At 48.2% G+C, this 57445-nt stretch overlaps 2 protein-coding genes and 1 long non-coding RNA gene across 15 annotated transcripts in view; 1 reads left to right on the top strand and 2 right to left on the bottom strand.

The window, feature by feature from the left end:
- Nucleotides 1-20580: 20580 nt before the first annotated feature.
- Nucleotides 20581-41447, bottom strand: LOC148123606 (vomeronasal type-2 receptor 26-like). 7 transcript variants are annotated; one of them, XM_087919223.1, is made up of 9 exons: nucleotides 40885-41447; nucleotides 39486-39669; nucleotides 32909-33128; nucleotides 32522-32772; nucleotides 31797-32085; nucleotides 30042-30836; nucleotides 26911-27123; nucleotides 22952-23078; nucleotides 20581-22097 (listed from the first exon to the last, which is right to left on the bottom strand). In XM_087919223.1, the coding sequence occupies exons 4-9, from the start codon at nucleotides 32749-32751 to the stop codon at nucleotides 21187-21189; spliced, it is 2565 nt and encodes an 854-aa protein (XP_087775349.1). In that variant the 5' UTR covers nucleotides 32752-32772; nucleotides 32909-33128; nucleotides 39486-39669; nucleotides 40885-41447; the 3' UTR covers nucleotides 20581-21186. The 7 variants fall into 7 exon arrangements, with proteins under 7 accessions (XP_087775349.1, XP_087775348.1, XP_087775350.1 ...); XM_087919222.1 differs by having other exon boundaries at nucleotides 40857-40978; XM_087919224.1 differs by having other exon boundaries at nucleotides 40905-40971.
- Nucleotides 41448-47142: 5695 nt separating this feature from the next.
- Nucleotides 47143-57445, top strand: part of LOC148123607 (vomeronasal type-2 receptor 26-like) — a 32156-nt gene continuing 21853 nt past the window's right edge. For 5 of the 7 annotated variants that reach the window (XR_015740636.1, XR_015740635.1, XR_015740637.1 and 2 more), the window contains exons 1-5: nucleotides 47145-47705; nucleotides 48141-48429; nucleotides 49062-49856; nucleotides 52494-52706; nucleotides 56871-56997. Coding sequence is in view for 4 of the 7 variants with exons in the window: in XM_087919230.1 (XP_087775356.1) it covers nucleotides 47485-47705; nucleotides 48141-48429; nucleotides 49062-49856; nucleotides 52494-52706; nucleotides 56871-56997 (1645 nt within the window). In the remaining 3 variants the exon portion in view is untranslated. Of the gene's footprint in view, nucleotides 47706-48140; nucleotides 48430-49061; nucleotides 49857-52493; nucleotides 52707-56870; nucleotides 56998-57279; nucleotides 57398-57445 lie in introns of those variants that run through there. The other 2 variants (XM_087919232.1, XM_087919233.1) reach the window with 2 other exon arrangements.
- LOC148123608 (uncharacterized) lies at nucleotides 51582-52278 on the bottom strand. Its single transcript, XR_015740639.1, has 2 exons — nucleotides 52118-52278; nucleotides 51582-52049 (listed from the first exon to the last, which is right to left on the bottom strand). It is a non-coding gene; the product is annotated as an uncharacterized LOC148123608 (long non-coding RNA).

The following is a 57445-nucleotide window of genomic DNA, read 5'->3' on the forward strand; positions in this document are numbered from 1 at the left end:
CCAGCATTCAACCAGGGACTCATAAACCAGGTTAGTCTCTTCCCAGAAATGGGGGCCTCCCTCAAATCCCTTCCTCTTTCCTAGCCCTCTCTATGGATCTGGGCTTTGCTTTCCCCTGAGTGCCCCATGTATGAAAAAAAGTGGCAGTGGAACATGGGACTTGGGCTTCCCTCTTCCCAGGACTTGCCTGGCCTCTACATCGGAAAAAGAGGCAGGGGAACTATTTGGATTTTGGCACTAAATAGGCATAATTAAATGCTGAAGTTGAACGTGTTAAAAAGAAAGAATAGCTAATAACTGGAATTAATGAAATTAATGAAAGTTTAAAAAGGGAAAAAGGGAAAAGAAAGGGTGGAACGTGGAAACAGAACTGAGCCCGCCACTTAATGGCAAAGGGAAAATTTCAGTGACTCTTTGAAAAGTGCTTGGTCTTTTTAAAATTGGAATTTGAAAGGAAACAAAAGGAATTCCATTATAATACAATAAAAACCCTGAAAAGTGAAATACTAGAATATTACAAGGGAAAAAAGATACATGAAGAAATTGCCCTGGGATTATTTGGTGACTTTGGGAAAAAGTTGGAAAAGAAATCAACAGAAGGAAGCTGGAAACAAAGATTTATGGACACTGACTGTTGAAATTTAATATAAAGGACGCTGGTTGCAATAAACTACTAGACAATTGGATTGGACATAAATATTAAAGAAAGGAAAATAAAAGAAGAAGTAGTGTACAAAAGGGGAGAAATGTGTGTGGAAATAAAATTGGAACAACAAAATAGGAAGGAAATGATGAAAGAAAGCTTGGAAATGTACAGCATTATACTACAAAAATTAGAAATGGTAATGCAGATTAAAGAAGAAGAAAGAGAACCAGAGGGGGAGGAGTGAAATAAAGAGGAAACCAGCCCTAAAGAACAAGTGGAACAACATTAAAACAAGAAAAAAAGAATTAAAGTTAAAAATGTGAGGTTTGATGTGATAATTAAAGGGGGAATTGTTTGGAAAATTAAACAAAGGAAAAGGAAACAGCAGAAGAGGGAATTACAGAGGAGAAATCAAGAGAGGGAGGGGATAAAATAAATAATTGGAATAAGAAATGGAGAGAAATTATAAAGGAAAAAAGGGGAATTAAGAGAAAGGACCAGAAAATGATGGGAAGTAGAAAGCAAACAACAATGAAAAAAAATTATATAGTCAGGAGAATGAGAGACAATGGATAGGAAGAAGAGGAAGGGGGATTCTGCAAGGTAACGTGTCGTGATATATAAGAACATAGATTTAAAAATGGAAAAGAATGGAACTGATATTTTTCTTTTAAGGATTATTGTTAAACCAGACATAGATTTAATTGAAATAGATATGGAAATGGAATTTACTGTAAGAATATTAATTTATATTTAATAAAGCAGTGAATAAAGTTAAAATGAGATAAGAATTGTAATGGAAAGACTATTATCAGTTTCTAAAATTGAATAAATAGTTTTGAAATAGATGATTTAGAATGTAATTGAGAAAAAAAATACCATGCGGAATCTGACACACACACACACACATAAATACTTGTGTGATATGTAGTAGTTAGATTGTTATTAATGTAGAATGTGATAATTAAAAAATGACTATACTATGGTAAAACTTTATAATGATTTAAAGGGAATAAATTGGGGGAGTGGATAAGGCAAACGGTGGCAAGCTCGAATTGACAATTAAAGGGGACATCTGGATTATTAGAATTAGGATGGAACCTATTGAACACTGAATGGAATAATAGTATGTGATGAAATTGCAAATGTGACAGATAAAAGTAAATATATGTACTGAATATAGAAATGAAATAAGAACCTTAGATAATACTGTAAAACAAGATATGAGAATATTTAAAGAAAAATGAAATAAATTATGATATGAATTGGAATTGGATAAGTGTAATGAATATAAGAATATTTGAGAATATTTAAAGGAAAATGGAATAAGTAATCATATGAGATGAAATTGAACACCAAAGATGAATATGTAACTATGGTCATTTTGTATTGAAATGTAAAAACCTGGAACCACACTGTTCACCAAAAGAGATGTTTTTTTTTAAAATATAAAAATAAAAGAATTATTACAACAAAAGAAAGGGAGGCAGGGGAACATGGGATATGGGTTTCTGCATCCCCAGGCCTCAAAGAAGGAGGTTGAAAGAGGATTTTGCATGTCTGTTTTCCATCTGCAACACGAAGCTCCTGAGCTCCCCTTCCCTCCCTCCCTTCCCCACATGGGGTGAGAGGCTGCCTTGATTCCTCCATCTCTTTTCACTTGGTTGTCTCTGACTTCTCCCTCTCTGTGCATGTGTTTGGTTTTGGGTGTGATTTTTTTCAACTATGCAAAGTTCTGATAACTAGTTTTTCATTAAAGTTCATTTTATTCTTGGAATCTGGCCACACTATTACATCAACCCCTTTGTGAAGGTGTCACTGAGCATCTGTTTTCCAAATAAAGAAAATGTTGCTTCCATTTCACACCTGTGACATGCTCAGACATTAACTGTCTCCCGGGATTGTCTCTTTAACCACGATGCCAACCAATGTCACACTTCTTTTTGTCTTCATCCACAGGTGCCGTGTATTCCCTCTGGGGCCAATTTCAAGAATGAAGCTCCCAAACCTCTCCATTCCAGATGACGGATTTAATTCAACCTCTGCCCCTGTCATTATGAACCACATAGGGATTATTTCCCTTTCATTTCCCTGCAGAGAAAGGCCCAACAAACTCTGAGTGCAAGAACCAGCTGACTTATCCAGGGATCCCTCCTGAGAGGGAGAATTATGATCAAAGTTTCAGCTCTGCTCTGTGGCCGAATCCTCCCGGGAGACTCTGGGCAGAGACAGGGAGTCTGTGGCAGCTTCTCTCTTCTCCCCCTGACCCCAGAGGCCCCAATGGAAACTTTCCCTGCTGGAGAACTTGGCTTCAGGCAAAAAGTTTCACTGAACAATTTGAGAACTTTGAACTTCTCTCCTCCTTAAAGATCAGGGCTGCCTGGATCCCTTCCCAGCAAAGTTTGCTCCCCTGGGGAAAAGAAGGGCAAATGGAGCCCCCAGAAGCCCCTTCTCCATCTCTGCTTCCTTACAATTCAAGGGCTGAAAGTTTCTCCTCCCCCCACAAGGCCCCTCTTTACGCCCAGGAGGGTTGGGGGTCCTGGCTGTGGTTGGGCAACTCCTTTCCCCCTCTTCCCATTGGGGCCATGGCTGGGCAAACCACCTTTGGGGTCCCTGCAGAGGCAGAAGAGGGAGGCCGCTGGGCAGCCCAGCTAGGTTGGTTAGCATTCAAGTTGGCCTGCTCAATTTGTGGTGAGTGTGTGTGTGTGTGTGTGTGTGTGTGTATGAATGCTTCATTGGCCAAGTGTGATTGGACACACAAGGAATCTGTCTTGGTGCAAATGCTCTCAGTGTCCATAAAAGAAAAGAGACATTCATCAAGCATCATCAGGTACAACACTTAATGAGAGTCATAGGAAACAATAAGCAATCAAATCATACTAGGAAACAGTCAAAAAATCATTAGGATACAAGCAACAAAGTTAAAATCATACAGTCACAAGTGTGTGTGTGTGTGTGTGTGAGAGAGAGAGAGAGAGAGAGAGGGAGAGAAGTCCAACCTCCAACGGACATTCTCCCCATCCTAGAGAGTCTATAGAGACAGTATAGATTCTATACATCCCAGGATTTCTCCCCTCCCCCCAGGGTGGAATCTTGCCAGGCGTGGGAAAATCCGCCGCTCCTTTCCCACGGGGAGGGGCACCCAGGCCCTTTTCCCACCGCCTTCCACACTCCTCCCCCCCCCCGCGCCCAAGGGGGGAACCCCGAAAGGCCCTTTGCTTCCCCCCAGCAGCCTCTAGGACCCCCCCCAAAAAAGACCCAGCCCTCCCTGCGCACAAAGTCCCACCATCGCTCCAGGGGCCCCACCCGAGCAGTTCAAGGCGGGGAAAGGGGAGGAGCTCAATCCTGGCCCCGCCTCCCCTCAGGGGGGCAGAGCAGAGCCGATTCCCATCGCGCGACCCCCCCCCCTGGAGAGCCCCCCCCTCCTTCCCGCCCCGGGGAAGCCTCGCAGCGTCGGGCGCAGAAAGCCGGCAGCGGCAGTTTCAGAGGAAGAAGGGCGCATGCGCGAGCGAACGTTGCCCGGAGCAGCTGGAGGGAGAGACGATTCCACCTGTGAGGCTCTTTTCCAAGGAAGGCCGGAAGTAGGCATTCCTTTCCGCTCTAGGACCTCGTAGCTCTCTGGCCTTAACCCTTGCGCTGCGCCTCGATCAGTCAGGCATAGATGACGCGGACTACAGAAGACACTGCGCCTCCCCGCAGCCCCCCCATAAGGTCCCCGGCGGTGCCTGCACGCCAAGTCCCCCCAGCGCCCCCTCAGCAGTCCAAGGCGGAGCAAAGGGAGGGGCCAAGTCCCGGGGAGAGGCAGCAAAGCAAAGCCGGATTGCCTCCTGCGACCCCCTCCCGCCCATCCTGAAGCCTCCAACCCTGGGCGGCTTCAGAGGGCGAACAGAGCATGCGCGAGAGAATGTTGCCCGCAGTGGTTTATGTACGGGGGGGGGGAGGAGAGAATTCCACGCGGAAGGAAGCGGGTCCTCCTTTCCGCTCTAGGATGTCACAACTCTCTGGGCTTAACCCTTGCGCTGCACTCTGGCAGGCGGAGATGAGAGAGACGAACTCTCTATCACCCACGAAGTACGACTACAGGGCCTCCCTGGGCCTTTCTCGAGGGCTGAGCTCCTCCGTGTCCCATCATCCCCTCCCCGCACCCGTCTGGTCTCAAGGCCGCCGGGATTGGGGCGCAAAGGCGCGTCCCTCTCCCGCCTCCCTCTCGCAAGGGGCGCTGCCGTGGCTGGCCGGGACCACCAGGGGGCGCCCTCCGCAGGCGGCCTGCGAGCCTCAAGAAAGCGACTGAGCATGCGCGTCTGCCTCTCTCGCTCCCCAGCCTGATGGGAAATCCCGGGGGGGGGGAGGGGGAAGGGGGGGGCTTCTTCCCGGGTACATTGTGTCCCCCCCCCCGCCCTTTGCACCTAGAGATGCGCCCCCCCCGCCTCCCCCGGGTCCAAGAGGCTGCAAGAGGGTCTGGCAGGGAGGAGCCTCCCCAGGAAGGGGGTCCCGCCAGAGGGCAGGCTGGAGCGGGGCGGGGGGCTCGCAAGGAGGGGGGGTTCCTGTCCCCTCCGAGCCCCAATCGCAGCCAGTGCAGGAGTTTCTCTCCTTTGAGGCTTCTTTCCCACTTGATGCCAGGAACGTTTGGATGCTCTTTGGGAGGCCCGGGAAGGACTCTCGCCTTTAGGGGTCTCCCCACAAATGCCAAGAAAAGTGGGGGGTGGCCACTGTCCTCCCCTCCCCCAGACAATCCAGGACTTCCCTGCAGGGGAGCAGCTGGTGGCAGCATTGCTGGGGGTCCCATGCGCAGACTGGGAGGGGGGCGTTTGGGGAGTGGGGGATACCAGCCCCCCCCATTCTCTCTGGCCAAGAGGAAGGAGGGAAACCCCCCTTTGCAAAGCCCCAGGAGGGAAAGGGGGGGTTGCAGAGCAGCCGAGGGAGGGGAAGCCCCCCCCCAGTCCTTCTGGGAAAGGGGCCTGGGGGGGACTCTGGCTCAGCCTCAGGACAAGCAGCCCCCAGGAAGGAGGACGTGCCAGTCTGGGGCTCCCCAGACCCCCCACTTCAGGGAGGGGGGCTGCCAGGAGGGACCCTGGGAAATGGTGGCTGCCTCCCCCACCCTCTGTGGCCGGAGCAGGAGGGGCCCCCGAGGTTCAGGTGGGGGAGGCTGGGGGTCCCACTTGGATCCCTTCCCGGCCCCCCTGTCCCTGGAGACAGGAGCTGGGTTTGGGGTGGTGGAGGGGAGGCCTTTGCCCGGCTGAAGAAGGAGGCTCCTTCCTGGGGAGCAGAGCCTCCCTGCCCGCCTCTCCTGGGGCCAAGACCGGACGGAGCAAAGGCCTCCCTTCCCCTTTGCTTGGCCCAGATCCCTTCCCTCCTCCCGGTTCAGGGCTGGCAAAAGGACCGCAGAGGGAGAGGATCCAGCCCTTCCACCCCCACTTCCTTCCTTGTCTCCCTGGCCAGGAGGGGAGGCTGGAATGGAGGGGATCCCCGGGCAAGAGGGACCCTGCACAGCCCCCAACAGCCACACTCCGTGAGTGTGTGTGTGTGTGTGTCTCTCTCTCTGGGGGATCCAAGTGGGGACCCAGCCCAGGTAAGGAAGGCTGCAAAGTCCCAGGAGGCCCCACCTGCCTCGCTTTGTCACAGTCGCACTCTGGGCCTTTGGTCGCCATTGTGGGTCTTTGTGTTCAATGTGGCTGCCCCATTTGGGAAGGAGGCCTCCAAATGAGCCTCTAGAGGGTCCTCAACTTACGACCATAATGGAGCCCCCCACCCAAAGTGCTGCGACTCCCCCCCCAGCGCCTGGACAAGGACCCTGGTCTCTCCTCCTGGGCCTCTATTGTCCCCCAAGAGAGAGGAGCCAAGTGGGGGGGGCTCCCAGGAGTGAAGTCCCCCCTCGTGGAGGGGCAGGAACCAGGACGGGGGGCCCGGTTCAGGGTGGGGGGAGCTTCCCAGTGTGGTGGTCTGACAATTGAAAAATGGGAGACGCAGGGAAACGTCTGAGCAATTGCCAGCCCCGAGAGCACTCGGGTAGCAGTATTTATTAAGAAAATGCAAGTACAAAATCAAAACAATTACCTCAGCAGCATTATCTCAGCCAGGCCTCAGCGAAGGTGATAAAGTTCCCGTGAGAATATCCAGGCACCAAAGGTCTCATGGGAATGGCTCGGCTAGGTACTGTGAACCCCCACGCACATTCCTGGTCTCTGAGCTTTGCAGACCATAACAGGATCAAACTCTCATCATAAAGACACTACTGCCCCCATGAGGAGCGTTTGTGATACCCCCAGATCTATACAAAGCTGTACAAGAACTTGCAGAATATGATGGATATATTACCACATTCCCTCCTTTTTTATTTATTCAAAGATAGGGGGTGTTTTAGTGGCATAATACACAGTTCCCTCGCAACTTGGTTTCGTACACTTAAAGCTGAGGCACACATTTGAAATAGATTAGGAATACATTGAATACAGCAACATAACATAATAAGTATAATAACAATTATTACAACTAATTGAAGCAATAAACGTAACCATGAGCTGTCAGGAAGCCAATCCCATAGCAAAGCCCAAAATGACTTATTGAAGCCATGTTTTCCTGCTTCGTGTTCAGTTATGCGGTCTTCCATATCATGAACAGTTCTTGTAATGTTAGGCTCATAATTATGTATAAAAATACAACAATGTGAATGAATTAAAGCACAAACTCCTCCTTTAGCAGCTAACATTATATCTAAAGCATAACGATTTTGTAAAGTAACTTGGTGAATTTCAGACACTTCTTCATTTAACATCTTAATATTCTTAACAGTATCATTAAACATAGCAACAGTAAAATTATTTAAAATATGAATATCTCTATAGTTCATAGCTATTCCAAAAGTTGGGTACATGCATACAAAGCCAACAATTAGTTACATTTAAACTCTTTGCTGCAATCCGAACGTCCTTGATGTAGGAATTTTCCTTCCTTAAATTATCACCAAGGTCTCTAGTTTCTGAGATAATAGCAGCTCTCCGCCTCCGTATTAGAGTCCGTGGAGGCATAAGATGAATGGAAAGAGAAGTTGTGTAAAGTAACTTAGGCAACTCCAATTGACACCAATATTGTCCATAGTCTGAAACAGAAACATTAAACAGGATCAGAGTTGTAGCACAGGCTGAAGATATAATATCCTTATCAGGTCCCGAGTAAAGAATGTCTTGACCCTTATGCCAGGACCAATATGCTGGAAAAATCAAAAGATGCCGCTGTTTGCAGATTAATTTAGTCCGATTCCCCAAAGGAACCTGCTGCATACAAGTTGATAATCTCAGATAAGCAGTCATCTTTTCCCAGCTTTCACAGCGCCACGCCTGGATTGCCGGCATCAAGAGAATCAGGAACCACGGAAACGCCATCCTGAGAATCAGGAACATCAGGAACGGAATCAGGAACCACAGGAACGCCATCCTGAGAATCAGGAACCTCCCTCACTGGCACCTGCGAAGACGCCTGTGAATGATCAGGCCGGATACATCGACTAGGAACCCAACGAATTTGACCAAGATATTCTACTGCTGCATAACCACGTCCCCACGTAATCAGCTCAGCGGGAACCCATGCCGGATCCGGAAGGAATCGCACCAACACTCGAGGCCTCACTGCATCTGTAGAAGGGAAGAAAAATGCCTGCTGGCCGCGCCGCAGGGGGTTACCAGACAAATTTAAAAATTTAAAGTATACAAAGCAAGATTTAAATGATCTTGAATTGCCGGAAGCCCCAGGAGCTTCCCTCCTTTTTTATTTAATTTAGCTAACATGTTCTTGAGCGTGCCATTATAACGCTCCACAATAGCCTGTCCTGTGGAATTGTATGGAATTCCAAATTTATGTTCCACGGACCACTGTTTGCAAAACTGATCAAAGACTGTGCTCCGATAAGCCGCACCATTGTCTGTTTTTAAAGTTTGAGGCGTACCAGCAACTGAAAATGTCTTAATGCAATGATTGATGACATGTTTAACCGCTTCACCTCTTTGAGGAGTAGCCATTAGAAATCCTGAATAAGTATCCACAGTCACATGTATATACTTCCAAGGTGCAAATGATGGATATTGAGTAACATCCATTTGCCAAATCATTGACGGTTTCAACCCCTGGGGTTGACTCCCATAGGAATAGCCGTGCCTTGCTTTGAACAAGTTGGACATTGTTGAATTATGGCAGCAGCTTCTGCAGCAGTAAGCTTAAATTGATGTGCCAACGCTTTAGCATTTTGATGAAAATAACTATGGCTGTCCCATGGCTGGACAGTGAAAACTGAAGTTACAGCACTGTCAGCTTTGGCATTGCCTTGTGATAAAATTCCAGGCAAACTACTATGGCTACGGATATGGGCAACAAAACACACATTCACACGCTGCTCCAAACATCCTTGCAACAACAAAAGCAAACGTAGAATATTAGGTGATATTCCAGGAGACAAATAAGAACCTGCTACAAAGGGTAACAAATTATATACATACAAAGAATCCACTATTAGATTAAAATCCTGATTTTGAAAATTTTGAAAAGCCAAAACTACAGCAGCAAGTTCTGCCTGTTGGGCAGACTTCTGCTCTGATGTCACTTTTGTATGCCAAATTCCAGATTTATCTTTCCAAACACAAGCACCAAACAAAAAAAAAAATTTTCTCCATCAGTAAAAACTTTAGGAGCATCTGATATACTGATTACTGATTTAGGTCACACCCTGTCCCATTGATCTCTCATTTTGCTGACTTTGACCCCCCAGGAGCCCGACATTGCGCTTTAAAATGTCCAGGCTTCCCACAATTAAAAAGTTTTTTAGCATTTCCTGCCTGGAGAGCCAGAACTAAAGTCTCCATGTTAAAAGTCTGACTCCCCACCTTTTGGCAATCTGCGTTAGCGTGTTCTACCGCTAACTTCAAAAGCAATTCATTCCGGGCGAATTGATTGTCAATTTGCCTTTCAATAGCCACTTTCAATCTGCTAATGAAATTTTCATAGGGTTCATTGTTTCCTTGTTTGATGTTAGTAAAGGTCTTCTCACCACCTTCGCCGTCAGGGAGGGCCCATACGGCTTGGAAAATTAACTGTGGGAGAAGAATGAATCCCTCCTCTGGCATTCCATCTCGCTATAATTCCACTGTTGTAAAATTACCAGATCCATAAAGCTGATCTGCGGTAACATTTGCTGTTCCCTTGAACTGCCAGCTGTCTCCATTTCTGATCTAACACCAAATATTGAGCTGGAGTTAGAATCATATTAAATAGAGCTCTCCAGTCAGCCGGAATCATTTTATTTCCATAGCCAACTGCTTCTAACAATGCCTGAGTGTATGGCGATCTAACACCATACTCTTTTGCTGCTTGCTTAACTTCCTTTAAAATCTTGAGAGGTAAAGGCTTCCACACTCTCTGCGGATTTAAAGCAACATCCACACCAATTTCTACTGGATTAAGTTGAATCTCCACTCCAAAATCTACCAAATCATCTCCTGATAATTCCCCTCTATTTGTTGCTTCTTGAATAGCTGCAGTAACTGCATCTACTTGAACTCTTAAAGGCAAACTCTTCTCTTCTGACAAAGTATTTTCAGTGCCTGACAGTCCTCTGGATTTATCTGGAGGTGCTGTCGGTGGCAAATATACGTACCGCATTGTAAGGCGGCAAACCTTCTTCGGGGTGCTAGGAGCGGTTGTTCATGCGTAGCTAATGCATCCATAACCACCCTCCAGGTTAACAAAATTGAAGAAGGGGCACGAGGCTCCTCGTGCAAAAATTTCCCTATCTTTCTCCAGCACTCTACTTTAATACTACCTCCCTCTGGATAACACGGAATATGTTTCCAAACATACTGTAATAAGTCCTCAATTTCTTTCTTTCCTACTTCATGTCCTCTACTATGAACTCCAAACTTAAAACTATTCCCAGTGATCTCTCTCATTTCCCTGAAATGCTTTGTCTGAGCTTTGAGAGACCTCCCCCATACTCACGAAAAGAATCTGTCTCCGTCCAGCGAAGAAGATGAGGGCCCAGTCGACGTCCGCGACGATGAGTATAGGATGCGGGAAACGTATAGCTTTCAAGCTATCACGCCAAACGTATAGCCTTCCAAACTATCACGTCGGGGTCACCACTTGTGGTGGTCTGACAATTGAAAATGGGAGACGCAGGGAAACGCCTGAGCACTGCCAGCCCCGAGAGCACTCGGGTAGCAGTATTTATTAAGAAAATGCAAGTACAAAATCAAAACAATTACCTCAGCAGCATTATCTCAGCCAGGCCTCAGCGAAGGTGATAAAGTTCCCGTGAGAATATCCAGGCACCAAAGGTCTCATGGGAATGGCTCAGCTAGGTACTGTGAACCCCCACGCACATTCCTGGTCTCTGAGCTTTGCAGACCATAACAGGATCAAACTCTCATCATAAAGACACTACTGCCCTCATGAGGAGCGTTTGTGATACCCCCAGATCTATACAAAGCTGTACAAGAACTTGCAGAATATGATGGATATATTACCACACCCAGGAGCAGGAGTGTCTTCTGGGGGGCAGGAAAGGCCCCTTCAGGCCGCCCTTCTCTCCCCTCTGCAGGGGAGGGAAAAAGGGACAGTGGTTGAGTTTAATGTCATTGTACCTTGTTCAACGAAATCTTCAGTGCACATCATAACCATGAAAACAAACACAAACATCCTTCACCTTCCACACATTGAACCGAAACCCCACCCATGACACCACACCAAGACCGCACTATACAGCAGAATTCAACAGAGCTCCTGCCCTGGGATAGAAGCTGTTTTTCAGCCTATTTGTCCTCGTTTTTATTATTCTGCACCATCTGCCAGATGATCATAGTTCAAAAAAAGGGTTCCAGGGGACTTCTGGTTTGAGCTTCTTCCACGACAGACCGAAACCTCCTCTCTGCGAGGCTTCGATCCATACTTGCCGCTGGAGCACCCCGAGCCGGCTGGTTTCGGGGCTAAGCCACCCTGTAGAGGTGGTGAAGAGGGGGAGACTGCCTCACCGCATCTCTCCCCAGCTGGCCATTACTCCCTTTCCCGGCGATTGCAGCGGTGGTCAGAAATGGCCACCACAAAGAAGAACTCGAGCAGAAAAGAATGTGCAGGAGGAAGATAAGAGATAGTTTTGGTTGACCGGGTCAAACAGCAAAAGCAACAAATAAGATACCCTGGAAGTGAAAGTGTTAAAAAACAATAACCTTGTTCCCTAAGAAATATTTTTAAGCTGCGAAGGAGAGAGAAAAGGGAAAAGATTTGGTTTTCTCCTTTTTCCTATACTGACAGCTAAGAGACTTAAGCAAGAAATTGGAAAAAAAAAACCACTTTGACATCAATAGGCATTTAATGCTGAAAATAAAAAGTCAAAGGGAAAATAAAGATTTCTGGATAATTAAAAGCTTTTGAAAACGAGAGAAAAAGAATAAAAGGGCAGGACCTGGAAGGGAGGAGACTGCCTGGAATTAAAAAAAGAACTTTCAGCAAAATCTCAACAAGACTTCCAAAAGATACATTCTAACTGAAATATCACAACAAAAACCCCAGGAAGAGAAAGTCGAAAAAGAAATAAGATATAACTCGGGACTATCTGGATTACTTGATGATTTCTGGATTCTTGGTTATTGTTTTGAATGACTAAAATCAATCGGGTAGCTGTTTAAAACTGTTTAAAATGCCTCCACTTTTAGAAGATCTGAAAATGGAACTTCAAAAGTACAAAGAAGATGCACAAGAAGGAAGAGGTTCTCTTGGCTTCGTATTTCAGTTTTTAGAAATGGAAATTTGGAATTATGAGAAACAAACAAGAAATGCCTGCAGAACAAGAAGATTGTAACAAAGAAGAAGCCATCTTTAATGAACAAGTAATCTTAGATGGGGGGAAAAAAGGAAAAGGGGGAAAGAGAATGGAAAGTTTAAGATTGGGAAAAACAACTCCAAAAAAAATAGAGTGAAAAATAAGTATAAAATCAGACAGCAACAGAAGAGGAAAATGCAGAAGAGAGAATTAGAACTAGAGAGACAAGGGGGTAAAAAGGGGAGGGAGAAGATAAGAGGAAGAAAGAAAGGAAAAGAAGTCATAAACGACAGAAGCAAAATATAGAGAAACGGCCTATTTAGAGATAATGGGAGAAAACTTAATGGAAAAAGGGATTCTGCAAAGGTACATAAGATAGTATGGTTATATTAGAACCAGAAATAATTTTAGGGCAGAAAATATGAAACAATGTATGATTAAAATGTCTGATAAAATAGCGTTTGGGGAGGGGGGGATACCAGCCCCCATTCTCTCTGGCCAAGAGGAAGGAGGAAACCCCCTTTGCAAAGCCCCAGGAGGAAAGGGGGTTAGCAGCAGCCGAGGGAGGGAAGCCCCCCCCCGTCCTTCTGGGAAAGGGCCTGGGGGGACTCTGGCTCAGCCTCAGGACAAGCAGCCCCAGGAAGGAGGAAGTGCCAGTCTGGGGCTCCCAGCCCCCACTTCAGGGAGGGGGCTGCCAGGAGGGACCCTGGGAAATGGGGCTGCCTCCCCACCCTCTGTGGCCGGAGCAGGAGGGGCCCCTGAGGTTCGGGTGGGGGGGCTGGGGGTCCCACTTGGATCCCTTCCCGGCCCCCCTGTCCCTGGAGACAGGAGCTGGGTTTGGGGGGGTGGAGGGGAGGCCTTTGCCCGGCTGAAGAAGGAGGCTCCTTCCTGGGGAGCAGAGCCTCCCTGCCCGCCTCTTCTGGGGCCAAGACTGGACGGAGCAAAGGCCTCCCTTCCCTTTTGCTTGGCCCAGATCCCTTCCCTCCTCCCGGTTCAGGGCTGGCAAAAGGTCCTCAGAGGGAGAGGATCCAGCCCTTCACCCCCCCCACTTCCTTCCTTGTCTCCCTGGCCAGGAGGGGAGGCTGGAATGGAGGATCCCCCAGGCAAGAGGGACCCTGCACAGCCCCCAACAGCCACACTCTGTGTCTGTGTGTGTGTCTCTATCTCTCTCTGGGGGATCCAAGTGGGGACCCAGCCCAGGTAAGGAAGGCAGCAAAGTCCCAGGAGGCCCCACCTGCCTCGCTTCGTCACAGTCGCACTCTGGGCCTTTGGTTGCCATTGTGAGTCTTTGTGTTCAATGTGGCTGCCCCATTTGGGAAGGAGGCCTCCAAATGAGCCTCTAGAGGGTCCTCAACTTACGACCATAATGGAGCCCCCCACCCAAAGTGCTGCGACTCCCTCCCAGCACCTGGACAAGGACCCTGGTCTCTCCTCCTGGGCCTCTATTGTCCCCCAAGAGAGAGGAACCAAGTGGGGGGGGGCTCCCAGGAGAGAAGTCCCCCCTCCTGAAAGGGGCAGGAACCAGGATGGGGGGCCCGGCTCAGGGAGGGGGGAGCTTCCCAGGAGCAGGAGGGGCTTCTGGGGGGCAGGAAAGGCCCCTCCAGGCCGCCCTTCTCTCCCCTCTGCAGGGGAGGGAAAAAGGGACAGTGGTTGAGTTTAATGTCATTGTACCTTGTTCAACGAAATCTTCAGTGCACATCATAACCATGAAAATAAACGCAAACATCCTTCACCCTCCACACACTGAACCGAAACCCCACCTGTGACACCACACCAAGACCGCACTATACAGCAGAATTCAACAGAACTCCTGCCCTGGGATAGAAGCTGTTTTTCAGCCTATTTGTCCTCGTTTTTATTATTCTGCACCATCTGCCAGATGGTCATAGTTCAAAAAAAGGGTTCCAGGGGACTTCTGGTTTGAGCTTCTTCAGCGACAGACCGAAACCTCGTCTCTGCGAGGCTTCGATCCGTACTTGCCGTTGGAGCACCCCGAGCCGGCTGGTTTCGGGGCTAAGCCACCCTGTAGAGGTGGTGAAGAGGGGGGAGACTGCCTACCGCATCTCTCCACAGCTGGCCATTATTCCCTTTCCCGAAGGCGATTGCAGCGGTGGTCAGAAATGGCCACCACAAAGAAGAACTTGACCAGAAAAGAATGTGCAGGAGGAAGATAAGAGATAGTTTTGGTTGACCGGGTCAAACAGCAAAAGCAGCAAATAAGATATCCTGGAATTGAAACTGTTAAAAAACAATAACCTTGTTCCCTAAGAAGATTTTTAAGCTGCAAAGGAGAGAGAAAAGGGAAGCCAGGAAATCGGAGGCTCCGAATGAACGAAGCCAAACGCTGAAAAGGAGGAAAAAGAGATTTCTTTCCAAAGGAACGGGGGGCTGGGGGGGCGGCAGGGACGGGGGGTGCCCTGGATCTCCCGGGAGAAGCGCTTCGGAGGGTGGCAGAGCAGCAGGGGAGCCTCCCTGGAGAGGGGAGGGGGAGCCCACCCTCTCTTGGGTGGAGGGGGTCAAGTGTCACCCCTCCCCCCCGCTTCCCTGCCAAGAGCTCCCAACTCCCCCAAATGCTCTGAAAGGACCCCCGGCCTTCTCTGCCCCCCCAGTCTCTCCTCCAGGGGTGGCAGGGCTGAGCAGCCAGGAGGGGCCGCTGAGGGACCCTCTCTCTGCCTTTCGCCCTGGCTGTGGGGCTGAGGGTCCGTGGCTCCCCTCCTCCTCCCCCAAAGTCGGGTCCTTCTTCATCCCGCCAACCACAGGCGGCAACCCTGGAGGAGGCGAGGGAGCCTCGGGGGCAGAGAGAGAGGAGAGAAGCCACTCTGGGGGGAGAAACCTGCCTCGCATTGGGGTTCAGGTGGGGCGGATTCCTCCCTGTCCGACCTCCGCGGGCTTCAGTCACCCAGGCAGCCCCAGAACCGCCCCGCCTGAGCGACAGGAGGACCCTCCACCCCCTCCCCCACCCCACGAGGCCTCCGTGCCCAGGCCTGCGAGGCCATCCAGACGATCCCCGGGGCCCAGAAGCTGCTGCCCACCGCTTGGAAGGCCGGGGCCGGGATACCTGCAGGAGCCTCCCCCTCCTCTCCGAGGGTCCCTCCCTGCCCGCCCCACCGAGCCAGAGGGGTGGCTGCCTCCAGGTCCCCTCCCTCCAGGACTGCCATCCGGGGAGATCGCCTGGCGCCCCTTTTGCAGAGCAGCCCCGCTGCTGAGGAAGAGGCTCCCCCGGGGGATTCAGCCACCACCCCGCTCCCCCTATTATTTAGGGAATTGTGTTTGTGGCTTTTTGTGCTTTTTCCACACAGCAAAACATTTACTATGGAATCCGTTATAAGACATGCTGGAGGCTATGAACTTGCATGGATTTTAAAAATTATTTTATTCCTTTGTCGTACATCAAGTTCCATTTCTACAGCAAGAATGCAATGTCTGTGTCGGGTCTTTTTTCAAAATATCCATCATATTTTATGCCCCAATTATGACCGTTATTCTCCTCATTGTACAACGGAGCCTCTTTGGAAGAGACTAACATCGGGCACCGTCATTATAACCGTTGTTCTCCTAGTTCTACCACAGACCCAAAGGAGCAAGGAGCGCTGTGACTGGATGAGACGCTCAAAAGAAAAGGTGCCTTTTGACTTCCGGTTTGCAAGGCTGCAGCAGGAGGCAGGAATCCGCGATCGTGCGTGGTTCCTGCTGCATTCGCCTCTGGAGTACCCACGATCCAGCTGGATTTGGGGGTTAATAGTAACCCCGTAGAGGTGACTGAAGATAGGGGAGACCCAGAAGGGATCCAGGGGAATCGCAATCCCCCTCCTTAGCTGGCTTTACTCCCTTTTCCAAAAGCGGTGAATGGCCGCCACAAAGAAGCTTTCATCCGGACAAGAAAGTGCAGGAGGAAGCCAAGAAATTGAAAGTTTTTGGCTGAACTGGGATAACAAATAACATCTAAACACCCTGCAAACTTACCTTCATTAAAGATACATTGTTCCCAGGAAAATCGTAAAAAGCAGCGGAAGAAAGTTTAAAAGGGAAAGTTTGTTTTCTCTCACTCTCTTTCCCTACGGAAATAGCAGATGGAAATCGGAAAAACCCATTTTGGCATCAAGGTAATTAAATTTGAAAATCAAAGCCAAGGGGACATTTAAGACTTCTGAACATTGGAATTATTATTTTTTCTTTCTATAAGTGGGAAGGGAGAGGTACAGAATTAATATTAAGACTTTGCTGGAGGAGGCTGCTCGGAGCTTATAAGATCAGAGTTGAATTGTAATAAGACTTCTAAAAGATATACATTGGAACTTTACAATTAAACTGTATCCCAGGAAGAGAAAGTTTAAAAAGAAGAAAGTGCTAAATGAAACAGCTTGTGTTTATCTGGATTGCTTGGTGACATTGGGACTTTTTGAAATGATTATTTGAAAGATTAAAAACTTTTGGGTTATCTAAAAAAGTTTTCACAATGGCATTATCTGTTGAAGAAGTGAAAATGGAATTTAAAAATCTAAAAGAGGAACAAGAAAGGAAGGGCTCTTCTGGAACTGATTTTCATTTCTGAGAAATGGCGATTTCTACTTATCAGAAATTACAAGAACAAGAAGGTTGGGATAAAGAAGAAGAAGCCATCTTTAATGAACAAACAACTTTAGTTAGGGAAGAAAAGGGAAAGAGGGGAAAGAGAATAGAGAATTTAAGACTTAAAAAAACAACCAAAAAAGGGAAAAAGAAGGTGAAAAATCGATACAATGTCAGGAAGCAACAGAAAAGAGAAATACAGAAGAGAGTGGAAACTAAGAGGGTGGAGATCAAGAGATGGGGTGGTGGTAAAAGACTAGATCGGAGAAGAGAGGAAAAGGAAAAGGAAAGAGAAGTTATAAAGGTTTGAAACAAGGTGTAAAGAAACAGGATTTTTTCAGAGATAATGGGTAAAAATATAATTACAAAAGAGATTCTGCAAAAGTACATAAGACTGTATTGTTGTATTTTTATTTGAAACAATGTTAGAAAACTGGATCATTATATGATTTAATAAAATATTAAAGGGAATGTGTAAAATGCTTAAGATTTAATGATAGAGTTTAATTTGCTATGGATTATTGTTTTAATTATATTATAAACTTATTATTTTTCTATTTTAAAATGTAGTATGTAGCCTTAGAATATGCTAAACAGAATCAGAATGAAAATTATATATTATTTTAAGTGTTAAATTTAGGGGAAAGATATAAAGGCATCATACTTCAGTAATTACAGGAGAAATATTGTGTTAATGAGAAAAGAAAAATAGATAATTGAAACAGAACGGACAAAAGATATAACATAATGACTTAAATTGAGCCTCTGCTGCCCCCTACTGGAGTCCTGCTGGAGTGCTGCTTCGCCCTTCCCACAGGGGGTGCTCTTCCTCCCCGTCTTCCGAGGGGGATCCGGGGTTGCCGGGAAGGGAGAGTGGGAGAGGGAGGGAGGGAGGAGAGACCGAGAAAAAAAGAAAATAGATTGAGCAACCTGTGAGTTAGCCAAGTCTTTGTGCGGGGCTTTAACGCCTCACAAAAGGGAACAAGGGAGACCAGCATTTTCCAAAGTGTGAAGTTGAAGATGAAGGGACTTTCGTTCCCAGAGTTCCCTGCCCAGCATCAGGAAGTCCATGCCTTGTTGGGAGGGGAACTCTGGGGGTTGAAGTCCATTCCTCCTCAAGTTTGAAAAACTCGGATGCAGACCAGCCCCTCTCCACGTCCTGCCTCCATTTTGGGGAACAACAAAGACCCCTGAAGAGACCCTCAGTCATTGGCTATCTTGCAGAATGCAGGAACCATGGTTTCTTATGGCCATCAGAAGTGAAACAACCTCTCCCCCAGGCCCCCCTCCCTCCCTGCCCTCACTAGGGAGGGGGCTGACCCCCTGCAGACCCCCATGACACTGCAGGACCCCTGTGTGCCCCCTCCTCACAGCACAGCCCCCTGCCAAACCCTCTCCGAATCCAGCCCGTTGGAGGCCGCTTGACCAGCGAGGAAGAAGCCAGGCCCAGAGAGGCCCCTCAGCCTCACCCAGCTAGGCAGGAAGGTTGCCCGGAAGCCCCCAGGGGAAACTGCTCAGAAGTGGTTGCCATTGCCTCTTTCCCAGGGCTCCGAGAGAGCGGCTGGTCCAGAGCCTCCTAGCTGGCTTGGCACCCCAGGTAGGACTGGAACTCAGGGCCCCCTGGGATTGAACTACCACCCCACCTGACTGACTCTAGTGAGATCCACACGACCCACTGAACCCGGTCTCTTCCCCAGTGGCTGCATTCACACCTGCACCTTTTAATCGTGACGACCCAAAGGGGCGTGGTCCAAAGGCAACCCAGTCAGATAATTAGTAGGAGTCCCTTTATTAGCTCCAACTTTGCCCCCAATGTCGTGGTTACCTTCTGGGCTGGAGGAAAACTCTCCCAGGAACAGCCTTTGGCTGCAGAGAATCTAGACCAAAACGTGGTCAACAAACACTGTAACTAGAAGTCCAATCAAGGCAAGAGGAGGTCATCAGTTCGGCAGGGCAGGAGAAGGAATTCCAGACTTGAAGGCATGGCAATAACTCAACACGGTTGGGAAGACGCCAGGAACACAGATAAGCAAAGTCAACACAAGATATACTCACCTTTGCTCCCAGCAGACACCGCACTCAGCTTGCATCTCTTTTAAACGTTCTTCCCAATGGGGTGAGCCTGTGGTGCCGGTGCCTCGAATGCCCCCTGCCACCTCTTAGTATCCCCAAGGGGGCCGTCAAGGGGCACTAAGAGGCAGGAGGGGGGCGTTCAAGGTACCGGCCCTGCAGGCTCACCCCATTGACGGTTGCACCATTGCAGAGCCACTGCCTCGAATGTGGTCATGGTGGCTTTGCTCTAATGTGCTGCCGTATTCGAGGCATGAGTTTCAGAGTAGTGCAAGAGTCAATGGGGTAAACCTGTGGGGCCGGCACCTCAAACACCCCCCTGCCATCTCTTAGTGGCAGGAGGATGCCACAACGGCCGTAACGGTCATAAGTCACTTGATTCAGTGCCACTGTAGCTTCTCATGGTTGTAAGTCGAGGGCTGCCTCTTTCATGAAATGATCAGTCCGTCTGGATTGAAACAAAGTCTCCCTTCCTCCACCTGAATGAATTTGCCTCAAGAAAGGTGGGGAACCTCTCGCACCATCTCCAAGATTTTAGGGCCTCCCCAGATGAGCATTAAATCCCATCCTGAACTCTGGATCGCTTTCACTTGCTTGGTCTTGCCCAGCCACCTGGGGCCTGAGATCGTGTGGTTCCAGGTGATATAGATCACCTCTAGGAAAATTAAGGCTGAGGGCCTCCCAAGCAGAGATAAAGAAAAGCACCGCCGACGATAGTTTTGAAGAAGAAAGGACCTTACAGACAGTCACAAAAAATATGGTTTTATTATAATTGTTTTCCCTACTCTTTCCCCCCTTCCCTTCCCTTTCCCTCTTTCCTCTCTCAAGCCTTCCTCTCTTTCCCTCTTGGCCTATGCCAAGACCTGTTTGTCTTTTTGTTGTATATAATTTGTAGCTGTGTTGTTTTTTTAAAAAGTAAAATTAATAAAGTTTTTTCTAAAAAAAAAAAATTCGCTGTACGGAAGGACATGTAGAGAGGCTCGTGTTCTCCTGATGCTGGGAAAGCAAGAGAGTCTTTCCCGGCACAGTGAAAAGTTTGCAACTTCCCCTCCAATAGGGAAACGGGCAGCTCTGGGTGACAGAGACGCAGCCCGCTTGAATCCTGTTTCTCTCTGCCGCCCGGAACTGTGCTGGGAAAGACTCTCTTGCTCTCTCAGCAGTAGGAGAACTCGAGCCTCTCCACATGTCTTCCAGTACAGCTAAATGTAGCTCAGGTCCCCACCAGTCTGCATCTCTCCCCCCCACCTGGATTCACCGCAGCTGCTGGGTCTTCCCTGCTGGGGGTTAGGGCGGCAGGTGGTGGCAGCAAAAGACAAGTGGGGGGGGGAGTGACGGGCAGTGGCAGGTTGGCAAATGGGCCCCAGAGCTTGCAGAGCCTTACTCACCCAGGGAGATCAGGCAGGGCCACAGCAGAAGGCATGCAGCAATGGCTAGCCTGGCAAGTGGGCAAAAGCAGGTTGCAGGGAATGCTGCACATGCACGATAAGGACTGACTGGGCGCAGAGGGGAGGGGCGGGAGAAGAGGGGCAGGGCCAGCCAGTGGTGCAATTTGCTGGTTCTCTAAACTGCGCAGTATCATAACAACCGGTTCTATAGAACTGGACAGAACCAGTAGAATCTCACCCCTGGTTCCATCTCTCCAGACTTTTCTATTTAATATAGTCCTTAATAATTTAATAAAATAATTTAATAAAATAAAAACATGGCATTTCACATCATTCCGGCATTTTTAGGGAGAGGATCAGGCAACCAGGCTGGTGTTTGGTTACTACAGCTTCCTCCTGACCTCATTTCCTACTCATTCTCTCACACCCACCCACATGTTGAGCTGCTGTCAGTTGGAACAAGTACATCAATCATTTTTTATACGGTGTCATGTTCAGTATCTGTTGCTGAACAGCTGAATTCCTCTGAATTTTACAGAGGTCTCTTTAGCAATATTTATTGAAAGGGGAGGGAACTACAAGAATTCCAGTCATTCAACAATTCCCCATTTTGAAACATACAGATATCATTTTCTTTGACTCCTGCATACTATCTAAATGGAAATCAAATAAAAGAAACATGAACAATTCTTCCACTATCATAATGATGCTATATCTCATGTTTTTACATTTGTTCTGGCTGTGAGATGCTCCTTTGTGTTCAGGTCTGGCCTCAGAAGGATAATGTAGCACTTGGGGACGAAGATGCAGCCCAGCAGACCACCACTGGAGGCCAGGATGGAGAAGACCTGCACAGCCACCATGTGTTTCCCTTTGGTGCTCAGGTAGGTGGGCACAAAAGTCACCCAAACACTGCAGAAGACCAGCATGCTGAAGGTGATCAGCTTGGCTTCGTTGAAGGCCCCAGGCAAATTCCTGGCCAGGAAAGCCACCGTGAAGCAGACGGCAGCCAGGAAGCCCATGTAGCTGAGGGTGACGTAGAACATGACAACGGCCCCTTCATTGCATTGCAGGATGATCTCTCCAGGCTGGGAGTGGAGATCAGAGTCAGGGAAGGGGGGAGAAACTCCCAGCCAGATGGAGCAAATGAGAATTTGGACAGCAGAACAAGAAAGGATGATGGAGTTGGCCAAGCTCTTCCCCAACCATCTCTTCACTCGGTTTCCTGGTTTTGTGGCCAGGAAAGCCAGCACCACTGTGATGGTTTTGGCCAAGAGAGAAGAAACAGCGACCGAGAAGATGATGCTGAAAACCGTTTGTCGGAGAAGGCAGGTGGCTTTCCTTGGTTGACCAATGAAGAGAGAAGAAGACAAGAAGGAAAGCAGGAGGGAGACCAGGAGGATATAGGAGAGGTCCCGGTTGTTGGCTTTGACAAGGGGAGTTTCTTGGTATTGAATGAAGACGATTAAAACAAGGCCTGTGGTTAGGAACAAGAACAGGGCAAAAGAGACCAGGATGATGCCCAGAAGTTCTTCATAAGACAGGAAGGTTATCACTTTGGGGATACATTGGACTCTTTCTTTATTTGGGAATTTGTCATCCGGACATTTGGTGCATTTTTCTGTATCTAAGAAAAAAAAACCCCATATTTTTTTGTCCTTTGCATTTCAAAATATATTGTACATTGTTTGGGAACAAGTGATTATCAGGAGCATTTTCTGGGATGGATTTCTTTATATCTCCAGAGACAGAAAATAAGTGTATCACTTGTTAAAAAAATATAGCTACAGTATATTTTTGATAGGCTATGAAATTGAGTGAAGGCTTAGGACTTGAAAGATTTCCTTTGTAATGTTCAGAATATTGATAGGAACCTGCATTACTAAAGGTAAATAATGAATCAATTAATTTTTCTAGAGAAACTTACCTTCCTGGTGGCAATTCTTGTTTACTTGCCTCAGAGGTGGCTGGCGGATAAAGTGACTGCTGCAAATAATTTGAAATGGCCATTGGAGCAGTGGTGATATGGGTACAGCCAGATACAGGCATCACTATCCATGCCACCACATTGTGTATCTCATATATCAGCAATACCTTTTCAGTGTTCCTCAAAGGGAACCCATGTAGACTGCATTGCAATCCGCCTTTCAGGAGGTGGACCTAAAACCATTCCTCACACTTTAAGGAACTCAGGTGTTCCTAGAGAAGTAAATGTGGAAGGAAGGACACATCCAAGCTAAAAAGAAGGAATATTTTCTCTGGCAGTAGTCAAACTTGCCCAATCTGCCACAGCCACCTCTCTCTATCCAGCCCTTCCTTCACAGTCTTTTTGCTCTTCTGTTTAGAGAAGAAACGGGGCATTTTGGAAATAAAGAAGAAACCAATTCAGCTTCAAAGTGTTTTTTAATTCACACTTTCATGACAATGCTCTGGATGGATCCAGTTCCACCAGTCCTCCCATTTTCTTCTGGTGTCACCCACCTTTCTGAGTGGAGAAGGTCCCCTCCGGACAAGGAACACAGTCGTAGCAGCAAACTGGCTCTCCTTCTCGAGCCCTCTTGACAAATCCAGGACGACAACTTTCCACACATTCAGATTGAGGAAAGGACTGAGCAGAAAAAAAACAGGATTGCCAAAGGAAATGTGTTAGGACTCTCCATCCATGGAAAATGGATATTAGGCAAGATATTAGGCAAGATATTAGATATTAGCCTCTGGTCTTAAGTAAAGACAAAATCTCTCACTATTTCCAAATGGTTGGAGATATAACTTCTGGAAGATTCTTCCTTTAGTTCCTCTCTTTTGCTTTTGGCATCTCACATTTCCAAAAAAAAAAAAAAAGGACTTTATTAAATAGAAAAGTCTGGAGAGATGGAACCAGGGGTGGGATTCTACTGGTTCTGTCCAGTTCTATAGAACCGGTTGTTATGATTCTGTGCCAGTTCAGGAAACCGGCAACTCACAACACTGGCTGACCACGCCCCTCTCTGCCCGCCCCTCCCCTCTGTGCCCAGTCAGTACTTATCGTGCATGCGCAGCAAAACTCTCTTGCTTCCCCAGCAGCAGGAGAACATGAGTCTCTCCACATGGGATTAGCTGGGATTCATGCAGCTGCTAGACCCTGCCGGCGATGAGGCAGAGGTGTGGGGGAGGGAGATCAGAGAGCATGGCCCATTTGCCTACCATCCCTTCCCTCTCCTGCCCACAGCCCTATTGTTGGACCCAGAATAATCACCCCTGGTTGGCCCTGCCACGCCCGCCCGGTTGCACCCATGTAGGCAACAGGCGTTGTCATTTCGAAGTTGAGGGAGAATTTGGGAAGGAGGTGGAGGGTCCTGCAGTGGCTGGTACAGGAGAGCCATTGAGAAGCAGGGAAGTGGCCTTCTAGTGGTCCAACCTGGTGTTCAGGCTGGAGGCGGGCCATGGGAAGTCAGACCACTGAGGGAAAGGGAGATTGACAGGGAGAGCCGCCCCCTCCTAGCAGAATTGGGACCATTGGGGTAGTCCTAGGAATTGGGTGAGTCGAACCGCAGCTCCTTGCCTTCTTCGCTCAGGGAATGGCCACTTTCTGCAGGAGGGGGATTGCGGAGGGGGCAGGTCTACCTGAGTGACTCCTCTGGTGTCTTCACCGGATTATTTGGACACATACAAGCGAGCGCAGTTAAAGGCACTGCTGTTGCATGTGAGCTCAGGCCTCAATCCACGGCTCCGTAAAGCCAACACCAAAGAAGGGGGCGATCAGGTGAACCTGTGGTGCAATGCTCAATCGGATCTCGGCCGCTCCAGGCTGTCTGACCTCAAAGCCCCTCAGGAGCCACCGTTCCCAGGTTTCTACTCGCCTGTGCTTGGTCGCCCCCTCTTCACCTTGATGAAGCGCTTGGCCCTGCCCCTCACCCTCCCCTCCCTCACCTGCCCTGAGAAGGTAAGGGTGACGGTGGGGGATAGCGAAGCAGCTGGGTCCCTATCTTCCCCTCTCTCTCTCTCCCACTCTCTCTGTGTGTGTGTCTCCCTGAAAGCTGTGGCATGGCCAAGCCTGCAAAGCTCTCCTTGTCGCTATTCGTTACATCTTTCATTTCTTCTTTTTGGAATCCAGACTGGCTGAACAATTGTCAGACCACAGTGGAAGCGACCCTCCTCCTCCTCCTCCTCCTCCTCCTCCTCCTCCTCCTTCTCCTTCTCCTTCTCCTTCTCCTCCTCCTCCTCTTCCTCTCGTAACTGGCTGTTGTGGCAGGGGCGGGAGGGTGCATGCGCACAGGGAGATGCTCCTCAAGCAAATGCCAAAGGACGGGAAAGCTGGTATGGGGTGGGTGGCTGCTCACTTGAGGAGCGAGCATCTCCCCACACAAGTGCACCCTCCTGATCCATCCAGAGCTGCTGGGTGCGAGAGGAGGAGGAAGAGGAGGAGGAGGAGGGTCACCCAAATGGACGCTTTCATCGCGGTCTGGCAATCGTTGTTCAGCCAGTCTGGATTCAAAAAAGAAGAAATGAAAGAAGTACTGAAAAGCTCCAAGGAGAGCTTGCTGGCTTGAGGGAGACACACATATACACACATACGCACAGCGAGTGTGGGAGAGAGAGGGGAAGATAGGGACCCGGCGACTTCGCTATCCCCCACCGTCGGCCTCACCTTCTCGCATTGCTGCACTTTGTGAACCATCTATGGTTTAGTGTCTCCTTCAAACTGGTGAGAATCCCACAAGGGGTGGGGAATGTGTCACTAAGAGCTTCAGGTTTGTTTGCTCCTTGTGCCCAAACTAGAAAAGAAAAAAGGGAATTCTGTTGAGCAGGGCCTGAATTCAGATGAATTTGAATCATGATTGGGTGGAGGTCCTTTTGGTCCCATTGGGAGAGAAGCTTCGTCCTGCTTGGGGAAAAGTGTCCCCTGAAAGGGCCGGTTCATAGTTGGGGAGGTTCTTAAAGAGACCAGACCTGGTCAGACTTACCCATGCCCCTCTTTTACACACACATGTGCGCGCGCGCGCGCACACACACACACCCTCAGAGTGGAGTGGGGGAAGTTAGAGAAAGAGAGAGAGAGAGATACAGAGAGGGGGAAAGAGAGAAAAAGAGAGGGAAAGAGTGAAATAGAGGGAATGAGAGAAGAGGAAGAGAGAGAGAAAAGAAAGAAGAGGGAAAGAGAAAGAAAAGAGAGAAAGGAAGCAAAAGGAAGAAAAGGGATAGACAAAGAAAGGGAGAGATGGAAGGAAGGGACAAAGAAAGAAAAAGAAAGGAAGAGACGGAGAATGGAGAAAGTGAATGATATATATGAATGGATAAATACATGGAAGGAGGGAGGGAGGGAGAGAGAAAAAAGGAGAGGAAGGAAGGACACAAACCCTGGCTTCAGAAGACTCTTTGAAGCAATGCAACAATCTAGGGCTGGCCTGCAAGGGTTCTCGGAGGTCATCTAGTCCAACCCCCTGCTCCAGCAGGAGATCCTTACAGAATCAAGGAATAGCAGGGTCAGAAGGCTCTGTGCGCATGTGTGTTTGTGTGTTTGTGTTTATGGTTGTCAAAACTCCAAAAACAGGTCAAGCAGCTCTGGGGAGATCAGTCATAAATTAGAACACTTGCTAAGCAACTGGCCATTAAGTGAGGACCACTTGTATTTGGTTTGCCAGTCATATGGCCAATAAGACATGCCCATCTGGTCACGTGACCACCAAGCCATGCCCACAAATTAAGCCACACCCACAGAACCGGTTGTTACAAAATTTGAATCCCACCCCTGGATGGAACTGAGAAAAGATTTCAGCATTAAGTGATAACCAGCCGGTTCCTTCTCATGACCCCATTAACACGCATTTCTCCCCTCTTCTTACACCCATAATTTTAAGGTGTGATACCAGAACAATCTTGATAATTTCAGGTGAACTGAAAGCCTTGGAGCTGCTTCCTAGGAGCAGAAGGCCCATTGCTCCATCCCAGGGAGGGTGAAAGGGAGGCATGGAGAGCTCTGGCCAGGTCTGGCCTCCTTAAGAGCCTCCCATGTTATGGAGCTGCCCCTTCAGGGGACACTTTTCCCCAAGCAGGACGAGAGGAAGCTTCTTCCCCCCAATGGGGCCAAAAGGACCTCCGTCCACTCACGATTCAATCCCATCCGATACGGTCCAAGCCTGGATTCAGGCCCCGGTCAGCAGAATTGCCGCCTTCGTTGCTCTTCTGGGCACAAGGAGCAAACAGGCAGAATTCACTAGGGACACATTCCCCAGCCCTTGTGGGTTTCTCACCCCTTTGATGGAGACCCTTAATTGTACGTGGTCCACAAAATGGAACAATATGGAAGCCTCCCAAGCAGCCTAAGGGAAAAAATCTGGTTTCTCCTACCCAGATTCAGTTCTCGGTGAAGGTCAACCACCTTTGGGGAATAGCATCAGCCCTCTTGAAATGGGACCTCAGGCTTTGGAAAACAGAGAGAAGACAGCAAAACTTTCTCCTACCTTGTTGAGCAGCTTTAGCCATAAAAGAACAGCTTGCCTGATAGAAAGTCTGTTTCTTTTAAAATACGCCAGAGTCTCTTCCCTGGGATTATTCCTGGGAAGAACCAAGAAGCCCAAAATGCCCAGATCTGCTGCTACCTCTCCATTTGGGTCAGTGTAGAGTTTATAGTTTGAAATATTGACAAACTCATTCTTCTCCAGGAAAGGATGGAACTAGAATGGGAACATGCAGCAATTTTAAAAGCAGAAAACTTGGTTTCTTATCCAAGACGCTTTTTCAATATTTAATCTTTCTTCTATAGTTGTCTAATTTACAGACATGCTTCATTAGGAAAATAGGTGTTACCACTATCTTACAAGTGAACGAAAAAAGTTCACAAAAAATTGTTGATCATATTTTGACAATATAGATTTTGACAAAATATAGTTGAACAACAGAAAAAAGGAGATTTATGAGCTCCCTGAAAGCAACAGATTGGTTATGAGAAACATCAATTTGTCAAGAAGAAAATTGTCAGGGTCATCCTCTCCCAGGAAGCCCAGACAGGAAACCTGAGCTAGGCCCACTTCGCTGTAATGCTGCACTGACAGGATTTGGGGAGACAGAAAGTACAAATCTCCCACCGACCCTTTTTTTATGCAGCTGTAGGTGTCCTCCTCTTCTCTGCTTCTTCCCCAGGCAGAATCTCTCCTCCACTCCCCAAAAGTCATTCCCTCCTATCACGGCCCTTTCTGTTGTATCGGCCGATACGCACAAAAGACGCGAGGCAGTGACTTGAGTTCAGCTCATTTATTAAGGCTTAAAACAAGTGCGTGCGGCTGGGTGAAGCCGCGGCTTATATGGATCTGGTGCCGGGCGCTGCGGCCAATGACAGCCGTTTGAATCGCCCGTGGTCGATTCCGAACGGCCAATCAGTGCCGCGCGCTCGACCAATCCGGTGTCTGCGCGCTCGTCCAATCCGGGTTGCCGGATTTCAAGAATGTAAATGTCCATACAGAACACCTTCTAAATGGGTTGTGGGAAAGGGGGGGATATAACTTATGTGCTCTATGCAAGTCATCCTCACATATTATTTCATTTCCCAAATACATTATGGAAATACTGCTGATATAACTCGATCTCAGGAAAGAGTAACAAACAATTTTGTGATGTGATCAGAAACCCAGTTAAGTGAGGGGTGGATGGTATGATAATTAAGTGGATAAAAACTGATTTTAAAATGGTACTCAAATAATCTTTAGTTTTTTTAATCTTTGTCATGAAAGTGGGAAGATACAACATTTTGTCATTAAGTCATCAATTTTTCTATGTTGTCATTAATATAATAGGGTTGATAAATCGCTTTTATACAAGATTTATAACAATTCTCAGGCAAATATACTTTTATGTTATTTAAGGATTTCCAAATTTCTGGAAAAATATTTCTGATTTCCTCCTAGAAACAACTGTATGACTAAAAAGCAGTAGAAAACTATCTGGGTGTAAGGATTTGATAAATTATAGTGTCTCATATAAGAACATTAATGATGCACTGGATGAAGGATTGTGCCAAGCTTGATAAGTATATAAGGGAGCCAGTTTGCTCTACTGGTGAAGCCTCCGAAGTAGAAAGCAAGAGGCTGTGAGTTCAAGTCCCACCTTGGTCATGAAGCAGGCGGGGGGATTTGGGGCCAGTCTCTCAGCCCAATTCAACTCACAGGGTTGTTGTTTGGGGGAAAATGAACACACAACTACTCATTGGTACTCAGCCCCCGTGGCTTCTGCAGGGAAGGGCTTTTAAGGATGGGGGATGAGTTAGTGCACTTAGTGAACTCAAACAAGGTCTCAAAGATCTGGAAATCCAACAAGATGGGGCTGCTCTTCCCAAGAATGTTTATTTGAGCAGCCTTTAGAGCAACGAGATATTTATATCGAATAACCCTGCCAAAAGTCCAAAGGGAATTAACCTCCAAGAGCTGCAATGGAGATCCCAGAGCCGTTTCAGGGGGCCGATACAAAGAAAGAGCACCTGAGCTGAGACTGGGGCCCTGTGGACAAGGGGCCACTCAAACTGCAGCTCACGGCCTGCTATGCTGCATCTCCTATCAGGACTCAGGGATTCACTTTGTGATGCCTCTCCTAATAAAATATCTGGGAAATTTGGAACTCTTTTATGTGCAACTGCAGTTCTCAGATCAATAGAAGGAGTTTCTCTGAATGGGGCCAAATTCTGTTCTGATCTAAAATGGATAGGTTGAAGGAGGAAGCTGTGTTGGAGAGACATTTGCAATCTTGAATTATTTGTAAATAAATAAATGTTTATGAAAACAATCCCAAAATCGTACTTGACTGCAACCTGAAACTGAGTCTTGAGAGAAGACAAGGAGGAGATTATGAGAGCAGCTTCTCCAACTTACAAAATCTCTCAGTTGGACAAGGGAGGATTCAACACTCTTCCAATGACTGAAAGAGGTGTTGGGAGTTAAAACCCTCCCCTCTCCTAGGAAAAGGAAATATTTAGGATAGACTAAAAGGGGAGAATATATTTCCCCTAAAAAGAAAAGTAAAAACTCAGCCCCCCTCCTCCCACTTGCTAATGGACCATTACTCTGGCCTAGGCCACTCTATTTTACATAACAAAGATCTACTCCAGGTAAAGCTCAAAAGGAATTGCCCAAAGCCATCACCATCATCCAGCCAGGCTCAACCAAGCCTGGGACTCAGGACATCCTACAGAGTTGGCCCTGCATGGCCCCATGGGAGTCTGACAACCGATTGGAATACAAGCTCTAATTCAAATCCCAACAGAGGGCATCAAACAGTTGCACTCTCAGCATCTCAGCCCTTCTTTCCTCAACCAAGGTATGTGCTCCTGTCCACCATTAAACCATCTCCCAAGCAGTCACCATGTTTCCAGCGTCTTTCTTCCCCACTTGGAACGGAACCAGAAGGAGATTTCTTCCAACAGAGGCTGGAGAGAAATTTCAGATCTGCTCCCTGTTATTCCGGAGCGTCAGACAGGAGCAATTAGATGGTGCAAATCTCTTGACCTTTTGCAGCACAAGAAGGTTGAGATGTTCCCCTCCTTCTCCTTTGGGTTCCTTCTCCAAAGGATCTCAGATGAATGGATCCCTATTGGGACCCCCCATACCTGCCATGGCTGCAGCCTCGGAGCCCCCAACCTCTTTTCTCCCTCCTTCCTCCCCCTCCTCGATCTGGAGGAATAAGCAGCATTCATGGCCTGGGCCAAAGTCTGAATGAAACTGTAGAGATGAGCGTTATTTATGATCCGTTTCCTGTTTCTTTTCTCTTGGGTCTCCAGTGGGGCTTTCTGGGTGCATCTTCTGCGGCCTTTGACAGAAAAGACGTGCTTGGAAAGGGAACAGCGGAAATAAAGATCCTGAAACTGATCTTCCACAAAGAAATAAGGTGCAAAGGCAGCATTCGTTGGTCTTATTTTTTCAAGATAACCAAAGTTCCAAATACTATGGATGTATTTGAGACGTATGTCCTTCTTTATCATATACCCTGCAACACTTGTGAGGATCCAGACTTTCCCTTCAATGGGTCCTGGCAAATGCATAAGTGCTTCATGAAAAGGAATAATTCTCTGCCAGATTGGAATCAATTCCATAAAGTGAACAAAGACATTGATTTGTCTCCAGTTAGAAAGGGCCGCCCTGAGGGGTGCTGTTTGTGCAGTTGTTGAAAATCGTTGTGATATAACCACACAAATTCCATTCCTGACAAGCATCGGAGGGAAAGTCCTCATGAAATTCTCTCCATTCTCTGTGTCTGAAGCAAAGAGGCCAATCAGGGTCCATCTGAAATGGAGGAGCAGCTGGATGATTGCTGAGTATTGGAATCCTTCTTTGGGGAGCATCTGGTGGAAAAAGGGGAATCTCCTTTTATCACTCAGAGCCTCTGAAGGAATTAGAGCAGTGATCTGAAAAAGTAATGAAGAATGCTGTGTTACAATGTGGTCCAGATCAACTCCAAAATATTAGTTATTGACAAACCCAATTTTGTTCTGATGAACATATCAGAACAGTTTGTTCCTTAGTCACGGTTTAAATATTTAAGACAATTAAATATTTAACAAGATTGTATATAAAAATGGAATGCAAAATCATATTAAATAAAAAACTATTAAAAATGCAATGTGAATTTCTGTGTCACCCCTACAATGCCAACTATTGGATTCAAATGAGCAGATGTCAGATACAATGTTTGGATCTAAGATATAGGACAGTTTTATATGCTATTTCTGAGTACTGAAACTTCTTTCTCAGCTTCTATATCCCAAATTTTTGTGGAACAATTTTTCAGCTTCTTCTCCAGATGTACGAGAGACTAAGAGACCACAACTCCTAACACAAATTGTCAGTTGTACAATCCAATAAGTCTTTAATTGAAATTTTGCCTGTTTTGGGACTTGCTTTAATTTTAAACCAATAATTATATACCCTGAATTTATACAAAGTAGAAATTCATAACTTACTGTATCTCTGAGGGCAGGAGCTGAATTCCTTTTATCCACCCTAAAGATACTCTTCAGATCCTGTGATCTCAATAATTTTTTATACATAGACAGGACTCTTGCCAACTTGATTCCAATTGGATAAGACAGATATTATTGATATGTGAAAATGAATATGCTAATGGAGGACCTCAAAACCTGGATAGTTTTTCAATAGTTGAATATTCAGTAGAATATCCTCTACAGGGACCTTATGGCTCTTCAGGCCTTTAATGGTGAATTTGAAGATGAACATAATCGACTAAAACATAGTTTATATGTTCCCTAATATTCTGAAAAACAGCTCTTGAATTCTATGAAGATATTGGATCTGTTGTTCATCCCCACCACCCCACTCACCTTAGATAGAGAAAAACACACACAAACCTGTGGGACTTTGTAGGTGCCTCCTAATGTTGACATCTGGATGGAGATGTCCCTGGCAGCTGCATCAATCAGAGCCAGGAGGTTCTCCTTCCTCCCACAGCCGTAGTTGGGGACATTGGCTTCTCCAGTGGAGAGAATGTCCAGCAAGGCATCTGAAGTGCGTAAAGTGCTCAAATGGTTTTCATGGATGGTGTAGCCCAGGGTGAGATTGTGCAGGAGCTGGGAATTCTTTTGGACCGTTTGAATACCAAAAATTGATGTTAGGGTATTTGTTAGAGCAGAACTCTTCCTATTGTAAAAACAATATTCATGTTATTATATTCAATAGTAACAACAAATGTTTTTAAAATATATAACCCTTCACAAACCTACTAAGCCTTAGGCCAACATTGATCCAAATTGAATGATCAATTATGCAAATGAGAGAGGCAACTACAATTGTTTCAGTCACTACTTAAACAAAGGTCATTATTCAAGTGATGAACTCAGGAATGAACTGAGAAAGGAAAATCATCTGGATTTCATTCAAGTCCTTTTAAAACTCCATCTCTGGATTTTACTCTCTTCCACAAATTAAGGCAAAAGAGGGAAACCGTGGAAATAACAATCATTCAGGAAATTAGACAGGTCCTGAGGTACAAAAATAAGTGACATAAGAAGAAAAGAAGGAGAGTGTGAGAATTGCACATGGAGGGAGTGCAACTCCATCACCCTGCATGACTTACGAAGGAGAAGGTATGGAAGGAGGGCTGTTGAAGGGCAACATTATAGGCGACACCAATATTTCAGTTGTGACCACACCAATGAGATGGTCTCCAGGCCTGTAAAAGCTCCATGGATTGTACCCATCCTGGTGCTCCAAACTCAATGGGCATTTCCTTCTCAGCTTCCCACAGACTGATGGGGACACCAGCAGCAGCAGAAGCAGAAGCAGGAGGTCCATCATTCGTGGCATGAATCAATCCACTTCCTGTTTCTAAGACAAACAACAGGAACAGTTGGAGAAATGCAAAGACTCTGAGAAGTGCCAGTGGCTTTCCTGATCTAAGCAGAGAATCACTCAGTTTCATCTGCAAAGGAGAGAAAGGTGCAATCAAGAGCAGAGCCTGTACCTGTCCCAAAACTTGGTCCCAGAGAGCTTCACCCAAGGAATTTATCCTTTTCTGATACAAGATCCTTTGCTTGTGGCTTCAGTCTAATGCCTGCATCAAAGTCAAAAACTGGTGATATAGCATCACAGGTCTCAAAGGCCCAGATGGTCATAATTACAGCAAGAAGCAACTTCTCCTCTTGGGATCCAACTTTTTCTGGGCTCCATCTGCAGAGGAGAGGCTGGAATAAAACATGTTAGTAAAAATTACACATACACCCCTGGGATCATTGTTCTGTTGTGGTTGTGGTCCTTCCTTCCTGTCAGGGCAAGTCCAGAAAGTGATGCTGGGGAAGAGAATTCAGCACCCAGAGAATTGACTTCTGCTGTCCTTCAATATGGCCTCTTGTCTCCAGAGATTGCTGGGGAAAGTCACCCAGAGCTATGGAGTTTGGTGCCACTTCTAAGTTAATGCCATTTAACTGTAGTGTTACCTGTCTTCTAATGACAATCACCACCCTTGATCTCTGCCCAAGGATAAGGGTAGACCCTGTTTGGAATTCTGTTTTATGTCATAATCCCTGCCTGGGGCGCCAAGCCAGCTAGGATGCTCTGAGCCAGCTGCTCTCTCGGAGCCCTGGGAAAGAGGGAATGGCAACCGCTTCTGAGCAGCCTGGCCAAGATCTCTGGGCCGGCCTCCCCTGGGGGCTTCCGGACCACCTTCCCACCCATCTGGCCGAGACTGAGGGGCCTCCCTGGGCCTGGCTTCCTCCTTGCCAGTCAAGCGGCCTCCAAGAGGCTGGATTTGGAGAGGGTTTGGCAGGGGGCTTTGCTGTGAGGAGGGGGCATGGAGGGGTCCTGCAGAGCTGGGGGGGCCTGCAGGGGGGCTTCCCCCTCCCTAGTGAGGGCAGGGAGGGAGGGGGGCTGAGGGAGAGGGAGGCAGAGGGAGCCCCCCCCAATCTGGTCTGGGCAGCTGAGGTGCTGTCAGAAAGCCTGCCTCTGAGGGAGGGCCCTCCTTGAGATTAGCTGGGAGGGAGAGGGGCTCTGACATCACAGGTAGGGACAGGTAGAGCTCCAAGGTGAGCCTTGGGTACCTGCAGGACAGATGGGGCTGGTGGGGTCCAGGGGGGAGGAGGTCAGCCTGGGCCCCTGCTGCCAATTTCCCCCGGGGACAGCCAGGGGCTTCCTCCTCCTGCCTTGGGGAGTGGGGCGCCCCGTGGAGAGGGCTCCCTCGGACCTTGCAGGGCAGGTGGGGGGATCTTCCCCATGGGGGCCCAGGGCAGGTGGAGAGTGAAGGGGGTGAGGGTCCCCAGGTTGCATCTCTTGCCAGGATCCGAGTCTGGTGTGCCAGCTTTGCACCTGGCAGGTGGGGGCTGCTGTTCCCGCAGGGGTCAGGGGTTGTGTGGAGCCGACCCAGCTTGGTCCAGGCCAGAAGGAAGGGCCGAGGCCGGAGGAGGGTCTCTTGGGAGATTCACGGGGCTTCCGGTGCCTTTGGGGGGCTCAGGATTGGACCTGGCCCTCCAGCCAAGCCCAGTACTGGTGGGGCCCCTCAGTGCCCATTGCAGGACCCCAGGCAGAGTCCCGGCAAGGGGGTTGGGTGAAGGTCCCTCCAGGTGGCTTCAGGGGCTCAGATCCATTGAGCTGAGTGAGCCCAACTCCTTTGAGCCTCATGGGAGTTTGAGTCCTCTTTCACCTGCTTTGGGAAGGAAGAAGCCCTCTTTCCGGGCTGCCTTGAGTGGGCCAAGTTCCCAGCTGCTGCTGGGGCATCCAGGTGTTTCCAGGCTTTTCTGCAGCAGTTTTAGCAAGCTGGGTGCATCTCAATTGGGCTTTGCCCACAGCCGGTCCTGAGTCTTTCCTGGGGGTGCAGAGGAGGTGGGCTTTAGAGGGAACCAGTCTCAAAGCGGCTTCCTTCCCCCTTCCCTTCCCACAAAGGAGCCTCTAAGGGGCAGGGGTCTCATCCTTGGAGCCCCTGAAAATATGGATGGAGATTTTGAAATAGGCTGACTCCATTTCACGCATTCTGGCAGGTGGGAACCTTCCCCCGTCCTGTGTTTATGCGGGAAGCAGGTCGTCATGCTATGCCACCATCTGGTTTATGTGTTTTGGCCTGGCACCTATTGCCGACATTGCAGTTCTCTTCCATCAACCTGGGTTAAGGGCGTTGTGTGGACTCACCTAGTAGGGAGGGTCAACTCAGCCTGTCTGCACACAGGATGGGGAGCTTTTCCTAGGATCCGTTTCTGGCTCCTTGGGGGTTTTCAGCAGCTGCAAAACTTGGAGTAAATTACGGCTGAGCGAACGGGCGTTGGCGGAATGCGTGAACCGGATCAGAGTTTGGCATTTAGGGAAAATAGTTGGGACAATGGGAATGGGACAGAGAGGCAGCTTTAGGGGTGGAGGGGGGGGTCAGTGATCCCCCCCCACAATGTCTGGACAAACCTGGATAGAGATTTGGGTGTTCAGAGGATCAACTGGTGACTTTGATGCTCTTTCTCCTGCTTGGAGCCACAGAAATGGTTCTGGATGCTGGTTTCCAGTATTCCCAGTGAGGCCAGGCCTGAGGATACTGGGGCTGCTGCACCCCAGGGCAGAAAGGCTGGGGGCAAATCCCAAGACCGAGAAAAGAGGGAGAACGTGGCTGTGACCCTCTCTGGGTCGGCTTCCTCCCTCTCTCCCTCCTGCCAGGCATTAGGAGGAAGGAAGGAGGGAGGGGCTGCTTCCCAGGGGTTTTTCCCAGGTCCTCTGGGTGGATCTCTGTCCTGCCTGGATCGAGTGGGTACCCATGCGGGCCTCCCAAAGGCCAGGACTCCAGCCCCCCTCGTCCTCAGCCCCAGCCGTGCCCTTAGCAGAGGCCACAAAGGGAAGCCCAGCAGAGGCTCTTCCGTCCTCCAGGGAGGAGCCAGGGAGCTCAGGGGTCCCAGCCAGAGAGCAGCAGCCATGGAGGAGGAGGAGGAGGAGAGGAGGAGGAGGAGGTTTGTGGCCGGAGAGCCTCACTCAGGATCTGGGGAGCTTGGGCGACTCTGCCTGAGCCTGAAGGGCCAGGAAGGGGCTGGATTCACAGGGCATCCCAGGCTTGGCTTCAGGGCAGCCTCAGAACCAGCTGGGATGGCTCCCCAACCAGGATCCGGGTCTTTAGGGGATATTGAGGGTCAGTCCAATTCACGGTGGCCTGTTTCACTTCTGATGGCCATAAGAAACCACGTTTTCTGCATTCTGCAAGCCGGCCAATGACTGAGGGTCTCTTCAGGGGTCTCTGTTGTTTCCCAAAATGGAGGCAACGCATGGAGAGAGGTTGGTCTGCATGAGTGTTTTTCAAACTTGAAGAGGAATGGACTTCAACTCCCAGAGTTCCCCACCCAATAATGCATGGACTTCCTCATGTTGGGCAGGGAATTCTGGGAATTAAAGTCCCTTCATCTTCAAGTTCCAAGTTTGGAAACTGCTGGTCTACCTTTTTCCCTGAGGTGAGGAGTTAAAGCCCTGCACCAAGACTTGGCTAACTCACAGGTTGCTCAATATGTTTTCTTTCTTTCTCTGTGTCTCCTGCCCTCCCTCTCTCCCTCTCCCTCCCAGGTAACCCCAGATCCCCCTCTGAAGACCTGGCCCTGCATGGCTTCTTCCTGACAGGAGCCTCTCCTGGAAAGACACAAAGCCCAAGTGAGGCTGGAGAAACCCCGGGGCTGCGTCCCCCCAGCATTCAACCAGGGACTCATAAACCAGGTTAGTCTCTTCCCAGAAATGGGGGCCTCCCTCAAATCCCTTCCTCTTTCCTAGCCCTCTCTATGGATCTGGGCTTTGCTTTCCCCTGAGTGCCCCATGTACGAAAAAAAATGGCAGTGGAACATGGGACTTGGGCTTCCCTCTTCCCAGGACTTGCCTGGCCTCTTCATTGGAAAAAGAGGCAGGGGAACTATTTGAATTTTGGCACTAAATAGGCATAATGAAACGCTGAAGTTGAACGTGTTAAAAAGAAAGAATAGCTAATAACTGGAATTAATGAAATTAATGAAAGTTTAAAAAGGGAAAAGGGAAAAGAAAGGGTGGAACGTGGAAACAGACCTGAGCCCGTCACTTAATGGCAAAGGGAAGTGGCAAAGTGACTCTTTGAAAAGTGCTTGGTCTTTTTAAAATTGGAATTTGAAAGGAAACAAAAGGAATTCCATTGTAATAAAAGAAAAAACCTGAAAAGTGAAATACTAGATTACAAGGGAAAAAAGATACATGAAGAAATTGCCCTGGGATTATTTGGTGACTATGGGAAAAAGTTGGAAAAGAAATCAACAAAAGGAAGCGGGAAACAAAGATTTATGGACACTGACTGTTGAAATTTAATATAAAGGACGCTGGTTGCAATAAACTACTAGACAATTGGATTGGACATAAATATTAAAGAAAGGAAAATAAAAGAAGAAGTAGTGTACAAAAGGGGAGAAATGTGTGTGGAAATAAAATTGGAACAACAAAATAGGAAGGAAATGATGAAAGAAAGCTTGGAAATGTACAGCATTATACTACAAAAATTAGAAATGGTAATGCAGATTAAAGAAGAAGAAAGAGAACCAGAGGGGGAGGAGTGAAATAAAGAGGAAACCAGCCCTAAAGAACAAGTGGAACAACATTAAAACCAGAAAAAAAGAATTAAAGTTAAAAATGTGAGGTTTGATGTGATTATTATGGGGGAATTTAATTTGGAAAATTAAACAAAGGAAAAGGAAACAGCAGAAGAGGGAATTACAGAGGAGAAATCAAGAGAGGGAGGGGGATAAAATAAATAATTGGAATAAGAAATGGAGAGAAATTATAAAGGAAGAAAAGGGAATTAAGAGAAAGGACCAGAAAATGATGGGAAGTAGAAAGCAAACAACAATGAAAAAAAATTATATAGTCAGGAGAATGAGAGACAATGGATAGGAGAAGAAGAGGAAGGGGGATTCTGCAAGGTAACGTGTCGTGATATATAAGAACATAGATTTAAAAATGGAAAAGAATGGAACTGATATTTTTCTTTTAAGGATTATTGTTAAACCAGACATAGATTTAATTGAAATAGATATGGAAATGGGAATTTACTGTAGGAATATTAATTTACATTTAATAAAGCAATTTAATATTCCTACAGTAAATTCCCATTTCCATATCTATTTCAATTAAATCTATGTCTGGTTTAACAATAATCCTTAAAAGAAAAATATCAGTTCCATATTAAATTTACATTTAATAAAGCAGAAGAATCCATCATCAAATCTGTAATGAGAAGAATCCATCATCAAATCTGTAATGAAGGTGACTGTCGGAGGAGCGAGACCGCGTGGTAGACCTAAACAACGCTGGATGGACACGATCAAGGCCGATCTAGAGATCGCGAAGGCAGACCCGACACGTGTGGCAGACAGAGAGGTGTGGAAGCAGTACTCAAGGACATTAGCGGACCTCGCCCGAGCGCGAGACAAACGCTGAAGAAAAAGAAGAATTTAATAAAGCAGTGAGTAAAGTTAAAATGAGATGAGAATTGTAATGGAAAGACTATTATCAGTTTCTAAAAATGAATAAATATTTTTGAAATAGATGATTTAGAATGTAATTGAGAAAAAAAATACCATGCGGAATCTCATACACATATACATACATATATACATACATACATACATACATACATACATACATGATATGTGGTAATTAGATTGTTATTAATGTAGAATGTGATAATTAAAAATGACTATACTATGGTAAAAATTTATAATGATTTAAAGGGAATAAAATGGGGGAGTGGATAAGGGTGGCAAGCTCGAATGGACAATTAAAGGGGACATCTGGATTATTAGAATTAGGATGGAACCTATTGAACACTGAATGGAATAATAGTATGTGATGAAATTGCAAATGTGACAGATAAAAGTAAATATATGTAATGAATATAGAAATGAAATAAGAACCTTAGATAATACTGTAAAACAAGATATGAGAATATTTAAAGACAAATGAAATAAACTTATGATATGAATTGGAATTGGATAAGTGTAATGAATATAAGAATATTTGGGAATATTTAAAGGAAAATGGAATAGTAATCATACAAGATGAAATTGAACACCAAAGATGAATATGTAACTATGGTCATTTTGTATTGAAATGTAAAAACCTGGAACCACGCTGTTCACCAAAAGAGATTTTTTTTTTAAATATAAAAATAAAAGAATTATTACAACAAAAGAAAGGGAGGCAGGGGAACATGGGATATGGGTTTCTGCATCCCCAGGCCTCAAAGAAGGAGGTTGAAAGAGGATTTTGCATGTCTGTTTTCCATCTGCAACTCGAAGCTCCTGAGCTCCCCTTCCCTCCCTCCCTTCCCCACATGGGGTGAGAGGCTGCCTTGATTCCTCCATCTCTTTTCACTTGGTTGTCTCTGACTTCTCCCTCTCTGTGCATGTGTTTGTTTTTGGGTGTGATTTTTTTCAACTATGCAAAGTTCTGATAACTAGTTTTTCATTAAAGTTCATTTTATTCTTGGAATCTGGCCACACTGTTACATCAACCCCTTTGTGAAGGTGTCACTGAGCATCTGTTTTCCAAATAAAGAAAATGTTGCTTCCATTTCACACCTGTGACATGCTCAGACATTAACTGTCTCCCGGGATTGTCTCTTTAACCACGATGCCAACAAATGTCACACTTCTTTTTGTCTTCAGCCACAAGTGCCGTGTATTCCCCCTCTGGGGCCAATTTCAAGAATGAAGCTCCCAAACCTCTCCATTCCAGATGACGGATTTAATTCAACCTCTGCCCCTGTCATTATGAAGCACATAGGGATTATTTCCATTTCATTTCCCTGCAGAGAAAGGCCCAACAAACTCTGAGTGCAAGAACCAGCTGACTTATCCAGGGATCCCTCCTGAGAGGGAGAATTATGATCAAAGTTTCAGCTCTGCTCTGTGGCCAAATCCTCCCGGGAGACTCTGGGCAGACAGGGAGTCTGTGGCAGCTTCTCTCTTCTCCCCCTGACCCCGGAGGCCCCGGATGGAAACTTTCCCTGCTGGAGAACTTGGCTTCAGGCAAAAAGTTTCACTGAACAATTTGAGAACTTTGAACTTCTCTCCTCCTTAAAGATCAGGGCTGCCTGGATCCCTTCCCAGCAAAGTTTGCTCCCCTGGGGAAAAGAAGGGCAAATGGAGTCCCCAGAAGCCCCTTCTCCATCTCTGCTTCCTTACAATTCAAGGGCTGAAAGTTTCTCCTCCCCCCACAAGGCCCCTCTTTACGCCCAGGAGGGTTGGGGGTCCTGGCTGTGGTTGGGCAACTCCTTTCCCCCTCTTCCCATTGGGGCCATGGCTGGGCAAACCACCTTTGGGGTCCCTGCAGAGGCAGAAGAGGGAGGCCACTGGGCAGCCCAGCTAGGTTGGTTAGCATTCAAGTTGGCCTGCTCAATTTGTGGTGAGTGTGTGTGTGTGTATGAATGCTTCATTGGCCAAGTGTGATTGGACACACAAGGTATCTGTCTTGGTGCAAATGCTCTCAGTGTCCATAAAAGAAAAGAGACATTCATCAAACATCATCAGGTACAACACTTAATGAGAGTCACAGGAAACAATAAGCAATCAAATCATACTAGGAAACAGTCCAAAAATCATTAGGATACAAGCAACGAAGTTAAAATCATAGTCACAAGTGTGTGTGTGTGTGTGTGAGAGAGAGAGAGAGAGAGAGAGAGAGAGGGAGAGAAGTCCAACCTCCAACGGACATTCTCCCCATCCTAGAGAGTCTATAGAGACAGTATAGATTCTATACATCCCAGGATTTCTCCCCTCCCCCAGGGTGGAATCTTGCCAGGCGTGGGAAAATCCGCCGCTCCTTTCCCACGGGGAGGGGCACCCAGGCCCTTTTCCCGCCGCCTTCCACACTCCTCCCCCCGCGCCCAAGGGGGAACCCCGAAAGGCCCTTTGCTTCCCCCAGCAGCCTCTAGGACCCCCCAAAAAGACCCAGCCCTCCCTGCGCACAAAGTCCCACCATCGCTCCAGGGGCCCCACCCGAGCAGTTCAAGGCGGGGAAAGGGGAGGAGCTCAATCCTGGCCCCGCCTCCCTCCGGGGGCAGAGCAGAGCCGATTCCCATCGCGCGACCCCCCCCCCCCGCGGAGAGCCCCCCTCCTTCCCGCCCCGGGAAGCCTCGCAGCGTCGGGCGCAGAAAGCCGGCAGCAGCAGTTTCAGAGGAAGAAGGGCGCATGCGCGAGCGAACGTTGCCCGTAGCAGCTGGAGGGAGACGATTCCACCTGTCAGGCTCTTTTCCAAGGAAGACCGGAAGTAGGCATTCCTTTCCGCTCTACACCTCGCAGCTCTCCTGGCCTTAACCCTTGCGCTGCGCCTCGATCAGTCAGGCATAGATGACGCGGACTACAGAAGACACTGCGCCTCCCCGCAGCCCCCGCCATAAGGTCCCCGGCGGTGCCTGCACGCCAAGTCCCCCAGCGCCCCCCAGCAGTCCAAGGCGGAGCAAAGGGAGGGGCCAAGTCCCTGGGAGAGGCAGCAAAGCAAAGCCGGATTGCCTCCTGCGACCCCCTCCCGCCCATCCTGAAGGCTCCAACCCTGGGTGGCTTCAGAGGGCGAACAGAGCATGCGCGAGAGAATGTTGCCCGCAGTGGTTATGTACGGGGGGGGAGAGAATTCCACGCGGAAGGAAGCGGGTCCTCCTTTCCGCTCTAGGATGTCACAACTCTCTGGGCTTAACCCTTGCGCTGCACTCTGGCAGGCGGAGATGAGAGAGACGAACTCTCTATTACCCACGAAGTACGACTACAGGGCCTCCCTGGGCCTTTCTCGAGGGCTGAGCTCCTCCGTGTCCCATCATCCCCTCCCCGCACCCGTCTGGTCTCAAGGCCGCTGGGATTGGGGCGCAAAGGCGCGTCCCTCTCCCGCCTCCCTCTCGCAAGGGGCGCTGCCGTGGCTGGCCGGGACCACCAGGGGGCGCCCTCCGCAGGCGGCCTGCGAGCCTCAAGAAAGGGACTGAGCATGCGCGTCTGCCTCTCTCGCTCCCCAGCCTGATGGGAAATCCCGGGGGGGAGGGGGAAAGGGGGGGCTTCTTCCCGGGTACATTGTGTCCCCCCCCCGCCCTTTGCACCTAGAGATGCGCCCCCCCGCCTCCCCCGGGTCCAAGAGGCTGCAAGAGGGTCTGGCAGGGAGGAGCCTCCCCAGGAAGGGGGTCCCGCCAGAGGGCAGGCTGGAGCGGGGCGGGGGGCTCTCAAGGAGGGGGGGTCCCTGTCCCCTCCGAGCCCCGCTCGCAGCCAGTGCAGGAGTTTCTCTCCTTTTGGGCTTCTTTCCCACTTGGTGCCAGGAACGTTTGGATGCTCTTTGGGAGGCCCGGGAAGGACTCTCGCCTTTAGGGGTCTCCCCACAAATGCCAAGCAAAAGGGGGGGTGGCCACTGTCCTCCCCTCCCCTCCCCCAGACAATCCAGGACTTCCCTGCAGGGGAGCAGCTGGTGGCAGCATTGCTGGGGGTCCCATGCGCAGACTGGGAAGGGGGCGTTTGGGGAGGGGGGATACCAGCCCCCATTCTCTCTGGCCAAGAGGAAGGAGGAAACCCCCTTTGCAAAGCCCCAGGAGGGAAGGGGGGTTGCAGAGCAGCAGAGGGAGGGAAGCCCCCCCCCTCCTTCTGGGAAAGGGGCCTGGGGGGACTCTGGCTCAGCCTCAGGACAAGCAGCCCCAGGAAGGAGGAAGCGCCAGTCTGGGGCCCCCCAGGCCCCCCACTTCAGGGAGGGGGGGCTGCCAGGAGGGACCCTGGGAAACGGGGGCTGCCTCCCCCACCCTCTGTGGCCGGAGCAGGAGGGGCCCCCGAGGTTCAGGTGGGGAGGCTGGGGGTCCCACTTGGATCCCTTCCCGGCCCCCCTGTCCCTGGAGACAGGAGCTGGGTTTGGGGTGGTGGAGGGGAGGCCTTTGCCCGGCTGAAGAAGGAGGCTCCTTCCTGGGGAGCAGAGCCTCCCTGCCCGCCTCTCCTGGGGCCAAGACCGGACGGAGCAGAGGCCTCCCTTCCCCTTTGCTTGGCCCAGATCCCTTCCCTCCTCCCGGTTCAGGGCTGCCAAAAGGGAGAGGATCCAGCCCTTCACCCCCCACTTCCTTCCTTGTCTCCCTGGCCAGGAGGGGAGGCTAGAATGGAGGGGATCCCCCGGGCAAGAGGGACCCTGCACACCCCCCCCAAGAGCCACACTCTGTGTGTGTGTGTGTGTCTCTATCTCTCTCTGGGGGATCCAAGTGGGGACCCAGCCCAGGTAAGGAAGGCGGCAAAGTCCCAGGAGGCCCCACCTGCCTCGCTTTGTCACAGTCGCACTCTGGGCCTTTGGTCGGCATTGTGGGTCTTTGTGTTCAATGTGGCTGCCCCATTTGGGAAGGAGGCCTCCAAATGAGCCTCTAGAGGGTCCTCAACTTACGACCATAATGGAGCCCCCCAGCCAAAGTGCTGCAACTCCCTCCCAGTGCCTGGACAAGGACCCTGGTCTCTCCTCCTGGGCCTCTATTGTCCCCTAAGAGAAAGTCCCCTCTCGTGGAGGGGCAGGAACCAGGACGGGGGGCCCGGCTCAGGGAGGGGGGAGCTTCCCAGGAGCAGGAGGGGCTTCTGGGGGGGCAGGAAAGGACCCTCCAGGCCGCCCTTCTCTCCCCTCTGCAGGGGAGGGAAAAAGGGACAGTGGTTGAGTTTAATGTCATTGTACCTTGTTCAACGAAATCTTCAGTGTACATCATAACCATGAAAATAAACACAAACATCCTTCACTCTCCACACACTGAACCGAAACTCCACCCATGACACCACACCAACACCACACTATACAGTTTCCCAAGGGTGGATTTTCGAACATTCAGCCATGTGGTCTCGTACCTTGAGCAGGCAACTCCGACTTTGCTCCAGCTGCTCTTCCTCTCAAATGGCTTTTTTTCCGGCTCATCCAGATGCTTCAGGGGCTTCTTCACTGGGCTCATCAGCTCTTTGCACTTGGGAGACAGAAAAAGCAAAGCTCCATGTGAGTCGCACATCAGAAGGAAGGCGAGGAAAGGGAGAGCCCGATTGAGGCAACCTTTTGAGTCTAGGGGCCCATTTGAATCTGGGGGAGGGGATCTGCTTTGGGCCCCCTCTCAAAATGGCAGCCAGAGGAGTCTTCCCCGTTCCCAAGACAAGTCACCAGGCTACAGAGAGGACAACGTTGGAGTGGGAGGTTCCACTCTTGCAAAGCAGACTCTCTCTTTTCATCCCATTCTCAGAAGTTCTACAATTCTCCTGGGTTAAACTGGTTGTGGGAAAAGTCCTTTTCCGTTGAGATGAACTTGCCAGGGACCGTGTTTGGCTTTCTAGCATGTCAGCCACCTTAACTGAGAAGGGGAAGAAAGTGAGAGGGCGAAGGAGCCTGAGGTGTATCCAGAGAAACACCTGGAGCCACACGGTCCCCAGGTGACTGGGCAAGACCAAGTAAGTGAAAGCGATCCAAAGTTCAGGATGGGATTTAACGCTTGTCTGGGGAGGCCCTAAAATCTTGGAGATGGTGCGAGAGGTTCCCCACCTTTCTTGAGGTGAATTCATTCAGGTGGAGGAAGGGAGCTTTTGTTTCAATCCAGAGAGACCGATCGTTTCATGAAAGAGGCAGCCCTCGACTTACAACCATGAGAAGCTACAGCGGCACTGAACCAAGTGACTTATGACCCTTACGGCCATTGCGGCATCCTCCTGCCACTAAGAGATGGTGGGGGGGGTGTTTGAGGTGCTGGCCCCGCAGGCTCACCCCATTGACTGTCGCACTACTCTGAAACCGGCGCCTTGAATATGGCAGCACATTGGGGAAATTAGAGTAAAGCCGCCGCGACCACATTCGAGGCACCGGCTCTGGAGTGGTGCAACAGTCAATGGGGTGAGCCTGCAGGGCTGGTACCTTGAAGGCCCCCCTTGTCAGTCTGTGCTCCATTCAAAATCCAAGAAAGAAACACTCAGACTCCAATGGTTAGAGCAAAGGTCTTCTTTTACTAAATTTCAAAGTGGAAGCTACAGAGAAGATTCTGAATCTAAAGATTTTGGTGCGCAGATCACATATACAAAGGGATGGAATTGTTTCCACCCCCCAGAGTTCAAAAGACTCTTCCAATTAAAAGTTCTGCATATGATCATGTGGGCATCTTCAAGTGGTGATGAGGCCTCTGTCCGTTGACCTTGACATATTTTGATAAAACTTCGCAGCTGTGCAGAGGATAGAAAAAGTAGGCAAGGAAATAGAAACTTAAAAAGAGGAATTTATACTCCTCCCCTCCTTCCCATTTACAGGAATGTAACACCTCCAGCTTTCTTCCCTTCCAATTCACCCCTTCCCCCTGTTGCTAATGACAGCCGAAAGATGGAGCAGTAAGAAAGTTGCAAAGTAAGGAAGAAATAAGGCAGCACATAAGATGCAGAAGGGATCATCTTGAAGGCTGACAGGTGGGCTCATTCCTGACCCAGGAGGGGCTTCCTCCCCTCTGGGCCTCACCCGGCTTCGGTCAGACACGGCTGGGAACCTCCTGGAGGAGAAGAGAGTCTCATCGCACATCAACCTAGCCCTGAAAAGCCACAGCTTGAACCCGGAGCCACCCAGGATCTGGTCTGCAGGCCCTGAGAGCAGAATCTGAGGGAGGTTCAGGGGGAGAACTTCCAAGCGGTGGACCTGGGATACGGGCCTTCCTCTGCTCCTCCCTGCCAGGGTGGGCCTGCCTGTCCCTTCAGTTCCCCTCCACACTCAGCCCCCAGTTCCCCCATCTTTAGGCAGTGTCTTTCGGGTGATGGAAGTTCCCCAAGGGCAATCACCAGCCACTTCGATCGGCCGGTAGAAGCGGCCTTGGGGTGAGCGCACACACATACTCCCCTCGCCACGAGGCCGCTTCTATTGTCCGATGAAAGCTCCCCGAAGGCAGAGTCCCCAGCCCCTTCAGGGCGTGGCTTGGCTGCCCATGTCCCCTCGCCATTAGGCAGTATCTTTCGGGCGATGGAAGCCCCGAGGCCGCTTCTACCGGCTGATCGAAGTGGCTGGTGATTGCCCTTGGGGAGCTTCCATCGCCCGAAAGACACTGCCTAATGGCGAGAGGACACGGGCAGCCATGCCTCGCCCCCAAGCGTCTGGGGACTCTGCCTTCGGGGAGCTTTCGTCGGTCGATAGAAACAGACTTGTGGAGAGGTACATGCGTATGGGCCGCTCTAGGTGGGGGAGGAAATTAAGTCACCCCCGAAAAGACAGCCTAGCCGTTTTTTCGGGGGTCATTAAAAATAAGGCCCAGGCTTATTTTGTGAGAAACATGGTAGATAGATTAGATGATAGGTATAGATAGATAGATAGATAGATAGATAGATAGATAGATAGATAGATAGATATCGATAGGTACATATAGATAGATGATAGAGATAGTGATGGATGGATAAATAGATAGAGAGATAGAAAGAAAGAAAGAAAGAAAGAAAGAAAGAAAGAAAGAAAGAAAGAAAGAAAGAAAGAAAGAAAGAAAGAAAAAAAGAAGAAGAAAGAAAGAAAGAAAGAAAGAAAGAAAGAAAGAAAGAAAGAAAGAAAGGAAGGGATGGATAGATAGTACCTGCAGAACTTACAGTCCATTCTTTATTTAAAAAAATAAGAAAAATCAAAATATAAAGAATCTTGGTGTATTATAGGAACATGGTAAGGTAACACAGGAATGACAAGAAAATAAAAATAAAAAATTCCATCCATTCTATATTTTTCTCCCTATTTACCCAATGATCTAGTCCACAAGTTTTCACTTTCCTGCTTCTTAATGAGCTTTTATCTCAAAATTAATATTGCTAGAAAAGATGGGGAATGAAATTTCACTTCAGGCACAAGCAATTTTAAAACCGACTGCAATTAAGATCAATATATGGGATTACGACATAAAACAGAATTCCAAACAGGGTCTACTCTTAACCTTGGGCAGAGATCAAGGGTGCCGATTGTCATTAGAAGACAGGCAACACTAGAGTTAAATGGCATTAACTTGAAGTGGCATCAATCTCCATAGCTCTGAGTGACCTTCCCCAGCAATCTCTGGAGACAAGAGGCCATGTTGAAGGACAGCAGAAGTCAATTCCCTGGGTGTTGAACTCTCTTCTCCAGCATCACTTTCTGGACTTGCCCTAACAGGAAGGAAGGACCACAGCTGAAACAGAACAATGATCCCAGGGGTGTATTTGTAATTTTTACTAACATGTTTTATTCCAGCCTCTCCTCTACAAATGGAGCCCGGAAAAAGTTGGGTCCCATGAGGTGAAGTTGCTTCTTGCTGTAATTATGACCATCTGGGCCTTTGAGACCTGTGATGCTATATCTCCAGTTTTTGACTTTGATGCAGGCATTAGACTGAAGCCACATGCAAAGGATCTTGTATCAGAAAAGGATAAATTCCTTGGGTGAAGCTCTCTGGGACCAAGTTTTGGGACAGGTACAGGCTCTGCTCTTGATTGCACCTTTCTCTCCTTTGCAGATGAAACTGAGTGATTCTCTGTTTAGATCAGGAAAGCCACTGGCACTTCTCAGAGTCTGAATTTTTCCAACTGTTCCTGTTGTTTGTGTTAGAAACAAGAAGTGGATTGATTCATGCCATGAATGATGGACCTCCTGCTTCTGCTTCTGCTGCTGCTGGTGTCCCCATCAGTCTGTGGGAAGCTGAGAAGGAAATGCCCATTGAGTTTGGAGCACCAGGATGGGTACAATCCATGGAGCTTTAACAGGCCTGGAGACCATCTCATTGGTGTGGTCACAACTGAAATATTGGTGTCACCTATAATGTGGCCTTTCAACAGCCCTCCTTCTACACCTCCTCCTTCGTAAGTCATGCAGGGTGATGGAATTGCACTCCCTCCATGTGCAATTCTAACACTCTCCTTCTTTTCTTCTTATGTCACATATTTTTGTACCTCAGGACCTGTCTAATTTCCTGAATAATTTTTATTTCCACGGCTTCCCTCTTTTGCCTTACTTTGTGGAAGAGAGTAAAATCCAAAGATGGAGTTTTAAAAGAACCTGAATGAAATCCAGATGATTTTCCTTTCTCAGTTCATTCCTGAGTTCATCACTTGAATAATGACCTTTGTTTAAGTAGTGACTGAAACAATTGTAGTTGCCTCTCTCATTTGCATAATTGATCATTCGATTTGGATCAATGTTGGCCTAAGGCTTAGTAGGTTTGTGAAGGATTATATATTTTAAAAACATTTGTTGTTACTATTGAACATAATAACATGAATATTGTTTTTCAATAGGAAGAGTTCTCCTCTAGCAAATACCCTAATGTCAATTTTTGGTATTCAAATGGTCCACAAGAATTCCCAGCTCCTGCACAATCTCACCCTTGGCTACAACATCCATGACAACTATATGAGTCCTTTCCGCACTTCAGATGCCTTGCTGGACATTCTTTCCACTGGAGAAGCCGGTGTCCCCAACTACGGCTGTGGGAGGAAGGAGAACCTCCTGGCTCTGATTGATGGAGCTTCCACGGACATCTCCTTCCAGATGTCAACATTAGGAGGCACCTACAAAGTCCCACAGGTTTGTGTATATTAGGGAATATTAGGGAACATATCAACTATGTTTTAGTCTATTATGTTCAACTTCAAATTGACCATTAAAGGCCTGAAGAGCCATAAGGTCCCTATAGAGGATTTTCTACTGAATATTCAACTATTGAAAAACTATCCAGGTTTTGAGGTCCTCCATTAGCATGTTCATTTTCACATATCAATAATATCTGCCTTATCCAATTGGAATCTGAGTCTCTTGTACATCTGGAGAAGAAGCTGAAAAATTGTTCCACAAAGAATTTGGGATATAGAAGCTGAGAAAGAGGTTTTAGTACTCAAAAATAGCATATAATACAGCCCTATATCTTAGATCCAGACATTTTATCTAACATCTGCAAATTTGAATCTAATTGTTGGAATTGTATGGGTGAAACAGAAATTTACATTGCATTTTGTATTGTTTTTTTTTGTTTAATATGATTTTGTGTTCCATTTTTATATACAATCTTGTTAATATTCTGCCTTAAATATTTTAAACCATGACCAAGGAAGAAACTATTCTTATATATTCATCAAAACAAAATTGGGTTTGTCAATAACTAATATTTTGGAGTTGATCTGGACCACATTATAACACAGCATTCTTCATTACTTTTTCAGATCACTGCTGGAATTCCTTCAGAGGCTCTGAGTGATAAAAGGAGATTCCCCTTTTTCCACCAGATGCTCCCCAAAGAAGGATTCCAATACTCAGCAATTGTCCAGCTGCTCCTCCATTTCAGATGGACCCTGATTGGCCTCTTTGCTTCAGACACAGAAAAGGGAGATAATTTCATGAGGACTTTCCCTCCGATGCTTGTCAGGAATGGAATTTGTGTGGTTATATCACAACGATTCACGACAACTGGACATATAGCATCCCTCAGGGAGGCCCTCTCTAAGTGGAGACAAGTCAATGTCTTTGTCCACTTCATAGAATATATTTCCATCTGGGAGAGAATTATTCCTTTCCATGAAGCACTTATGCATTTGCCAGGATCCATTGAAGGGAAAGTCTGGATCCTCACAAGTTTTTCAGCGTATCCAATGGAGAAGCACATACCTCTCAAATACATCCATAGTATTTCGAGTTTTGGTTATCTGGAAAAAATAAGGCCAACAGATGCTGCCTTTGAACCTTATTTCTTTGTGGAAGATCAGTTTCAAGATCATTATTTCCGCTGTTCCCTTTCCAAGCACGTCTTTTCTGTCAAAGGCCGCAGAAGATGCACCCAGAAAGCCCCACTGGAGACCCAGGAGAAAAGAAACAGGAAACGGATCATAAATGTCCATCATCGCTACAGTATCATTCAGACTTTGGCCCAGGCCATGAATGCCGCTTATTCCTCCAGATCGAGGAGGGGAAGGAAGGAGGGAGAAAAGAGGTTGGGGGCTCTGAGGCTGCAGCCGTGGCAGGTATGGGGGTCCCGATAGGGATCCATTCATCTGAGATCCTTTGGAGAAGGAACCCAAAGGAGAAGGAGGGGAACATCTCAACCTTCTTGTGCTGCAAAAGGTCAAGAGATTTGCACCATCTAATTGCTCCTGTCTGACGCTCCGGAATAACAGGGAGCAGATCTGAAGTTTCTGTCTAGCCTCTGTTGGAAGAAATCTCCTTCTGGGTTCAGTTCCAAGCGGGGAAGAAAGATGCTGGAAACATGGTGACTGCTTGGAAGATGGTTTAATGGTGGACAGGAGCACATGCCTTGGTTGAGGAAAGAAGGGCTGAGATGCTGAGAGTGCAATTGTTTGATGCCCTCTGTTGGGATTTGAATTTGAGCTTGTATTCTGATTGGTTGTCAGACTCCCATGGGGCCATGCAGGGGCAACTCTGTAGGCTGTCCTGAGTCCCAGGCTTGGTTGAGCCTGGCTGAATGGCGATGTAATGAAAGGGCTTTGGGCAATTCCTATATAGCGTTACCTGGAGTAGATCTTTGTTATGTAAAATAAACTGGCCTAGGCCAGTTTAGGGAAATGTATTGTGCCTTCTTTTTAGGGAAATGTATTGTGCCTTTTTAGTATATCCTAAAATATTTCATTTTCCTAGGAGAGGGGAGGGTTTTAACTCCCAACACCTCTTTCAGTCATTGGAAGAGTCTTGAATCCTCCCTTGTCCAACTGAGAGATTTTGTAAGTTGGAGAAGCTGCTCTCATAATCTCCTCGTTGTCTTCTCTCAAGACTCAGTTTCAGGTTGCAGTCAATTACGATTTTGAGATTGTTTTCTTAAATATGTATTTATTTACAAATAACTCAAGATGGCAAATGTCTCCAACACAGCTTCCTCCTTCATCCAGTCCACTTTTAGTACAGTCAGAGACCAGCATTACAATAAATAATAATAATAATGGAGAAAAATAAAAATAAACAACAGTCAATGGGCAGTTAGAGTCTGCCTAATGCTGAGTCATGTGCGAATATGTGGCAATATAAATGTCCTAAATAAATAAATACATAATTTTGTGTTACAGCAGAATAGAATTTGGCCCCATTCAAAGAAACTCTTTCCTATTGATCTACGAACTGCAGTTGTATGTAAAAGAGTTCCGTATTTCCCAGATATTTTATTAGGAGAGGCGTCACAAAGTGAATCCCTGAGTCCTGATAGGAGATGCCGCATAGCAGGCTGTGAACTCACTGGTGGGATTCAAATTATTTTACTACTGGTTCTGTGGGCATGGCTGTAATTTGTGGGCGTGGCTTTTTGGTCACCTGACCAGATGGGTGTGGCTTTGTGGCCATGTGACTGAGTGGGCTTGGCTTTGTGGCCATGTGACTGGCAAACCAAATACAATTGGTTCTCGCTTAATGGCCAGTTGCTTAACAAGTGTTCCAATTTATGACTGATCTCCCCAGAGCTACTTGTCCTGTTTTTGGAGTTTTGACAACCACACACACACACAAATACACACACACTCAGACACTCACACACACAGAGCTTTCTAACCCTGCTATTCTTTGATTCTGTAAGGATCTCCTGCTGGAGCAAAGGTTGGACTAGATGACCTCCGAGATTTGTTGCATGCCAGCCCTAGATTGCTGTGCTGCTTCAAAGAGTCTTCTGAAGCCAGGGTTTGTGTCCTTCCTTCCTCTCCTTTTTTTCTCTCTCTCTCCCTCCCTCCCTCCTTCCATGTATTTTTCTATCCATCCATATATCTCATTCACTTTCTCCATTCTCCCTCTCTTTCTTTCTCTCTTTCTCTCCCTCTTTCTTTCTTGCTCTTTCTTTCTTTCTTCCCCTGCCCCCCCGCTCTTTCTCTGTCTCACACATACACACACAGACACAGAGAGTGGGGGAGAGAGAGGGGAAGATAGGGACCTGGACTCTTCGCTATCCCCACCGCCCCCTTACCTTCTCAGGCCAAGCGAGGGAGGGGAGGGTGAGGGGCAGGGCCAGCCGCTTCAGGCAAGGTGAAGAGGCATTGACCAAGCACGGGAGAGTAGAAGCCTGGGAATGGCGGCTCCCAGCTCAGCTGGCCTGAGGGGCTCCTGCAGGCATATCATGACAAGGGGGTCGAGAAGAACCGGGACATCCGGCCACCCACCTGCTGGTTGGCTGGGCCAGGCTGGACTGGAGGAGGCACATCCGCCAGGAGAAGTAAGAAAACGTGCTCTGGGAGGGCGGGCAGACAGGCAGATGTCCCAGGGCTGCTGCACATGTGCACTGCATCAATAGCACATGCACGGCTGCACACAGTGCGCATGTGCAACAGCCCTGGGACATCTGCCCAATCTGCGCCACAGCCACCACGTCGTAGGGAAAGCTAGGAGAGCAACTGGGACAAGTGGGTGACCTGGTTTGGGGGTGTGGCCAACCAGGGGTCACCACCGGTTCACCTGAGCCAGTGAGAACCAGTTGAATATTGTTGGGATATGACTAACAAATTTTTGTGAACATTTTTCGTTCACTTGTAAGATAGTGATAACACCTATTTTCCTAATCAAGCATGTCTGGAAATTAGAAAACTACAGAAGAAAGATTCAAATGTGAAAAAGTGTCTGGTATAAGAAACAAAGTTTTCTGCTTTTAAAATTGCTGCATATTCCCATTCTAGTTCCATCCTTTCCTGGAGAAGAATGAGTTTGTCAATATTTCAGACATTCAACTCTACATGGACCCAAATGGAGAGGTAGCAGCAGATCTGCTCATTTCGGGCTTCTTGGTTCTTCCCAGGGATGATCTCAGGAGAGAGACTGTGGCGTATTTTGAAAGACAGAGACTTTCTATCAACAAAGATGTTCTTTCACGGCTAAAATTGCTCAACAAGGTAGGAGAAAGTTTTGATGTCTTTCCTCTGTTTTCCAAAGCCTGAGGTCCCATTTCAAGAGGGCTGATGCTATTCCCCAAAGGTGGTTGACCTTCACCGAGAACTGAATCTGGGCGGTTGAAACCGGATTTTCACTTAAGCTGCTTAGGAGGCTTTGATATTGTTCCATTTTGTGGACCACGTACAATTAAGGGTCTCCATCAAACGGGTGAGAAACCAAGAAGGGCTGGGAATAATGTCGCTAGTAGCTTCTGGTGTTTGGTCCTTGTGCCTAGAAGAGCAACGAAGGTGGCAATTCTGCTGACCGGGGCCTGAATCCAGGCTTGGACTGTATCGGATGGGATTGAATCGTGAGTGGACGGAGATCCTTTTGACCCCATTGGGGGAAAGAAGCTTCCTCTCGTCCTGCTTGGGGAAAAGTGTCCCCTGAATGGGGAGCTCCATAATCTGGGAGGCTCTTAAGGAGGCTGGACCTGGCCAGAGCTCTCCATGCCTCCCTTTCACCCTCCCTGGGATGGAGCAATGGGCCTTCTGCTCCTAGGAAGCAGCTCCAAGGCTTTCAGTTCACCTGAAATTATCAAGATTGTTCTGATATCACACCTTAAAATTATGGGTGTAAGAAGAGGGGAGAAATGCGTGTTAATGGGGTCATGAGAAGGAACCGACTGGTTATCACTTAATGCTGAAATCTTTTCTCAGTTCCATCCAGGGATGGGATTCAAATTTTGTAACAACCGGTTCTGTGGGTGTGGCTTAATTTGTGGGCATGGCTTGGTGGTCACGTGACCAGATGGGCATGGCTTGGTGGCCATGTGACTGGCAAACCAAATACAATTGGTCCTCGCTTAATGGCTGGTTGCTTAGCAAGTGTTCTAATTTATGACTGATCTCCCCAGAGCTCCTTGACCTGTTTTTGGAGTTTTGACAACCATAAACACAAACACACAAACACACATGTGCACACAGCCTTCTGACCCTGCTATTCTTTGATTCTGTAAGGTTCTCCTGCTGGAGCAGGGGGTTGGACTAGATGACCTCCGAGAACCCTTGCAGACCAGCCCTAGATGGTGTGCTGCTTCAAAGAGTCTTCTGACGCCAGGGTTTGTGTCCTTCCTTCCTCTCCTTTTTTTCTCTCCCCCTCCCTCCCTCCTTCCATGTATTTATCTATCCATTCATATATATCATTCACTTTCTCCATTCTCCCTCTCTTCCTTCTCTGTCTATCCCTTTTCTTCCTTTTGCTTCCTTTCTCTTTTATTTCTTTCTCTTTCTCTCCTCTTTCTTCTCTCTCTTCCTCTTCTCTCATTCCCTATATTTCACTCTTTCCCTCTCTTTTTCTCTCTTTCCCCCTCTCTGTATCTCTCTCTCTCTCTCTCTCTCTGCCTCTTTCCCTATCTTCCCCTCCCCAACCACTTTGTGTGTGTGTGTGTGTGTGTGTGTGTGTGTGTGTGTGTGTGTGTAAAAGAGAGGCATGGATAAGTCTGACCAGGTCTGGTCTCTTTAAGAACCTCCCCAAGTATGAACCTGCCCTTTCGGGGGACACTTTTCCCCAAGCAGGACGAAGCTTCTCTCCAATGGGACCAAAAGGACCTCTACGCAATCATGATTCAAATTCATCTGAATTCAGGCCCTGATCAAGAGAATCCTGTTTTTTTCTTTGCTAGTTTGGGCACAAGGAGCAAAGCAACCTGAAGCTCTTAGTGACACATTCCCCAGCCCTTGTGGGTTTCTCACCAGTTTGAAGGAAATACTAAACCATAGATGGTTCACAAAATGGAGCAGTGAGAGAAGGTGAGGGTGACGGTGGGGGATATTGTGTCTCCCTCAAGCCAGCAAGCTCTCCTTGGTGCTCTTTGCTACTTCTTTCATTTCTTCTTTTTCGAATCCAGACTGGCTGAACAACGATTGCCAGACCGCGGTGGAAGCGTCCATTCGGGCGACCCTCCTCCTCTTTCTCCTCCTCTTGCACCCAGAAGCTGTGGATGGATCAGGAGGGTGCCGGTTTCGCTGTGCTCTGGCATTTGCTTGAGGGGCATCTCCCCATGCACGTGCACCCTCCCGGCCCTGCCACAACCACTGGTTGCTAGAGGAGGAGGAGGAGGAGGAGGAGGAGGAGGAGGAGGAGGAGGAGGAGGAGGAGGAGGAGGAGGAGGAGGAGGAGGAGGAGGAGGAGGAGGAGAAGTGTCCCCCAAAGGGATGCTTCCACCACGGGGATCGTTGTTCAGCCAGTCTAGATTCCTAAAACAAGAAATGAAAGAAGTAACGAAGAGCGCCAAGGAGAGCTTGCTGACTTGGCCCAGCCACGGCTTTCAGGGAGACACACACAGAGAGTGGGAGAGAGAGAGAGAGAGGGAAGATAGGGACCCGGCTGCTTCCCTATCCCCCAGCATCACCCTTACCTTCTCAGGGCAGGTGAGGGAGGGGAGGGTGAGGGGCAGGGCCATCCGCTTCATCAAGGTGAAGAGGGGGCGACCAAGCACAGGCGAGTAGAAACCTGGGAATGGTGGCTCCTGAGGGGCTTTGAGGTCAGACGGCCTGGAGCAGCCAAGATCCGAGTGAGCATTGCACCACAGATTCACCTGATCGCCTACTTCTTTGGTGTTGGCTTTATGGAGCCATGGGTTGAGGTCTGGGCTGACATGTGACAGCAGTGCCTTTAGCTGTGCTCGCTTGTAAGTGCCCAAATAATCCGGCGAAGACACCGGACGAGTCACTCAGGTAGACCTGCCCCGTCTGCAGTCTTCCTCCTGCAGAAAGCGGGCACTCCCTGAGCTAAGAAGGCAAGGAGCTGTGGCTCAACTCACCCAATTCCTAGGACTACCCCAATAATCCCAATTCTGCTAGGAGAGGGCGGCTCCCCCTGGCAATACTCCTTTCCCTCGGTGCTCTGTCTTCCCATGGCCCACCTCCAGCCTGAACACTGGGTCGGACTACTAGAAGGCCACTTCCCAGCTTCTCAATGGCTCTCCTGTACCATCCACTGCAGGACCCTCAACCTCCTTCCCCAAATTCTCCCTCAACTTCGAAATGACAACACCTGTTACCTACATGGGTGCAGCTAGGTGGGCGTGGCAGGGCCAACCAGGTGTGATTATTCTGGATCCAAATATGGGGCTGCGGGCAGGAGAGGGAAGGAATGGTAGGCAAATGGGCCATGCTCTCTGATCACCCTCCCCCACACCTCTGCCTCATTGCCGGCAGGGTCTAGCAGCTGCGTGAATCCCAGCTAATCCCGTGTGGAGAGACTCATGTTCTCCTGCTGCTGGGAAAGCAAGAGAGTCTTTCCTGGCACAGCGAAAAGTTTGCAACTTCCCCTCCAATAGGGAAATGGGAGGCTCTGGGTGGCAGAGAACTAGCTTGCTTGAATCCTGTTTCTCTCTGCCGCCCGGAACTGTGCCAGGAAAGACTCTCTTGCTCTCCCAGCAGTAGGAGAACATGAGCCTCTCCACATGTCTTCCAGTACAGTGAAATGTAGCTCTGGTCCCCACCAGTCTGCATCTCGCCTCCCGCCTGGATTCACCGCAGATACTGGGCCTTACCTGTTGGGGGTGAGGGCGGCGGGTGGTAGCAGCAAAAAAGCAAGTGGGGTGGGGGGTAAAGGTGACTGGCAGTGGCAGGTAGGCGACTGGGCCCCAGAGATTGCAGAACCTCACTCACCCAGGGAGATCAGGTAGGGCCACAGCGGAAGGCATGCAGCAATGGTTGGGTTGGCGAGTGGGCAAAAGCAAACTGCAGGCGATGCCATGCATGCGCGATAAGGACTGATTGGTCACAGAGGGGTGGGGTGGGCAGAGAGGGGCAGGGTCAGCCAGTGTTGCGAGTTGCCAGTTCCCCAAATCATAACACCAGTTCTATAGAACTGGACAGAGCCAGTACAATCCCACCACTGGTTCCATCTCTCCAGACTTTTCTATTTAATAAAGTCCTTTTTGGGGGGGGGGGCAATGTGAGATGCCAAAAGCAAAAGAGAGGAACTAATGGAAGAATCTTCCAGAAGTTATATCTCCAACCATTTGGAAATAGTGAGAGATTTTGTATTTATTTAAGTGAAGACCAGAGGCTAATATCTAATATCTTGTCTAATATCCATTTTTACCTCCATTTTCCATGGATGGAGAGTCCTAACACATTTCCTTTGGCAATCCTGTTTTTTTTTCTGCTCAGTCGTTTCCTCAATCTGAATGTGTGGAAAGTTGTCATCCTGGATTTGTCAAGAGGGCTCGAGAAGAAGAGCCAGTTTGCTGTTACGACTGCGTTCCTTGTCCGGAGGGGACCTTCTCCACTCAGAAAGGTGGGTGACACCAGAGGAAAATGGGAGGACTGGTGGAACTGGATCCATCCAGAGCATTGTCATGAAAGTGTGAATTAAAACAAACTTTTAAGCTTAATTGGTTTCCGGTTTATTTCCGAAATGCCCCATTTCTTATCTAAACAGAAGAGCAAAAAGACTGTGAAGGAAGGGCTGGATATAGAGAGGTGGCTGTGACAGATTGGGCAAGTTTTACTAATGTCAGAGAAAATATTTCTTTTTTTTAGCTTGGATGTGTCCTTCCTTCCACATTGACTTCTCCAGGAACACCTGAGTTCCTTGAAATGTGAGGAATGATTTTAGGTCCACCTCCTGAAAGGAGGACTGCAATGCAGTCTACATGGGTTCCCTTTGAGGAACACTGAAAAGGTATTGCTGATATATGAGATGCAGAATGTGGTGGCATGGATAGTTAAGCCTGTTTCTGGCT

The sequence above is a fragment of the Pseudonaja textilis genome, unplaced genomic scaffold, assembly GCF_049901715.1.
Source record: "Pseudonaja textilis isolate UNSWEBS1 unplaced genomic scaffold, rPseTex1.2 PTEXSCF58, whole genome shotgun sequence".
Taxonomy (NCBI): Eukaryota; Metazoa; Chordata; class Lepidosauria; order Squamata; family Elapidae; genus Pseudonaja; species Pseudonaja textilis.

Excerpts from the sequence above, each read along its gene's own strand:
- LOC148123606 (XM_087919223.1), bottom strand. The coding sequence starts at position 32,751 with ATGCCACGAATGATGGACCTCCTGCTTCTGCTTCTGCTGCTGCTGGTG. Across the intron at positions 27,124-30,041 it reads CGAGGCTGCAGCCATGGCAG|TTCCATCCTTTCCTGGAGAA; the intron begins GTATGGGGGGTC and ends TTCCCATTCTAG. Across the intron at positions 23,079-26,910 it reads GGCTAAAGCTGCTCAACAAG|TCCTTTCCTCAATCTGAATG; the intron begins GTAGGAGAAAGT and ends TTTTCTGCTCAG.